Genomic DNA, 72,089 nt, shown 5'->3' on the forward strand with positions numbered 1-72,089 from the left:
TTGATCACATCCACAAATACCTACATGGGGGGAAAAAAACAGAGGGCTCTTCAAATTCAGCAGATGAAGTTACAACAAGATCCAATGACAGAGTTGAAGCTACACGAATTTAGACCATAAATAAGGAGCAAGTTTTTAAACAGTGAGGATAAGTTGTTCCAATGGTTAGTTACGAAGGGTTGTGGTGGATTCTCCAACACTGGAAAAGATTTAAATTAAGATTGGACTTTTTTCTAACAAATTTTCTCTGGTTCAAGCAGGAATTAATGTGGATAAATTCTACGTCTTGTGATATGCAAGGGGCCAGATAAGATGATCACAATGGCCCTTTTGGCTTTAAAAATGTACAATTATGTTTCAAGCTCTCAAGTGTTTTTTTCTCTCTCTTCTCCAGGTGGTATTCACTGCTAATGATTCTGGTCATCGTCATTATACTATTGCTGCTCTCATCAGTCCCTTTTCCTACTCAACTACAGCTGTAGTTAGTGAACTACGACAATTTTTAATAAAACCTTCTTTTAAAAAAAAGATCAGACTGAAACGTGATTTTTGCAAAACGAATGATGGTTTTTCACAGATTCATAATTTAGGACTGGAAGGGACTCGAGACGTCATCGGTCATGGTTCCGCCCTTAAGCAGACTCGTGGTAGTTTATCAACTAACCACAGCTATATAAGATAGTTTGTATTTTTATTTTTAAGGGGTCTTGGAGGGGCATCGGTACACTTATTTATCCTCCATTCCCTTGGAGTTGGCCTTCTGAGGGAAGAGCAGTCAAATCTAATGAGCCTGGAATATATATTGTTTGCAGCGTTTCTCGAAAGCTTTAATACCTTTTCCTCCTGTGCACACATTGCCAACGTGGCTGACAAGTCGGCCCAAAATGGGTTATAAGCAGAGAGAGCACATCTGATGGCTGCATAGCTGACAGTTGAACTGAAGGGAGAATGGGATAATACCCATGAAGCCTCTCTTGACTCCTCTACCCCTACACTAAAACAAGGATCATGGCTGCTGGATGCCAAACATCACACCTTCCCCACTTTAGGATCACTTTTATTCGTCACTGGGGCTTGATCCAGTTAGCAACACATCTGCACTGATGGCTGTCAGAACGATCATTCCCAGAGGGAGTCTGAGAGGCATTCTGTCTGAAAAGTTCTCAGTGCAAGCAACACCCTTTGTAGGTGCAGCTATCTCCTCTGCCCTCTGACTCTGCAGGCTAAATTTTTGTATCGTATTACAGTAACTTGTGTATTTGGTCACGTATGAATGTTGAATCCACCCTTATTTCTAAAAATAACATTCTAATGCTTTATATGGTCATCACTCCCTATAATATTTGGCCATACAAGAATAACATTCTTTCCTACAATGCAGGGCTCTCATGACTCCAGCACCGCCTTATTGTGAACATCTGATTGCAGCAGAGGAAGTCCAGTTCCAGTGTTATAATAAATTATTAAAAAGGGCTGATGATGGACGTGCAGCTCTTAATTCAGGTAATCAATAATAAATAGAAGAGGCAAGGAGCACTGAAAGAGGCTCAAGATTAGAAAACCCACGTTTACATGGATTCATTTAAAAGGCATAGTAATGTATTGAGTTACAATCTGAGAAGTAATAGTATTTGCCTACCAACAATATTTACTGGGTGGGTACTTTCTCTAAGTAAATATAGCTCAAAGCTAGCAGACTGGCTTCAAATGTTTGAAAAAAAATTTAACACAAGGGAGTACTCACAGGCATGTTAAGAATTCATATTAAAATCGAAAATGGCATCTTGTTTTAACAGCTCCTAAGTGGTTCATGCATTAAACTGAATTTCCTTGTCTTTACTAAAAACAAATGAGGGACTCGAACGTCAGTCGATATCAGATTCAGAACTTTAAACAATGGATGAGATTACTACCTAACGATAAATACAACATCATAACCTTTGACACTGAAATCAATCCGAGTGCCTACACTATAGGATTGATTAAGTGGAAATAGAGTATCGTCTATCCCGAGGAGCTACATTAAGCAGGAGACAATATCAATACAGCTCCCATCCCACATCGCTAGCACTTAAAACTCTGCAGTTTCTGAAATACAATGTCCTGAAACTTATAAAACAAGCCTATCTGCTTGTGAGTCAAAAACCAATGGACTAATAAGATTTCTAGACATCATCTTGCTCAAACCTATGCAACCTCAGTTAATTCAAATAAATTATAAAAAAGGAGTTTCTTGTAAATAACCAGAACAAAATACTCTCCATAAAAATAAAAAGAATTAGGATAATAATTATAAGTGGACATACACACTAGTTAAATGATGTGGTTATTAAACATCATGAGAGTTATGCCTCTTAGGCCAGCAGTGAGTTTTTTTGTGTGCCCCTGCTGCTCCTGAAGTAAAGTTTAAGCACCTGGGCTCAGTCTGACACTTATCAGGAGACATGACACCCTGCCAGGTTTTCTTTGGGACTCACTCAACCTTGCACGGTACAGTAAAGAGCGGATTCTACACCCAGCATGCTTGTGGTATGCATGAAGATCTAAGATGCAAGAGATAGACTTGTGCACACAATACAGAAAAGGAACAGAGTTATTTCGATGACCAGTAGCAAGCATTTTCCCAAATGTCTGGGGCTAGAATGTCATTGTAGTTAAACAATGCTATATATTATCTCTTCACAAATTGAACACAAATACAAATTTACATTATCTTCTCTCACACAGAAACCAATGAATATGTGAGATCATAGCTTACAACCGGAGAATCAATTTTGTACAGGTGTATACAAATTGGTTTTGAAAGTCACTTACTGAAGGGACTCGGCCTTAACCCATCCACGATATACGCTGATGTGAGTATTCATTATATTTCATTGTCACGTTTTTAAAAGCATATTAATTGCAAAAACAGCTTGTTAACTGTATAGGGTTTTAATTAAACTGTGTCATTATGCTCTCCAGTTTCAAAAGCTTTGCCATAAATTACATCTCCAGTTCACTGACAGTTCAATGTCAAACTCAGATCTCCCACAGGAACTTCCACACACCAAATACTCAGAACTAACTTCATTTGCTCTCAGCAGGCTCCTAAACTTGTTCCATCTAGGACTTCCCTACCTATTTTGCGCCACCCATTGTCCTCTAGTCTTTGGGGTACTTGTAATGAAGAATAGCAGGATATTTCGCTCCTCAGTCTACGGGGAAGGAGTTTCTATATTTCCCTCGGCCATCATTAAGCTTGTTTTTTAGTGATGTTTGCCAACAGTAGGTAGCAGTTGACGAGCTACACATGCAAAGTGATTTTATTTAGATTTTTAAAAAAGTTGATCCAATGCTTACTGACATCACCAGTTATTAAATCAATAGAAATATAGATGGTTATATTAACAATATTTCAAAGCTAAGTCCTTTTCAGTGTTATTCCTCCCCAGAAATCCTGAAGAAATACATCAATTTCGAAGACAGTCTGAAAGTCTCAGCCTCAAGTCTCTTTTGAACTCAAAGTGTTTAGGGAGGGGATGTTAATACATGTGAGGACTCGCACTGAGAACACTTACAGCAGCCAACAAAAGACCATCTTTCAGCTATCAGTTTGACACCCAATTATTTCTACAGCTGGTTACAATATGAAGAGAGAAACAATCCGTTAGCTACTTAAGGCCCACAGTATAAGCAGTTGTGTTATTTGTTAATAAACTGAAATGTTAAAAAGTGACAATTTCAACATTTCAAAGTGTTAAACTTTTTGGGGTCCTAACTGAAAACAGCTTGAGTCTAAATTTAACTTCACAGTTAAATATAATTGAATCACAGATGGCTATTATATATTATTTCAAAACCTACTGTTTGAATAGAGGTAGTATATCAAAGTCTATGATATGGTAAGAGAATAATGAGAAATAGAACTTTGTAGATAATCTCATCTTGACGAGGCAGCACAGACACGGTAAATTAGACATCCGTAGACATGCGTGCTACAGAGGGCAAGAAAGCCAGGGTAGCTAGAGACCTTGCAGGAATGAAACCTGTCAGGACTCGGAATTTGCAGGAATCAGGATTATGTAAGGCAATAAAGATTCCAGTGCAGCCAACCTGTCATTTGAAGTTTAGTATTTGCAGGACGATTTATGCTGGGACGTACAGAGGACTTGAGTCTCGTGTCCAACTTCTTAAAGATATACCAATTAAAACTACGGGAGATAAGGCTATGACATGTCAGTGTAACTACATACTTAAAGTTCACAGAATAAAAAATCAATTAAGGAAAAGTAGATAAATATTTAAATACTCAGGCTTGGACATTATGGGAAGTCCTTTAGGGCTTTTGAAAATCCCATCCACAGTTCATACATCTCTTAATTACACCATGTACCACTATAATCAAATAATATACCTATGGGTTACTGGATATTTTTAGGTAACGCAGCTTAAAATATAAGACGATTGGATGAAGGTTGAGGATTGTGTCTGACTCACATGAGGTGCATATTAGAGAAAAGTATGACGCTTTTAAATCTGTAAGGAGAGAGCTATGGGTTTGTATTTTCGCTCTTCACCTGTGGAATAAATGGACGAGAAACATTTCTTTTGGAACTGCCATCAGAATGAAGCATGCTGGGTCCAATATAGTTTATCTGAATTAAGAGCATTGAGGCTTTGGCTACATTGTGGAGAGAGATAGCAGATTTTTTGTGTCTGGTTTAAACTGGTTGATTGAATGGTATATGATAGTGAGCTAGTCGTGGATATAAAACTAGTCTGTACTAGAATGATTAAATCGAGGCAGTTGGTTCAGAGGTTCTGGCCATAAGCAGGTCTGGAAAGGAATTAGGAATAAGCAAATTGCTTTTCATGTACATTCACTTAAAGCTTGTGTGAACTAGCAGATTGAATGCTTCCTTCATCCTTATTGTTCATTTTTTCACTCCTGAAATGCTTATGTTTACTATGCCACAGCAGAAAGACAAACATTTTAAATGAAAATCTCACACTCTGACCCCATGTTAAAAACGTCTTAGCTTCCTGCTGCTCTCTTGGCTGCTTCGATGACCATGAATCTAGTAATACCTTAAGTTCAGAACTTTCAAGACAAAGACAAGAAAAACAAACGCTCAAGAACCTATACTAAACCTCTGCATTTCTTGGTTGTTTTCCAATGTACCATATTATTTTGTTTATCTGGGTGGAACAACTTCCTATTCACCAACTGTTACTGCTATATGCTAGAAAAGCCAATTAGCTCTCCAAATACTGAATGTAACTTATAACTCCTGATGGCACAGAGTTAAGACTAAATAGCTCCTAATAGTGTTTGCACAACAATAAGAACATCAATTACAGAAGTAATTGTCATCTATTACCTGTAATGGGCTTACCTTCCATGTTGTGCTCAGTTTCCCTTTCAGCTAGTGGTCTGCCATCTTCCATGTAGATGGTGTATCGTAGTTTAACACCTCCAAATCTCATAAAATCTTCATTTTTTAAGTAACAAACATCCTTCCAGCTCTCTCTAGGCATGGTCAATCTTCAACTGCCCTCTATGGACTCAGAATCCTTTTCCTCTGTTGACACAAGGATACACCACTCTACAGTGTGTTTGACAATTCCTTGCCATACAGGCTAAGCAGCTCCTTACCAGGAAACGAGCTGTGTGAAGGAAAGAGTGCTTCCATTTTGCTAACCTTTTTCTGAGCGCGGCTTAAATTAATACAAGTGTCCAACCTGGCACACTCCAAACCTCCATGCATGCTCCAGTCTCTCTTTTTCCCAGTTTACCGCTCTCCAGGTTTCATTCTTTCAAAGCTTTATACTAGCAAGTTTCTCTCTGACTATATCCTTCTCAGATCCTCTCCTCCTATTAAAGATATCCTTCACTCCATCTCTCAATTGAGCCAGAATTTCATATGCTATAGTTGTAATCACCATTTTTCAGTCTAACTAAGTTAGTCCAATAACAAATTTACATCGTGTGTTACATAACTAAAGCTGCTGAGAGAGAGGAGAAAACATCTATCCCTAGTAAGTTACACAAACTGTCACAATACTCATGGTCAAAAAGCAATCGATCAAATGCCTGTGTCTGTATTAACAACACTGATTTATAAGTCATGCACATATTGTTACTAGCTTTATATAATAAAAATGTAAAAACAGGACAGAAAATTAATCCAAAATATTATAGACTATCTTGCTTCCAAAATTAAAATTGAGGTTAAATCTACACAATATTTTAGGACAGCTGTTTTTGGGACTGGCATATGAGAGAGAATGGTCACATACAGTGCCATATGATCCTGTATAAGTTGATGCAAACACACTATATTTCAGTACAGCCAGATTTAATAACAAAAGAATGCAGCATATTACGGAGGGCACTCTCTTGGGAAACAGTGATTCATAAAAAGGGCTCGAGGATATGGAGAATTAGCGAACATACTCTCATGTCAACATGAGGCCAAAAGGCTATTGAGAACCGTAGATATATAAGGATTTTGAGAGCAGAGAGGTTATATTACCTTTAATTTTTTTTTTTTTTTTTATTATGGCAATGTGCAATGCTACTGAATACTGTCCACACTCTAAGAGAAGGAGAGCTTGGATAGCTAGACGGGCTGAGAATCTATGCTGATAAAGGATGTAAAACATGTCTTATAGTGATAAAGTATGATCTCAATCTATTTAGTATCAAAAGAAGATTAGGTGAGTTGATCAACATCTACAAATACCTACATGGGGCGAAAAAACAATGGCTCTTCAAATTCACAGATGAAGTTACAAAGATCCAATGACGAGTTAAGCTCGAATTATACATAAATAGAGCAAGTTTTAAACAGTGGGATAATCTTGTTCCAATGGTATTAGGAAGGGTTGGTGGATCTCCACACTGAAAAGATTTAAATTAAGATTTGCTTTTTCTAAAATTTTTCTGTCAAGCAGGAATTAATGTGGATAAATTCTACGTCTTGTGATATGACAAGTGGCAATAGATTCACGAATGGCTCTTTCGGCTTTTAAAATTACAATTTGTGCAAGCTCTCAGTGGTTTTTCTCTCTCTCTCACAGGGTGTCATTCACTGCATAGTCATCTTAGGCATGTCATATACTATTGCTGCTCTCATCAGTCTCCTTTTCTACTCAAATACAGTGTAGTGTAGAATGAAGCCAAGAATTAGGAAACCAAAGAATTAGGAAACTACACAATTAAGCATGAATGTCTATATTAGGTCAATTTAGGTTGTAGTTGATTTCCTATAATTAATGATTCTGCTGAATATTGTACTTATTACTCACATACACATTTTTCTGTTCTCCAAACACAACTCAGGAGCAAATGCTACAGTAACAGATTTATTTAGTGAATGTTATACTCTGGTAAAGTCAATAAACGTTTCTTAAAAATTTTTCAGTTACTCTTTCAATGTTTTTTTTTTGGTTCAGAAAGAAACCACTGTTTGAGGGTTGTAAAAAACTATACTGAAAGTCATGCTGGATATACTGAAGTAAACTAGAAATCTTTATATGGTGAATAAGATAGTCTTATACACAAGAATGTGAGCAAAAGATCTGTAATGCAAAAAGTCTCAGACAAAATTTTGAAAAGCAAATTACTGAATTATCTTCATTAGTACGATTGGTACGCTGGTAAGTAAAAGACAGAGCAATACTGAGCCCGCCAAAGTCGACTGATTTTTCCCTGATGTCGCAGTTTCTGCAGCTATAGGCCTACAAAAGACAAAACAGATACAATGATGACAAGGCGTATGGCATTCAGGATAGCTAATATTTATATAATTAAACAGCACATGCATATTTGTAAATAAGAAAAAGGGGGGGGGGGGAATTAAACAACCACACAGTCTTTAGAACATTATATTTCAAAAAAGACAATGATAAAAAAAGTACAAACATTTTCATGAACAAAACAAAAATAAAAGGTATGATAGTACACAGGAAATTGCCAGCAATTGTTTCAGTGCAGTTTTCAGTTAGCTTGCCTCAGCTACCTCTAAAAATAAAATCTTAAGTACACTTCCTCTTGCTGATATGCAATGTGTCCTTTTAAATTTTTATAATTGGCTTGTTTGTAATCCACTATAAGACTAATATATTATTTTAAACAGAAGAGTACAAAAATAGCCTAAAAGATCTAAGAATAAACATTTTGCATTCGTTTGTCAATATACTCTTGGTTTCAAGGAGAATATAAAATTTAATATTTTTCTCATTGTAATTTAAAATATGGCAGATGGGAAGGAAATTTAAATGAAAAATATCCACTAGTGTACTGACTGGACTTGAGACACTGTTAGTGTTTTTATAGCATTTCTACCTCTTAATTTGTAAAACCCCTTCAGAATCTCAAAAATTTTTTCTATGTGTCATGTCCTCGGTTGAGGAACAGTCAAATTTGCGATCTGTCAGGAACCAAAATGTCAGCATGAATTCTTTTCTGTTTTACTAGAATTAAGCATGTTATCAAAAGGAATGTGCATAGTTCTCAGCTCTGCACTTCATTTCTTTTGTTTGAAGGCACCGTTTATGTTAAAGTCTGCTACAGAACTGTACTGGGTTCAGACAGAGTGTACACACACTTTATTTTGGTGTAATATCAATAATAAGATAGCAGCCTTTAAAACCTCCTGACACTAAAAGGTACCTATCTGGCAAAAGAGATTGGTAAACATCTTTCTTAATATAAGCTGTGTCAATTTGGGACATAAGTAGTTTGTCTCATGTTAAAGAAATTACAGTTATGCCTTGTTAACCCATTTATATATAATTGTGACTATGTATTAAATCACAACATTTTCTCTCTCAGACAGTACATGATTAATCCACACTTAATCAGTTTGCAAAGCACCAGAAGATATTAAAAAACCCAAATCAAACATTAATTTTACTGGATGTCTTCCAAATGCATAACTGAGAAATGGACATGTCAATAAAAGCATGCTGGAGAAACAAGGCACAAACCTAAACTACCAAATGATGCATCACAAACAAAGATGCTAAAATTGATCGTACTGAATACCAGAAAACACTTCAAAATAAAGTCAGACATTTAAAAACTATTCCTTTTAACAATCCTGAAGAAAATGTGTTCAGCTAATGTGACATATGGATATAAGACCAAATTTACTTTGAGAATAAAGCTGCTTATTTAGTATACTAGTTATTGAGTTCACATCTACTAATCTGCCTCTCAAAATATTCAGTATGCTCAATTACAGAAATATATCACGTAGTAATACAAAAACTCAAGCATGCTTATTTTAAGGGTTTGTTCATTTTGTTAATCTTTTATTTTTCCTGTACATTAAATAATTTCTATAGCATACTATATTGACTAGATTTAAAGATCATTCCAATACAATATGAAATATCTCCTACTGCCTGCTTTCAACTACGTCAATCAAATCAGCAATTACCAATTGCTGATTTCTGCAAATTATTGGAATGTTTACAAGTATACTTACAACTTTCATTAAAGACTGGCCAGGGGCACAACTTGCTGCTGGGAAGGCCGTAAAAGAAAAGGTGCTAACAGCAAACAAACATCTGCATCTCACCATCTGCTGTGGTAAATCCAGGAGGCACACAAAATGGGCAGAGAGTTTAGATTGGTGTTTCTTGTCAGCACTCTTGCAGGAACACTATATAATAAATAATTTATCAATACACTGTTTTTTATTCTTCACGGGAGCAGAAGAAAGTCTTTGGTTCCTAAATCACTGAATGATTATGACAGTCACAAAACAATCTCATAGACCATCTTGGTCAACATTTAGCTGATTTGTGTTGCATTAACAGAGAAAAATGTTTCAGACTACCTCCTTACATCATATTAACTATGAATGTATAAAAATATTAGGCAAAGATAGTGTTTCTGAATGGGATGCTATTAGATAGCACAATAATACAGGCAAAGCAAAAGGAAAGTTAAGATTTATGATGAATAAAAACAGAGAGGCTAGATATTCATGCATTTAATACCACAAAAATAGACAATTATCTGGGATCTATCCTGGTCAGTCCTGAATACCCTCAACTGCACTGTAATGGAGTTGAGGGTGCTTAGCACTTTACAGGAAGTGCTCAGCACTTCAAAGGATTAGGCCCTTAATATCTACGCTGATTAATATATTACGGGGAGATTTTCAAAAGCACGCAGTACTGGCTTAATTCTGGTCCCACTGATCCTATCATAATCAATGGAGCAGTTAGGCCAACAGTGTGCTTTTAAAAATCCCACCCTACAAAGCTTAGGAATATATTTTGCTATCAATTCTTTAAAAAATTAAACTTTAACATTTGTCTTCCAGTGAAGATACATTTTTGGCTCTTCTGATTCTTGAGGAATAAAAGTGCTGTTTACTAGGAATAAAAAAAAGAAGATACTACCGAACTACAATACACAGACTTGAACACGCTGTTTTCGGCATAAAATCCCTGACATTGACACTAGTGGCACATGTGGAGTCAATTAAAGTAAGAGTTCCTGTATATCATGATATGCAACAACTTCAAGATTTTTCTAAAATGCACATGCAATATGCATAAACTATGATTTAGATGGCAAGCAGGGAATCATAGGATTTTACTAGTAATAAGTAAAATTAAAAGCTTTCTTCCTAATAAGCTTACATGTTAAATTAATTCTTCTATACTCGTACAACAGTTTACAGTCATAGCTGGCCATCAAATACTGATAGTTCCATCATTTCATACAAGGTATAAACTTTGTTTAAACACAAATATTTACATTTGTTCTTTCATGCTACTGAACACAGAAGGAAAACAGTAATATACCTAAATACATACTGAAGCATAATTTACCATATTTAAAAAGCTATTTGGGCACATTAATTTACATCACATATTTACAAAACACAATTTAAAAAGGAAACAAAAAGCATTCATTTAAGTTACAGTTTTTAACTATAAAAATTTCCTGGGAGAAAAGGCCTCTCTCTTGGCTTCCAAACAAGCTACAGATCTGTTTTCTGCAGTATATATTGTTGAGTGGCTTAAGAAAGAGAATATGGTGAAACAAGGCTTAAATATAGTAGTCCCATGCTGTAAACACCGAGTAGTAGCTGCTGGCATTTCTTTTCATAATAGAATGCATGGTAACACATGCAGTCATTTTTCTTCTCTTCCCAAACATCCTTCATCAAATAGTCAAAAAGACCTAATTTAAAGTCTTTTAATAGGTCTTTAATTTGTATTTTCCAGTGTTACAAGTTTTAACTCCAGGAGTATAGCTTGCCACTCCACTTCCATCAATAGTCTCCAACAGGAGCTAGCTCTGGTATGAGGTTTACAGTTATATTTTTATAAAGTCTACTGATGAGTATTTTAGGAGTATATATTAAATTGTTCAACCCATCAATATACTGACGCTCTTTGGAATACCTCAGGAGTTTATACCTGTAGGATAAGGGGAGAAGGAACAAGGGAAAAGGTTCGTAAAGAAACATGTTAAATTGGTATCAACTGTGTTATTCTAATTAAAGACAGGCCATCATTTATTTTGAAACCTGTTTTACAAAAACTCACTCTGGGAGCACTTTGTTTATACTACTTACAAACATCAGCTTTGTATGCATGAATTTTTGCAGTTTTATAAATTAGATTGACATTCAAGTACTGTTCATATTCCTAGACAAACATTGAGATTAACTACACAGCCAACATATGATTGTGATTAATGCGTATTAGTGTTTGTGGTCCCAAATTAAGAATGTCTACATTGCAACTAGACACCTGCAGCTGGCCCATGCCAGGTGACTTGAGCTTGTAGGGCTCAAGCTGTGGGGCTGTTAAATAGTGATGTAGACTTTCAGGCTTAGGCTGCAGCCTGAGCTCTAGGACCCTCTCATCTTGCGGAGTCCTAGAGCCCAAACACAGATGTCTAAACTGCAATACAACAGTCCTGCAGCCTGAGCACCGGAAGCCTGAATCAGCTGGCTTGACTCAGCTGCAGGTTTTTAACTACAGTGTAGACATACCCTTAGTGATCCCTCTGTATTCCTGCCTCAGCTCCCCAGGCAGTGCTGCCTCACTATGGCCTGGTCTACACTACGAGTTTATATCGAACTTAGCAGCGTTAAATCGAATTAACCCTGCATCTGTCCACACAATGAAGCCCTTTATATCGATATAAAGAGCTCTTAATACCAATATCTGTACTCCTCCCCGACGAGGGAAGTAGCGCTGAAATCAGTATTGCCATTTCGAATTAGGGTTACTGTGGCCGCAATTCAACGGTATTGGCCTCCAGGAGCTATCCCACTGTGCACCATTGTGACCGCTCTGGACAGCCATCTGAACCCAGATGCACTGGCCAGGTAGACAGGAAAAGCCCCGCAAACTTTTGAATTTCATTTCCTGTTTGCCCAGCATGGAGTGCCTATCAGCACAAGTGACCATGCAGTCCCAGAATCAAAAAGAGCTCCAGCAATGGACCGTATGGGAGATATTGAATCTGATCTCTGTATGGGGAGATGAATCTGTTCTATCAGAACTCCGTTCCAATAGACGAAATGCCAAAGCATTTGAAAAAATCTCCAAGGCTATGATAGACAGAGGCCACAGCAGGGACTCAACACAGTGCTGCATGAAACTTAAGGAGCTGAGACAAGCTTAATGGAAAGCCAAAGAATCAAATGGACGCTCACGGAGGGAGGAGGGGGGACTGAGGACTCTAGCTATCCCACAGTTCCCGCAGTCTCCGAAAAATATTTGCATTCTTGGCTGAGCTCCCAATGCCTGAAGGGTCAAAAACATTGTAGCGAGTGGTTCAGGGTATATGTCGTCAATCCCCCACCCCTGTGGAAAAAAAGGGGACAAAATCGTTTCTCGCCTTTTTTCCGATGTCACCGTATGTCGACTGGATGCCGCTGGCAGATGTGGTGCTGCAGTGCTACACAGCAGCACCCCCTTCCCTTCCTGATGGGAGACGGTGCAATATGACTGGTATCCGTCATCATCATCATCCCATGAGTGCCCCTGGCTGGCCTCGGTGAGGTTGGCAGGGGCGCTTGGGCAAAAACGGAAATGACTCGCAGTCACTCTCTTCTTTAAGCTTTGTCTCCTGAAGATTCAGTCCTGTCTGGAACATCATAGCAGCAGGAGGCTGCGCTCCCCTCCCTTCCCCTTAATGTCTAATGAAGATTCGGTCCTGCCTGGAATATCATAGCAGCTGGAGGCTGCCTCCCCCACACACCCATTTTATCCCAATAAATCAGTGCTGTTTCTTATTCCTGCATTCTTTATTACTTCATCACACAAATGGGGGGGATAATTGCCACGGTAGCTCAGGAGGGGTGTGGGAGGAGGGAAGCAACAGGTGGGGTTGTTGCAGGGGCACCCCCTAGAATGGCATGCAACTCATCATTTCTGCAGGATGTCTGGGGCTGACTCGGAGCGGCTGTTTGCTTCTCTGGTTCTTTAGCAGACTTGCCTGATATTCTTGGCAGGACTGACTCTACCTTTAGACAAAACTTAAAAGGGAATGACCTGAGGAGTCATTCCCATTTTTGTCCATGCGCCCCCGGCCAACCTCATCGAGGCCAGCCAGACGCACCCATGACAGCAGCAGACAGTACAATATGACTGGTAACCGTCTCTGCTAACTTGCAAAAAGCAAGGGGATACTGTTGGGTAGCACTGCAGTACCACGTCTGTCAGCAACATCCAGTAGACAGACAATGACAGCAAAAAAAGGCTGAACGGGCTCCATGGTTGCTATGCTATGATGTCTGTCAGGGCAATCCATGGAAAAGGGCGCGAAATGATTGTCTGCCGTTGCTTTCACGGAGGGAGGACTGACTGACGACATTTACCCAGAATCACCCGTGACACTGTTTTTTCCCCATCATACATTGTGATCTCAACCCAGAATTCCAACGGGCGAGGGCGACTGCGGGAATTATGGGATAGCTACCCACAGTGCAACGCTCCGGAAATCAACACCAGTCTTGGTACATGAACGCACACCGCCAAATTAATATGCTTAGTGTGGCTGTGTGCATTTGACTTTATACAATGTTTCCAAATACCAGTTTCTGTAAAATCGGAATAATCCCGTAGTGTAGACATATCCTATGAAGCATGGCCAAGCCAGTAGTGCCACAGGGAGCCTTTTAAACACTGATGCTCTAACTAGCATACAGCCACCACATAACTTCAAAGGAACAGTGACAGCAAGTGCCAACTAACTGACCAAAGACAACTCCTGATACATGGGTTCAGTTTCTCTCATGACACTAAAACTAATTTTCATGTTATGATTCTGTTCATTTTACTGAGTCAGAGACAGAGTGATTGCTTGGATTTTTTAATGCCACAAGAGTCCCAACTAATAGTGATATGGGCTGTTTACTTAGATTTATCTATGGTCTATAATCATATATCTATTAATCATTAGCCTCATTTTATTACAACCTGGTATCTGAATGTTCCTTATGCACAAAAGGTCAATGATTTTTAATAATATGGAGTATTTGAATAGAGTGATATTTCATTGTTCAGATTATTAGGGATAATAAAAGTTGAAACACTGTGCTAAATTTCTTAAAGAACCCATTTTAAATTACTTTTAACTCACTATTCAACAAATATATTTGTACATTCTTCTAAAAAATAATTCAGTACTCAGAAAATACAGACATGTTGGTAAGGATACACAGTATTTTTCATATATAGAAGGGGGAGGGGAGAAATCACTGTTTTATGTGCAAAAAACTCAACTCAACCTTAACTATGGAGCCATATTAGTGTTTCCAAAATAAACCATGGAAAGCTCTTTATGCATATACTCTCCAGAAGCTCAAAAACCACATCTTTTATACTTCCACCTATACAAATAAGTTCATGCTACTGATCACTGAGACACATTGTCAATGTAATCAGGCTTTTGCCAGCAATTTTTTAAGCAGTTATTATATGAAAGATACCAGACTGCTATAGCAAACAGGTTAGAGGAGAATATTTTCTTTTCAGTTTACTTTCTTTGTTCACTGTACTTTGTGAAGTCAACTTTGTTGTTTCCCTTATGTAGTCAGTATCCCCTGTTGTGTGAGTACCACACATTAACAGTGGGCTGGTAGGGAGAGGGGGAGACAAAAACTAAACACAAAACCGAACAGAAAAATGTTATTGTAAAACCACAGAAGTCAGCAGGACCTCCCACAGTAGATCTTTCACTTGAATTTAGCAATTTTAAATAAATTATATTTGAAGTTTATATGTCCCTTGAAAAATGGAATCTATCAAAATAAAAGTCAGTATAGCACCTTACAAAAGGTTCAGAAGTTTATGAATAGTTCTATATCATTGCGTGTGTGTGTTTGTGTGAGAATATGCTCCATATAAAAATCTTCTGTATTCCTTAGGTTTTAATGTTTGAACACATTGCCCTTTTTCTTACCGTCCTAAAAATTGGACTTCACCTCTGTGATGATGAGGAATGGACTTGTACTTCCCTAAGTCTCCCTCTGGTCTTGTTACATTGTATCCAGCATAATGAACCCTACAGTACAATAGTTAAAGATAAGTGTATGAACAAAAATGAATTTATTAAAAAAAATTAAGTGACTTACAGAAAAAGTGAAAAAAATAGCATTAGTGTTCAGATCTTAAGCCAACTCTTCCATTTGCTGACAACCTTTCCAATAAAAGATTGGATCTTTGCTTTACTGCTTTTAATTTTTAATTTAAACAAACAGTGCTATATATAGTAACAAATAGCAACTAGACCCCTGTCCCAAGTACTTTCCAACCTACTTCACACAGCAAAGAAAGAGATGACAGAGTGGGAGCATATGGAAATGATGAGGACTACAAGAGTAGAAACTTGAGATATGCTTTTGTTACATAAGATTGTTCCTTTTAGCACTACATAGTTGTTAGTTTACATATAATTTAATCATAAAAATTAGCAAATTAATAAAAATAACTTTTAAAGTTTGTTTACTATGAGCATTTAATGGTGTTTTTATATACTCAATTTCACTGTTCTGTTGATGGTCAACTACAACTCTGTGTCATAGGACAGCATGATGTCACTCACACTGCTCTTGGACATGGAAGCAACTTATGTGCAAGCTTTTCCCCAGACACCGTAAGAAGGCTTTTAGTAGCAACAGCAGCAGCAAAGCTTGGGGGGGGAGGGGGGGGAGCACATGCATAGAGAAAAAGGAGAGAGTAGCCCAAATATGCATGGTGTTATTCCTATTGTAACACTCAGGCCTAATAGGGAGACATCTCTTTAAAAGACCCGGGGGAGGAGAGGGGGCGGAGGAATGGTGTCTGGGTCATTGTTGCTAGGCAGATGTACAATCAGCATTCATGTCCAGAACTTTCTGGAACTTGGTGTGGTAGTTTTGGACATGACTAATAGGCTTTCTGTAGCTGGACTAAAAGTCCATTGAGTCAGGTCAAGTAGTCAAGGCAGCTGTGTGGTGGCTAGAAGCAGCTCAGTCACAGTAACAGAAAGCAAGCTGTTTTCCCTTAACTCTGAAGCATTTTGTAGCAGGTTGGTAATATTGTTAACTTTCCAACAGGGAAACAAGTTATAGGAGAAATTTTGAGGGAAAACTTAATTTTTTAATTGTATAACTTGAATGTTATTTTAGTCAAATTGTCTTAATTCGTATGGTTCAAAAACTCTTTCCTCATTTAAAATGTGTTGACGGGGAAAGAGTCATACAAATTTTCCTATTATTGCAGTGCTTTTGAGAATATAGGGAGTTGATAAACAAGGAATGTAACTAAGATTCTCAACCTAAGCTTTTGGACCTCTCAGGTACATCTCACTGTCTTTCTGTTGGGCTAACCTTTTAGATTTAATTTTTGTATATATATTTATGTATAACTATGAAGATAATGCATGTGGATTATGAAGTAATCTTGCTATTTAGTAGAAATTAAGATATTGTTTCTTTATCATTATAAATTTTTATAAAGTTGATAGCTTAATTCTTTAGTAATTTCTCCTCTCTTTTTGGACTTGATTGTGTGGGGGAGGCTGACCCTTACAAACCTTGCTGAAAATCGTCAAGGAATGAATTCTGGGTCTCCATGTGCTTTTCTATAGGAATTGTGTTGAAGCATTAGGAAAGGGGCAATACATTCTAGCCCACCCAAAGGTTACACTACTAGGCACACCCAAAAAAAGCCTTTTAACCATCAGGAAACCAAGCATAAAACCCTTCCTAGATATTCAGAACATATTATTTAAGGGGAGCTATATCAGAAACATGATTTTGAAATCTGAACACTTCATTAGCACTATTTAATTACAGTTCTTTTTAAAAAATAGCTAATGTCGTAATCTGGCTCTCCCCAGCACATATTGTACATTCACCTAGGGGGAGATATTCAAAGGTAGGAAGAACAAGCTATGTACCCAAATTCCATTGAAAGTCAATGGGAGTTGGCCACTTTAGGCACTTCTGAAACTCTGTCCCCTGGAGTTTAAGCTCTTCAGGGCAGAGACTGGTTTGCTTTATAAAGCAAACCAAGTACACACCTTTTAATTTAATATAACAAAACACACACTATAAAGAGTCAACAAACACCTGCTAACTCAAATACACCTTCTGCAAACTTTTCTTAATTTAGACATTTTAATAGCGAAAAACATTGATCACTGTTCAGGAGCTCATGTCTTACACCAGGGGTCAGCAACCTCTGGCACGTGGCCAGTACATCCCCCGGCCCGCAGCGCTTCCCGCCGCCCCCATTGGCCTGGGACGGTGAACCGTGGCAGTGAGAGCCACGGTCTGCCAAACCTGCCGACGTGGCAGGTAAACAAACTGGCCCAGCCAGCCAGGGTGCTTACCCTGGCGAGCTGCGTGCCAGAGGTTGCCAACCCGTCTTACACAATGTACTATAAACACTCACCTATTCCAAAGATCATCATCTTCTCCTCCCCATCCCCAGAAAGCATTTGGAAATCCATTGATCTTTTTGAATTGTTCCACTGTCAGTCCACTTACACCACCAAAGAACTCATTGTATGGAAGACTGAAAATGAGAGAAAGTAAGTTTTATTCTATCGATTTAATTTAGAGAAGTGAAAATCCTTGTTGAAAAACTGTTTCCATATCTTGCAGAAAAAAAAAAAGTCTAGGGTATGCATAGATGTTCAATATACCTATTAGGAAAAATACTTTACAGATCTTTTATAATGAAAGTTGGTATTAGCAAAGAATATGGAAACTAAATACACTTCTACCTTGATATAATGCTATCCTTGGGAGCCAAAAAAAAATCTTACCATGTTATAGGTGAAACCATGTTATACTGAACTTGCTTTGATCCACTGGAGTGCGGAACCTGCCCCCCCCCCCCGAGCAATGCTTTACCGTGTTATATCCAAATTCGTGTTATATCGGGTGGCATTATATTGAGGTAGTGGTATATTTTTAATAAGGGCTTTCATCTGCAGAACAGACAACAGCAGCTTAACCCAAGCTTCAGGTAGCCGGTTTTAGAAAAAAGACCAACTTACAGCTGAAGGGACTGTAAAACAAAGCTTTCAAAATGTGGTATTTTGACACTATTGAGTTGAAAAAGTTCTCTTCACCTGATTCAGCAGTAAAAGCTCTGATATGTCAATAATATTTCCAGTCCATTAACGTATTCTACAAAACAGGGAAAACTGAAAAAAAATCAAGCAGTTTAACATCTTAAATTAGCCTATTCTGGAATAATTTTTTAAAGTAATGGAAACTCCTCCTTTGTTTCAATTTTTGGAGAGCATAGCTAAGCACGTTCAAGATAATTTTAATCCTTTTTGCACCAAGAGAATATTTTTCTTGTCAGTAAATGCATGCTGACTACCATTACACAAGTGTTAAGTAATAAGCAGCTCCCCAACCCATACAGCCTCTACAACTACATAGCTAAAATTACTACTGTCGGTCACTCTTTAAATTTTAGGAATTGTAATTTCCTGATTCCAAACACTGTATGCACAGTGAAAGAAAATTAGCATGGATGTTCCCTTTAGCTGCTACCTCCTATAGTTACTGGACCAGATAGATCATCTCACCTCCCACAAGCTATCACAGAGGGAGGAAATTTCCAAGGATCCTCTTTCAGAAATGTCTGATGATTTAATCCCAACCAGAATAGTGAGGTTTGCTCCCCAAGTGGCTCCTCCAAATATGGATTCCTAAGGAGGTGAGAACCACCTGCAAGGAGGCCCAGCACCTCTACACCAGGATTCCACAGGTATTGTGCTAACAAGACTTCCTTTTACCCGTAGCTGCCTCTGGGACGCTGGGAAGAGGGAGGTGCTTGGTGGAGAAAATAATATAGCCCTACTTGTATTCTAGATAATGTGAGAGCAAAGAATGGACAGTAAGTGGACAACTATTATCCCCACATACCAATGAGCAAACAGACAAAAGAATAAAATGGACTCAATCTCCTGACTCTCAATCTCTACTAATTTTGGATTGTTCTACCTCTCATGTATTAAATTAATTGTTCTCAGTGGATCACTGATGTTCTGAAAAAACCTTAACACTGTGACGTTTTCTGTAGCACAGCTGCAGGATTTTCAGGGTTTTCAATGGTTTTTTTGACACTGAACTCCAAACACAGCAAGCACACACACACAAGTTGGAGAAACAAATTACAAAAGTTATCTGGAGCAACTGAAACTGTGAGAGTTGCAGACAAGTTGATATTTAGAATTAATAATGAAAGGAAAAATATTACCAATATAAAATTGCAAGGGACGTGATGTAATCCAGCTGCAGCATCCACATTACATTAAACCTTAATACTGCCTGAATACATGACGGGAAGCAGTCTATCAGTTGGGGGGAAATCTTTAAGAAGTGATTGGCAAAGTTAAAATACGAGATCCTCTGTATTAAATAGTACATTAATGCAAAGTTGAAGTGGGAAACATTTCCTACAATATTGCCAGTATTCCTATTCTCCTACTCCAAGATAGTGATATTACAATGATGGTAAGAGACATCTCAAGAAGGCACACACTAGAAGGAAGGAAGTATTGACACCCTATTACAACAGTTAGATAGATGAAAATAAAGCTGTTTAGGAAGCCAATATTAAAAGTTTACGAAAGCAACAGAGACCTTTTGAGAGCTGTAATTACATCAGGGTAGCAAACACAAACCCAACACTAAGAATATTTCTACAAAGGTAGACTAGCTTTTCCACAAAGCAGAAATATATCAAGAGCAGCTTGCCTTCATTGCCATGTGTATTTTATATAACCCTTTAATAACAAGGAGGGTGCTAAAGAAGGTGGTGTCTTTTTAATTTCGGGCTGCGAAATGCACCCGCCACCTTCCAAAGACTTGTAGATGGTCTCCTAGCAGGATTGGGAGAATATGCAGTTGCCTGCCTCGATGATGTGGCCATTTTTTCTGATTCATGGCCCGAACACCTAGAACACCTGGAAAAAAGTCTTTAAGCACATCAGGCAGGCAGAACTAACGGTTAAGGCCAAAAAGTATCAAATAGGCCAAAACAGACTGATTTATCTGGCACATCAGGTGGGGCGAGGAACCATAAACCCCCTACAGGCCAAGGTGGATGCTATCCAAAAGTGGCCTGTCCCAAGGTCAAAGAAACAGGTCCATCCTTCTTAGGCTTGGCCAGGTATTACAGGCGATTTGTACCACACTGCAGCCAAATCGCGCTGCCCCACTAACAGACCTGACCAAAAAGACCCAGCCGAATGCAGTTAAGTGGACTGATGAGTGTCAGAAGGCCTTTACCCAACTTAAGGCGATGCTCATGTCATGACCCTGTGTTAAGGGCCCAGACTTTGACAAGCCATTCCTAGTAACTACGGATACACTCTGAGAACATGGTGTGTGGAGCAGTTTTAATGCAGGAAGGACCGGATCAAAACTTCCATCCTGTCGTGTTTCTCAGCAAGAAACTGTCTGAGAGGGAAAGCATTACTGGTCCATCAGTGAAAAAGAATGCTACGCCATTGTGTATTGCCCTGGAAAAGCTACGCGCATACACGTTTGGGGACGGAAGTTCCAGCTACAAACTGACCATGCTGCGCTAAAGTGGCTTCATAAAAGGTGGAACAAGCTCAGTGAACCTGGCTGACACCTGACCAAAGGACCAATCGGGGAGACAAGATACTTTCAAATCTTGGTGGAGGGAAGTCTTTGTTTTGTGCTTTTTGTTGTTCTTTGTTCTCTCTTGGGATTAAGAGGAAGCCAGTCAGTAACCAGATTTCTCCAATCTTTCTGAAACAGTCTCTCTCAGGTTCCAGATAGTAAGTAATAGATAGAAGGCGGATTAGATTTGTTTGTTTTCTTTATTTGCAAATGTGTATTTTGCTGGAAGGATTTTACCTCTGTTGTTGCTGTAACTTTGTCATACTTAGGCTGGGGAGGGAGTCCCTCTGGTCTATGAAGCTGAGACCCTGTAAACATTTTTCATCTTGATTTTACAGAGATAATTTTTACCCAAATATAGTGATTTGGGTACGCTCCTGTCCTCCAAAACCTTCCCTGCGGGAACCCAAGAGCCCAAACCCCTTGGGTCTAATAAACCAAAGGGAAATAAACCTTCCCCTCTCCTTCCTTCCTCCAAGATTTCCCTCCTGGGTTACAACTGGAGAATCATGTGATTCAACTCTTTGAATCTTAAAGCAAGATGAAATCACCTTTCCCTGCCTTCTCTCCCCCTCCCAGCTCTCCCTGAGAGAGAGACACCGATCCAACTCCTGGATCCTAACAGAAAATTAACCTTTCCTCCCCCTTCTTCCCTTCCCCCACCAATTCCGGCGAGTTCAGACCAGTCCCCTTGGGTCTTACACAGGAATAAAAAATCAATCAGTCTTAAAAGAAAAGCTTTTAATTGAAAGTAAAGAAAAAAAGTAAAAATTATTGGTGGCAGCGTGATAAGATCTAAGCTAGGAATTAAGCTTAGAAGGGAACAGGCAGGTCCCCACTTTCTGGACGCTTAAGTTCAAAGTGGGAAAGAGACCCTGACACTTCTCAAAATATAAAAAATTAAATTCTCTTCTGTTCTTTCCTTTTATGATACTGTCAGTTAATAGCTTGTACAACATTTACAGTAAGAAAATGGCATATCTGTTGGTTAAAATCTTACATTTTTGTAGGTCGAATGTTAACTATGGCTAAGGGTTTTTTTTGTGCACATTCAAAAGACATTTCTGCAGCTTTTAAGAAAGGAAAGGTGAACTGCATTACTTACATGTACATGTATTTGTCCAGCTTTGCTGCAAAATGACGTGGCATCTCTCCACATCCATAATAATTTCGGTCATTTTCAGGTAAATGATCCACATCATGAAAAATTACACAGTCCCAGGCAACATCCTTCATAGCCTCTTTGAAGCCAACATTAAAGAGCATTGCACGGTTAAAAGGTTGTGTACCACTCTTTATGCAGAAACAAAGGAGAAACCGAATGAGGCAAGAGCAAGTAGACACTGCTTTGATATACAGGAAATTTACCAGCCTCCCCTCGTACTAGAAAGAAAAAGGTGTGTTGATACTGAGGCTTGTTATGCTTTCATTTAGTCACAGCAGCAGCAAGAATAGCGGTATTTCACCAACTCCATTTTCGTGCAATTAAAGAAAAATTCATCCTCTAGAATTCCTGCCCTTGAAGAGCAAGAACTTAAAACTTCTATTTAGTTTACATTAAGTAACATTGCACCATATTAATCATAAGCACCAACACTATAAGGAGCACTGATACTTGTGTTCAAATACAAGTTGTAGTTAAGTTTATGCCTAAGTATAAATGCAATACCAAATCACAAATGCAATACCAAAGTTGCAAACAATATTTAACCACTCAAAAATATATCTTGTTAAAACAAATCACACAATATTTATGAATTTCAACTAGTATGAAATATTTTGCTACATGTTTACAGTAAGTTAACCTTGTGATAGGACATATGTCCACAGCCTGATAAAATCTTGTTAGATAATTTTATTAAAAACCTTATTAAATCAAAAATGTAATTTGAACAGTAGTTCCCTGAAGATTGAAAAAAATTAGTTTACAAGACTTTTTAGTATCAGAAAATTACCATGTAATCAGATCTTTTTAAGAACACCCATTTCCTCACTCTCCCTTATTCTTTTTCCATTAAAGACTGAATGTATGCATGTGAAAGATGCAGAATTTACTGTTCTGGAAACCTAAATCATGTAATTAATGTATAGATCAGCTATGAATATAATACTGCCAACAGCAGAGCAAATTCCTCACAAACTGCCCCACCAATGTGTCATAATCCTGTTTTGAAGGGATAGAATCTTTAGGGGGTCAGTCATTCTCCAAACCAATTGAGGTCTATGCATTTATGATGAGACTACCTGCCAAGATACTAGCTGGTACCATTTGTAATGTGATCACATATTCAGTAAGAACTAGACAGAGTCCATCAATTCATTTAATGACAGCCAAATGGACAACTTCAAATGATAACTACTTTTGATAACTATAGATTTGAGTTAGATAAGAATATGCAATCTAGAGGTGTATATCTGAATAGCCCTTTATTAGTCCCTCCCCTCACTTCCCTTTGTAAATATCAGTTTTTAATTTTTATAGCTGCAAAGATAATGGTTTTGCACTACAAGCCTTACCTTTGTATACAATAGATTCAATGAGGTTAATGTTAACAGCTATAAAAATATCGCTCTATATTTTGAGAGAAATAAGATGTCACTGATCAATAAATCTGAGAAAAGAGTTGAGATTTTTGTTTGTATTTTACTTAAGGGATTAGAATGTAACTGCTTAAATATTTAGTTTCAGAAGTTGAGATTTCCCGATTCACAGAATATTCAATAGCAACATCAGACTCCAATCAATGAGGAAGTTCCAAGGAGTTAATTTTGATATACTATTCTAATTAAAGACTCACCTGTTCAACAACATAAAAGGCAAATTCCAACCGTTGCTTCTGTAACATAGGTATGAGGTGCCGGAAAAAAATTGGAAGATGTTCATGGCGATTGCGAAAAGGAATGAGGATTGCCACCTGCAGAATAAGTCAGATTAGAGAGAGTAATGTTAAGATGATATGAGTATTTTAAAATCATAATAAGTTAAATTAAATCTGTTGTTATGGATTTTTCAGTGTTTTAGCCGTAATGCTGAATTGATGAACTCTTCTACAAACTTTTTGTGCTCCTCTAGAAAGCAGCTAAACAAGGCAATACTTTTTACATACAAAACTATGATGCATTTTTCTAGTGAATAAGTCTACAAGTGAATTTAAGGGGTAATGCTGATGTCCAATCACATTTACTGTAAGCAATTTATTGACCCAAAGGACTGAACATACTTGGAAGAGTCACCACTGATTAAGGCAATACCTTTTTGACTACATTCATTGTTCTCATGAGTAATGTTCTAATCTGTGTATATTCACATTATGAGAACACTGAAATAATGAATTCATGTTGATATATCAGGGGTGGCCAGACTGCCTCATGAGCCACATGCGGCTCTTTTACCATTAAAGTGCAGCTCGCGGAGCTACCCATGCGTCCCCCTATTCTCCACTACCAGAGTGGGGAGGACTTGGAACCTCTGCCTTGCAGCAGGGTGGTGTGGTAGGAGCTTTGCCCAGTGAGGAGAGAGGTCTTGGGGCTTCAGACCTGCAGGGCACACCTGCTGGGGGTCAGGGCTTCAGCAGGAGCAAGGCTGAAGCACCGAGCCCCAGACCCCGGCAGGTGTGCCCTGGCTCTCAAACTTCTGAAGACTGTCATACACAGCTCAGAAGGCCAGTAAGTATGGCCACCTGTTATATATTAAAATGTCTACACAAATATCAAAATGTCCTTACCTTCCCTGTAGATATGTTTTCAAGTACTGAAATTTTGTGAAGGTTCATGACAATATTTAAAACTACCCTTCTTGGATCAAATAACCAGCACAAAGATTTAAATTTCTAAGAATGGATGCTTGTAGTTTTCAAATATTCTCAATAAGCAGGAAAACAATTAGTAGAAAGGACATCAGTAAGGAACTTTGTCTCACCTTCCATCGTGGTTTACAATCTTTTGGTTTCCAATGACCACCTGGCTCAATGTCTAAATCCTTTGAAAATACTTCCTGAATTTCATCAAAACTAATTTCACTCATGTTGATGCTGATAAGGCCTCCTAATGTAGTGAGAAATATGAAAAATATTTATTCATTGTAATTAAAGTGTATAAGTCTAACAGTGTTTTTAATTTGTTCCATCAGAGACACTGTACAGAAGTAATCCAAGAAATGGTTATTATGATTACCTACTGGTAAATGGAGTTCTAGTTCTGACTCATTTCTTCCAGAATATTTAGCGTATATAGGAATGGAGTTTAGTTTTTTCTAAAGAAATTAAAAACATATTCCTCTGCAAAAGCCTGTAAAAGAATTCTGTAATTTTGTTTTTACAGAACATTCTACAATAGTTAAAATACAGCTAAAACTTCTAATCAATATTGATACATACCCAAATTTTGCAACAAGATATTTAGTAGACAAAGTAAACTTACCATAAGTGTGTCTTCTCATAATAAAGAATCACCTTCTCTAGAAGTCACAGTAGTTAGTTAACTGTGCCCACACTACCACAGACAGAGGCACTAATCTGATACTGTACTGAAATTACAGGTATGCCTCTACCCCAGTACAACGCTGTCCTCCGGAGCCAAAAAAAATCTTACCGTATTATAGGTGAAACTGCATTATATTGAACTTGCTTTGAACTGCTGCTTTACCAAATTATATCCAAATTCGTGTTATATCGGGGTAGAGATGTACCTTCAAAGCTCTCCTTACATAGAAATACACAACATCTCCATTCTCTAAACTTCTGAAGTTTTAAACCTAAATAATTACAAACATATAAAAGTACATGCTACCTTGGGGGAAAAAATATGCAGACTCTTCCTTGTTACAAGAAGACATTTACAGTAAATTGAATTTGCCTAATCCCTCCATACATTCATAAACCTCTAGTCTGGAGCACCATAACTGATGAAAAGTAGTAAGCAGACCACCCAAAAAAGAGGAAGAAAGAGTAGAAGGAAGCAAGACAAATTAAGGAACAGTAGCAGACTAAAACCCAGAAACAAAATGTAAAACAATCAGATATTGTGAAACAACACAGCTTCATCAAAGTTGTGTCACTTCTCTGTCAGATGTTGCCACTTCAGACAGAATGAAGGATGACTTTTCCCAGGAAGAAAAGAGAGTTCTCAGCCCCACTCTGTCATTATGAAACACAGAATAAGGTTCTTGCATTGATAACACTGCCAGCTCTGATGCCTGTCTAGTTAGTGTGATAATGACGAGAAAAAATGTTTTTTATGGACAGAAAGAAGGCAGTCACTGAAGTAAGGTGCTCGATGGAATGATCTGTTAAGCCTTCAAACCCAGTGGTAGATCCCATTTTAGGAAAATTGGCCTGATCATTGGCTTGGCTAGCCTAACAACCCTGAGGAATCTGGAGATCTAGGGGTTCTCTGCCAAGGATCCCAAAGACCCCATGAAAAGGGCGCAGCTAAGAATAAAAACCTAAACTTGACACACTGTGGTGCTGGACTGAAGGCCCTTTTCTACACCTTTCTGAAATAAGACCAAAATGGCTGGAATCCCCAGATTCCTGGGATCCATATGGTTTGCACCAGTCACTGAACCTGGACAAGATGGAAGAGTACGCGTTTAGAGTTAAGGCTCTCCTGGATGCTAGCAAGGTCTTGAGGACTTTGGAAGACACATCTAGGATTGTTAACGCTTCCCTTTCATTAGCCAGACTGGATCTGAATTGAGAAATGGGCCTTGGGAGATGATAAACAGTCTCCCTTGGGAGAAGATAATTATAGTGGAGATTCCAGTATCAGGTCCTATCAGGTTGGAAAACCATGTCTCTTTGGTCAATAGGGAGTTAACAGTTTGACCTGCTCCCTTTTTAGTTTCTGAATCACTTTCCCTGGGATGGGCAAAGGTGGTCATACATAAAATAGGCCCTCTGGTGTAGTACCTCAGCCTCTGTGTTTCTGCAGCTCACAAACAAAGCGGCTGAAGAAAGACTGAACATCCTCAAGATCAGTCCAAACAGCTCCTCATACACGCATCACTCCAGATTGTTGAAGAGATTGCTCTGCCCATTTCATTATTTCCATTGCTTCTGTGTGCAGCTTTGGACTTCTTGCCCCTTTGTTGTTTATGCATATGACTGTAGTTGTGTTGTCTGACTGAACCATGTGTGATTTCTTTCCAGGAAGATCTAGAACTCACATTTCTAGCTTGACTGCTCTGAGTTCTAGAAGGTTCATGCTGTATCCTTTTTTGCTCCAGGCTTGCAGTTCCCTGGGTGGTTTGAAAATCCAGATGAATACTCCAGCCCTCCAGTATGGCATTTGTAGTAAGGACAAGACACTCTTGAAGACATTGGGCAGGCCTTTGTAGACATTAACATGGAAAGTCCACCACTCTAAGGAGCTGAATATCTGGATTTAGACTTGCACTTGGTCTTTCATGTGTTCCAGCAAGTTGTTGCATGTTCTCAGGAGGAAGGTTTAAAGGCAGCAGATGTGCAATCTTGCCCAAATTCCTATTCACGATACCAGAAGGCCCAGAAGCTAAAGACGCCATGCTACACTAGGACATCTACAGGTTCGCAAAAAACTGTTAAGATCCTAGATCTTCTGGAATCTTTCAGGTGACAGATTTTTACTATCAGGGCTTCTGTATCCACTCCCTGGTGAGAGAGATGCTGGCTGAAGGAATTAGGGAGCTCTTTTTGATGTTGATGACGAAGCCATTAACTTTCCGAAAGTCCAGACTCAGAGCTGTGGCTTTGTGCACTTCGGCTTGGGAAGGGATGTGGTCGAGGAAGGGACATAGGTGGATATCCTGTGCCCGAAGCCTGAATATGATCACTACCAGCACCTCTGTAAAGACGCTGGGGACCAAAGACACTCTGAAGGGGAGCATTTGATTCTGGTAATAGTTTCTCCATAAGTAAATCTCAGGAGTCTGTGGTTACATGACCTTACGAGGATATGGAGATAGGCATATACTGACATCAAGGAGTCTCCGTGAAATAAGGACGACAATGCTGAGGCCAAGGTCTCCATTCAGAACTTTGTCTCTCATATCCATATGTTGAGCCTCTTGTGGCAGAAGATGGCCCCCCACCCTGATACTCTTCTGGGTATGCAGAAGATGGAGTAAAACCCTAAGAATCTCTCTTCTGAGGGCACACTTTCTAATACTCTTACTTTCACATAAGAAATCTCATTCTGGATCAGCTTGTGTTTTATGGGGACTGGATGAAGAAGAGTTGAGGGCTCCATCTCATCCTAAGGGAGTACCTCACCTCACTATATCTGTCACCCACTTGTCTGCTATGGATGCATAACACTGCTCTGTGAAGTGAGAAATTCTGCCTCTTAGCTTCAGCCATGGGTGTGGGCACATCCAATCATTGTCATAAGGTTGCCTTGGAGGCTGTGGAGCAGTCTCTGGGCCTTCTCCTAAAACCTTGCTTCCAGGACTTACTATTGGAGAAGCTGCTGTTCCTTCATTGGTACTTCTGCAAGGAAGACGGATGAAAGATGTCCCTATCTGAATGTAAGTTTGTACGTAAGTGCCTCCTAAGGGCACTTACTGAGGCTGGGAGGGTCTACCCAGATTTCGCCATGTTTTCCACCACCAGTTGCTCCAGCTTTTCCTCAAACAGGATGGAGACTATAAGCTTTTCTAAGCATAGAACCTGTTTAGAATGGGAATTCATTTTTCAAGGCAGAACCACACCTGGCACCCGTCTGCTGAGCTATCTTGCCATGGCTCTAGCTGACAAGCTTGATACATTCACTGAACTGTGAAGAGCTACAAATGCTGTTGCTAAGGAGGGGTTTTTTTGTTTTTGTTTTTGTTTTTTTTATTTTTTATTTTTTTTAAGAGTAGGGCTGGAATCAGGGTGATCTGTGTCCCTTAGAGCCATGAGATCCCAGCCAGAAGAGAGATGCCCTAGTAAAGCATGTCGCTGTCAGAGACGGTCTTTCAGGTAGCCGAAGAAGCCTCAGTCTTTCTTGAGTGTGTCCTCTACCTTCCTATCTGTGTGATCCTTAGTGTAGAATTTTCCTTGAGGGGATAACCACACCCCTTAATAGGGCTTCAATAACAGCATTGACCTTTGGGACCTCAGCAATGGAGTTTTTTGGCTCCTGAAGTCTGTAGAACTGGAGGTCATTTTTACTGATGTTTGCCTTTGTCAGGCTTGTTCCCACTTCTCTGTGATCACATCCTCAAAGGAGAAGTGCAGAGGAATAGCTGCCTCAGAAGAGGATTCTGAGGGCAGGAATTTGCTTTCAGGCTTGCTCTCAGGAACTAGTTCAGGCTATATCTGTATGGTGGACACAAACTTTTCAGAGAGTAAGAATCTCTGTTGTGTCTCCCCTGCTCATATTCAGAGCCCCACAGTTGTTCTACTGTGGAGGAAGGGAAGAATAAAAAGAGGAAGAGTCAGAAGGCACGTGCCTCCTGTTTGTCTTCTCTTTTTTGATTTCTTTGCCCTTGTAGCCTGCCTTGCAGGTCAAGGAACTGTTGTGGCTCTGATGAGGTCTTCTGTAGCGTGCCTTCCAGAACATCTGAAGACCTCTATAGAGCTCTCTGTCTCATTCCTCCCCTGCAGGGTCCCAGCCCCTAGAGAAGGCTCAATTAGGGAGTGAGAAGGGCTGTTTTTAGACCTGCTTCTTTCCCCAGCGAAAGAGACATCTTAAGAGTTGGCATAGGGAGAGGGGGTGAAGACCTATAGCCCCACAAGGCTATTCTCTTCAGAGTTTCAGGAGTACCCTGGGCAGCTGGATGGGGTCCTCCTCATCCTTCAAGCCTCTCCCTGTTCAGTTCTGTGGCTCCAGGTTCCGTTTTCCCATGTTAGAGCTGCGGTTACTCGGGCAGGTAGCGGACCCTGTAAGGCAGTCCAGCTCGAATCCCTGTGCCCTAATGGAGCTAAGGTTGGTAGACTGGGAGCAGGCAGGGCACACCTCACTGTCTGCTGAGTCTGTGAAGGCTGTCTTGCAAATAGAGTGATTTTTGGACTTGAACTGGCGCTTCCTCAGCTGTTCTGCCATGCCACGGAGGGAGGGAAAGAACCTGGCAGCGTGGAACTGCTGTTGCAGTTTAGTCACCACGATGCTGAAATTCAACCCAGGCAGGAGGAAAAAGAGGTAGGTAGAAGATCCTGTCTGCTACTACCCAAAAACAGAAGAGAAAAAAACAAAGCAGAAGCAGCTAAAACTGCCAACTGCCCAATGCCATGAAGGCAGCAAGCAAGAGCAGAAGGGTGTGGCTAGCACACATGGAACAGCAACTATGGATTGCCTTTGTGAGCTGCAGCGTGGAGAGGAGCAGCCCAGATGTCTTGGAATTGTGGAAAACACTGAGCTGCAATAAGATATTCTGTTTCAGGTTATGCTCTAATATAGAAGTTCCCAATCAGCTGTTCTAGAGGTCACCAGCTGATATCTGCAAAATCCCTATGTGTATTTTAAGAGCATAAGTTTGGGGCAAAATATGACAGGACAGTATCTCTTCCAGGATCAGGGCCCCCAGGTTAAATTCAGCTAGGTGAAGTAAGGCAACTGACCTAGCTAACCTGAAACTATGTCAAAGTGCACTTGATTCCAGGCAAAGTAGTCTTTACTGCCTGCTTCAAGAATGATTTAGTGAGGTGAAAAGATGAAGATGGGCAGAAGAATGTCTCATTTATGATGAGTAGTTTAGAGAGATGATTTAAATCAAATCCACCCTTTATACTTAAAGTTTTATCATTTTTTTAGGCGGTTCAGTTTTAACATTAAATTTATCAGTTCAGGAATTTAGCTAAATGAAAAGTATGTTTGAGACTGAAGTCATAAAGTAGTAATTTTAATTAGAGTAATATTAGTACTGTAAAGTAAAATTAAAAATCATTAATTCAATCAGAATGTGTTCTTTAACAATAGATAAAACATTTTTCAACTCATCTCATTTTTCAGTAAGAAGCAGTTTCTGTATTTTTAGCTACTGACTTGCCAAACATGTCCTATCTACTTGTATTGATTAGTCCTTTTATATCCAATTTATCTTTAAAAATAGTTAACTATTCAGAAATCTCATAGACTGTCAGATAACATTTCATGTAATATGGATTTGAGAGCATTTAATATATTAATGGATAATCAGGAGAGTCAAAAATATGTTTTTAGCCTTGAAGACAAGTTGAGAGACTTCTGAAAGTTAGCTTGGAATTTCTGTTCTTACAGATTGAAAATTTTTATTAAAGCTAATGTTAAAAAATATATATAATACATAGGTTGAGAAAAGAGTATCTGTATCTGGGTATAGTACTTAGATTAAAAACAAACTTTGTATTTGTGGCTAAAGTCATAAGATACATATAGTGCATAATCAGCAATAACATTTTGATATTATTGAATCATAAGAGGTAATTAAAACATTTTTCTAAATTAATATGTAACTAGTGTACAATGATATCATGGTCACACACTAACCCTTTCCTGTGTCAAAGTTTTTAGAGAAATGTTGTGATAATTGGGCCTACAAATTTACTCTTGTTGTAAACTCAATTGTAAAAACATATGAACGGCCATAGTGGGTCAGATCAGTGGTCCATCTAGCGCAATATCCTGTCTTCCAACAGTGGCCAATGCCAAGTGCTTCAGGGGGAATGAACATATAATCATCAAGTGATCATCCCTGTGCTTCCCAGGAAGGCGGGAGCCCGGGGCAGTGCTCTCTGCGCCGCGCAGGGCCCTGACCCTAAGAGCCAGAAGGGTGGGGAGTCCCTGCAGTGCTTACCTGAGGCGGCTCCCAGGAAGCATCTGACAGGTCCCTCTGGCTCCTAGGGTTGAGTTGGGTCAGGTTGGGTGAGGTGGGGGTGGCGGAGGAGGAGGGCTCTCTGCCCCCTGCCGGCACCTGCAAGCCTCACCCCCACAACTCTGATTGGGCAGGAGGAAGCCTGTGCAGCACACAGAGACTCCCTCTGCCTCTGTGCCTAGGGGCCGCCAGTGCAGCACTGTAGGCACCTGCCGGCAGGCAGGCGCGCCACCAGAAGCTGTCCCAGGAAGCGCCGCCATGCCAGCCCCGGCACTTTGGCGGTCATGGCGAGTGGTCCTTATATCGGGACAAAGGGCATCCCAACCGATGTGCAGTCGGGACGTGGGACAAATGTATTAAAATCGGGACTGTCTCGATAATATCAGGACGTCTGGTCACCCTAGACCCAGATAACACTGCCACTTCTACCACTCCAGCAGAAATTCAAGCATGACGTGGGATGAAATGGGATCAAACTAACAACCACAACTATTGCCCATCTCAACTAATGTCTTCTTTTTCCCCCAAAGGGACAGTTATTACAATCTTTTATACCATCTCAGAGACCATCAAACAAGAGGAGGTTTCCTTCTAAAAATTCTCTCTAGGTAAAGGGAAAGCGAACAAAGGGTGCTGTTAAAATGCAAACTTTATTTAATAGTTTGTTTTTAAAATGCTTTAACTGTTTTTTCTTTATCTTTAAATAAAGGTTAAAAGGATTTTTAATGGTATGTTTGCCATCGTACTAAGCAGGCAGAAGTCTCCGTATACCAAACCCTGAACCTTGTTTAACGCTGTTCAGTGTTGGACAGTGACTGGATTATGTTAACACCTTTGGCCCCTTTATTCCAGCTAAATAAATACAACAGAATGTAAGCTAAGATTTTAATCTAACGCTAAAAGATTTTGAGTGTATATATACATGAAAAACGAAATAAGGTTGCTTTTTAATTTCTAAGTACTTCACTTTGAAACCTTAATCTTCTCAACTTTTCATATGAATTATTTTCATGTTTTTTTCACATTTTATGAAACTGTTGCCTGCTCAGTTATAACAGGATTTAGGACTTTTTTACTTTCTGAAGCACTCACTTTGTTATCTTATGCAGCTTCACAAGTGTTGGTGCAATTCTGATTAACTGATGAAAATATAGGCAACTTGTTTTTGTCTCATTCAATTTTCCACCAAGAATACTCTCACCTCCAAAAATTCTGGGTAACAACTCTCCAAAGCCTCTAATTCAAGAAAGCAGATGCACTCTAACTGTAGGTGTTGAATACTGTCTTAATTGTGGCACAAATGCATTACACAGAAGAAAATGCATATCAAAACATTAGGTATTAGAATAGTGGGCCAAATTTTGCTAAGCATTATTACATATGTTCAAGAGAGTTTTATTCAAGAATTCTGGTTAACAGTTTGCCTTCTGGTTTAACAGAACCAGATGTAATAGATAAGGATCTAAATTAAGGTGAGATTATAAACTTACTCATGTAAGGCAGCTTTTCTGGACAAGCCTGATAAGGAGAATATGTGAAATTTTCTGGAAGATACATTGTTGTTTGAGCACGGTAGTCACTGGAACTGTTGCCTTCAGGATAATCTTAAAAGAAAAAAAATAAGACAGTTTATTCTTGTAAAAATGAAAGTTTCCCAAAGACTTCTCATCAATATATCACTACACTGGCAGGGGAGGGGAATTGTTCTGCATCTTATCCTGACATCACTGCATAAACTTTATGTTTGCTGCAAGTTCTGACAGTGAAGATAAAAACATTCTCTGAACCTTTATCAAATTGATCCTCATGAATTCTCATCTATTTACCTCAGCTCTTGATAAACCTATTTCTTAAAGAAGACTTAACTTTAGTTTCACAGGAGACTTTGTAAAGAATAACCACTCTTCCCTTCCCTATTACTCCTCAAAGTTGGGAGAGTACTGGGGGAGGGGGGGAATGAAGAGTGCTTAGATCTAGGTTTCTGTAAATTATGTATAAATAAGCTATGACATTGTCATGAAGAAACAGACCACTTTTTTTTTTTTTTAATAATTAAATAGGAAACATTCTTACCTGTGCCATTCACAGTAGCATTTTTATTAGTGTACGATCTGATCAGATGTCCTATTGTTTTCACGTTTTCTCTCAACATTATGCCTCGAGCTTGCATCATAAAGAGATAGGTGTTTGCTGTTAAACACAAAAGTGACTATTTCATATTAAACTTAATTCAATAATATTTCATTTTATTTTGTATTTACCAATGTATAATGTCATCAAATCAATACTGAACAATCTCAGAGTTCAAAGTTAGCCCTCAAAAACCTATTAGACCAAGAGTAGGATCCAAAGAGTAAAACCTAAAAATATTTAGGATAAAAATCAAGATAAAGACAAGAGGAAAAATATTAATTCATATTCCTAGACCTAGCTGAAAGGGTAAAAATATAAAGTTAAGTTTCAATTACTATTTATTAAACACAATTTCATTTTCCTCCACCCTGCAAAGAAACTATTATGATACAGCGTTAAAAATCTATTTACCCCTAGTAAGTTATATATATTTTAGAGGAGAGAGAGAGAAATATTTTTAGAAGAGAAATAAATGTAATCCACAAAAACATCTATTTCCTACTTCTTGACTGTTTGTAAGTGTATGCTAAGATTTATCTCTGTTCATTCACCACCAGGTGGAAGTATTAAACAGCAGCTATGCCATTTTACAATTATAGAACACCAATCATTGAAAAAATCTCAAATTACAGTAGAATCCTCTTTACTGGACCCTCCATTATCTGGCACTCCATATTAATCAAGGAACCAGCACACACAGGTTCAGAAGTGGGTGATCTCCTGGGGTCTCCAGATAGTGCTGCAGCCTTGCACTTTCCCATTCTTCTTCAGATTACCTGAACTTTTGATTATCCAATCTGGCTCCGGTCCCAATTAGATCAGCTAAACAGGGTTCTGCTGTACTAAAAGTCAGTTTTGCTGTGAAGTAGTTATTAGAGACATTCCAGGTTGGTAAACTCAGGTACAGAAAATTTAACTGATTCACACAAGACATCAGTAACAGAACCAAGAATCCTGCTCTTGTATCAGTAATCAAAGCCATATACAGAGCTCATATAATACTATCTTTGGCCTGAATAGAAAAGCGAGAAGGACACACATATCTGAAAGATAAAATGTTCTGTTGCCTTCTAAATAGGCATAAGCCTAAACTGGATCCATATGACTTCAGTAATCTACAAGTGGATGGACAAATTCCTTTTGAAAATCAGTTTTCATACCTGGTAGCAAAGTAGATCATCTGTCTTTTCATATATGCCAAGCATGCAAAGACTCATGCTTTTGAAAAATGTCTCTACTGACTACTTACAGCATAGCAACATAGTGTCACTAATAAGGACCCCCCAATAAAAGCTTTTGAACAGTGGTTCCTAACCTATGGTCCACAGAACACTTTCTGGTCCACAGAAAGCTGGCGGATCACGTGGTACTGACTCATATTTCCAGCTGTTAAACTGCATTAAAAACAGCTAAAAATCTGTTTTCAAAGCAAACCAATTGAGAATTCTGTCCATCATATTATTCACATCTATATGAATTTGTTGGCAGAGGTGATGATGGGCAGTACACAAATACCAAAACCGTCATGTCCTTTATGTCAAACAAGCACCATCAGAGGAGGGGAGCGCTTTGAAAAATCTTGCCTTTATAACATTTACCACTCTCAGAGGCCTCTCCCCTCAGATTAGAAAGCATAACCGAGCATCTTGACCACTGATAGATAGATTTCCATCTATCCATCCACCTACAAGGATTTTATTTTTCCGTGACTGAAAGCTAAATTTCATATTTCCTTCTTTCCTGGTTGGACATTTCAATGTAATTTTACTATAAAACTGTTCAGTCCTCTTTGACATCTGCATGTACTAAGTATAACAAACTTTAAGACAATGTGTGTTTATTGACTGATCAATACAGGAATCAGGTGGTAAAAGGCAAGAGGCCACAAGCACATTATAACTGATTTAAAACATACATCTTCATGTGTCTTAATGCAGTGGTTATTTAAAATTATTGATTGCTATTTTGACCATATGATTCCACTAAAACAAGCATAACAATGTATAAAATTTTCTCTTCTTCCTTTTTGCTGTAAGCCTGATTTCTTTTCTCTGTTGCTCTGTACTCCATACTCAAAAATTAAACCTCCAGACCCTGAGAGGAAGTAAGAAAATCCTTTGCCATATACCTTCAAATATACAGAACAACAAGATGATTAATTTTCCCTTAAGAGTGAAAATCCTGTGATGATGGTAAGCAACTGAAGGAACATGTCCATTTAATAAAATGATCAGTAATGCATACTGCATTAGAAAGCAAGGAAGATAGAGGTTAATGCTATATAATCAGTGTTTTTTGTCACTTATTTTGTTTTGGGTTTTGTTTGTTTCATTTTGTAATTTAACAAAGAGGGGATCAGATGTCTACAAGTCACCTGCAATGCAAACCCAAAATTTAAGGCTACATCTGCATAAAAGGAAAAATAAAAAATAAAAGTTTGGCTAGTTGAGAAAAAGAACATCTAACAAAACCAGGTGGGATTTTGAATCCCTCTTCATTAGGGGGTCAAGTTATGAAGGGCTGCAAAGCAGAGCTGGCAGGATTTTTGACATTTTTCCATCCCCAATCAGAAAGCGTTAGGTCATCAAAACCAAAACTGTTTATAGAAACTATTTTCTATAAATTTCCCATTTTGACTTCTAAACAAAAAGGTCATTTTGAGAAGTCAAAATTACTTTTGTTTCAAAATTTAGAGTTAATTTACATTAGAAAAATGTTTAAAAGAGTCAAAATCCAAATGAAATGTTTTGATGAACCCATTTTAAAAAAAAATAATGAAAAATTTTTAGATTGACCTTGCATCCAAATTCAGGATACGATTTTTTTTTTTTAAATCTATACATCCCATGGGATAAGAAAACCATTTGCCATTTGGTTCTCTCTGAAAGAATAAAGAAGAGTTCAACACTACAGAAGCATAAATTTGATCTAGTTGGTATTACTGAAACCTGGTGGGATGATTCACACAATTGGATGTTAAAATCAATGCTTATAACCTATTTAGGACGGATCAAGTAGGCAAAAGGGTAAGGTCAGTGGCACTTTATGTCAAAAACTGCCTTACCTGTTTCCGAATCACTGATAATTCAAAATGCTTATGAACATAAGAATGACCATATCTTCTGACAGTGGCCAATGCCAGATGCTTCAAAGGGAATGAACAGAACAGGGTAATTATCAAGTGGATCCAACCCCTCTCATCCAGTCTCAGCTTCTGGCAGTCAGAAGTTTAGGGACACCCAGAGGAGAGGTTGCATCCCTGACCATCTTGGCTAACAGCCATTGATGAAACTATCCTCCACGAAGTTATCTAATTCTTTTTTGAACCCAGTTATGCTTTTGGCCTTCACTATATCCCCTGGGAATGAATTCCATAGGCTGACTGTGTGTTGTATGAAGTACTTCCTTTTGTTTGTTTTAAAACTGCCTATGAATTTCATTGGGTGATCCTTGGTTCTTGTCTTAAGAGAAGCTGTAAACAACACTTCCTTATTCATTTTCTCCACATCTGGCATTGACCACTGTCAGAACAGAGGATACTGGGCTAGATGGGCCACTGGTCTGGACTGGTATGGTTCAATAGTCCCACAGATATAAAGCACAAAATGGGGTATTATTTCGGGTCTACTACAGACCACCAAATCATACTAGGGAAAAGGATGACCACCTCCTTACGCACCTACCTTAATATTTAAGACAAAAAACTGTGTAATCATAGAAGACTTCAATTTGAGTGACATTTGCTAGAGCTCACACTGCCAGAACTAAAACATCCTGGGACTTTCTAATCATTACAGATGATACTATTCTAACTCAAAAAGTGTAGCAACAAGATGCAATTCCTTATTAGACCTTGTTCCTAACAGATAAAGAGGAACTCATCACAGAACTAAAAAATAAATGGCAGCTTAAGTACAAGTAATCAAGTTTTGATAATATTTATAATCTGCAAGCCCAATAAAGCCCAGACACTTAGGCTAGGTCTACACTGCGGGGGGGGGGGGGGTAAGGAGCGGGGAGGGTCAACCTAAGATACGCAACTTCAGCTATGCAAATAGTGTAGCTGAAATCAGCGTATCTTAGGTCAATTTACCTGGCCGTGAGGATGGCGACGAGTCAACTGCTACTGCTGCCCCTTTGGACTCCGCTTCTGCCTCTCACCGCGGTGGAGTTCCGCAGTTGACGGCAGAGCGATCGGGGATCGATCTTATCACGTCTACACTAGACGCGATAAAAATCAATCCCCAATAGATCGATCACTACCCGTAGACATACCCTTAGTGTTTTAATAGGGCCATTTCATAAAGGTGAAAACAATTTTGAGCCAAATCTGCTAGGAGGAAGAATTTAATCAGAAAAATGCAAATGATAATTGGAAGTCATTTAAGAACATCTTACGAGATGCCCCAAAAGCCACAATCCCATAACTGAGGAAGATGGCCTTGCTGGTTAAAAAACTGACCCAGTATAGAGGGAAAGTGAAGGCAGCTACACATTTTTTAAAAATATATAACAAATGGAAGAAAGGATAACTTGATAGTAATGAATATAAATCAGAACCTAGAAATTGTAAAAGAAAAAAAAAAGAAAGGAAACAAAGGGACATAAAGAGGAATCCATGGCCAGCTGAGTTAAGGACAATAATATATTTAAAAAAAATTCTTCTTAAGAACAAAAAGAATCTTGACAATGGTACTAGTCCATTTCTAGATGAAAATGGTAGAATTATCAATAATAATGCAGAAAAGGCAAAACTATTAAATAAATATTTCTGTTCCGCATGGGGAGGAGAGGAACAGAGGCTACAACCTCAATACATGGTGATAACACTCGTTCCATTCACTAGTATCTCTAAAAGACTACAAACAGAAGATGCTAAAGTATTTTGAAATCACCAGGTACAAATAACTTGCATCCCAGAGTTTTCAAAAAACTAGTGGAGGAGCTCACTGGACTGTTAGTGTTGATTTGGAGCAGTGGGGAAGTTCCAGAAGGCTGGAACAAAGCTAGTGTTGTGCCAATATTTAAAAGGGGTAAATGGGATGACTCAGGTAATTATAAACCTGACACTGATGTCTGGCAAGATAATGGAGTGGCTGATACAAGATACAATTAAAAAAATTAAAAGAAGGTAATGCAATTAATGCAAATCAACACGGGTTTATGAAAAACAGATCTTGTCAAATTAACTTGATATATTTTTTGAGATTTCAGGTTTGGCTGATAAAGTTCTGTAAGGTATTTGACATTGTATCACAAAACATTTTGATTAAAAACAGTAGCTTATATCCCCATAAAAACTTAAAAACAAAAAACAAAACAGGAGTAGAGTGTTATCCCACTCCCAACCCCCAAACAGGAGGGCTGGTGGACTGCCTTTAAGCTGGCTCTTGTTTGGCATGGGTCACCATACCAGGCATCCTGGTGCCACCAGCACTGTTCTCAGGGTCATAGGGCATGCAAGCCTTCCCACTGTATTGAGATTTAGTCCATGGAGAAGGTTTCAGAATCACTAGTCACACTGAGAAGTTTTAGCCTCAAGTTTTGGGAGTTCCCATCCATTCTCACACTGAAGGTCTGAGACCCAAGAATGAGAATCAGATTCTCACCAGGAGCATGTTTGAAGTTATGGTTACTCTACCTTTAATATTCTTTAAAATACCAAGGAATACTACTTTAAGGGGTCAGCTTTAAAATAGCACTTTTGTATTTCAGCTGTTCAAACTGGTGCTTTTCCTGCTAGGTTCTCTCCTTTGTCTGAAGCTTTTGTATCTAGCCTTTCAGGTAATCTCCAGAGACCATTAATTCCCTGATCTTGTATTTGAAAGATTTTCCAATTGATGAAAAATTTTCCCTAAGAAACCAATGTAAAAATCAATTACACAAATTAATAATTCAATGACAACTCTTTACCCTTAAGCAAGTAACTTGTTTTTAAATCAGTTTTCCCTCAGGGGTCAGTCTCTCAAGGTTAAAATGAATGTTTTAAAAACATAACTCCTATAAAAAAAACTTGTATTTTTCTGGTAAACATGGGATGAGATTACACTAGAAGAATCTCAGAGCAGTTCTTTCAAAGCCCCACCATATTCCCAATCTGCCCCTCTTTCTCCTCATGATCATATGGCTCCTTCCTTGGATACCTTCATATATTCCAACACTACAAGCTAAAAATAATGTAATGTACTTTGGTTTCTGAATTCCTTGCTTTGGATATAAAGTGGGAGGAACCAAGCTAATTCTACCACAAGACGTGTTATGGAACTCAGTAGTGGACTGTTTTGAGCACTATAACAAGAACTGGCCTAATCTGATGACAGTTTGTGAACAAAATAGTCAAAAAATAGATGGCACTGCCACAGCCGAAGTTCTCAACACTGGGCTTAAGAGAAATGTTGAACACATGCCGAGTACCTTGAAGCCTATTTCTGCAGCCTTGAACAAAATGCAGGAAAAATGGCTGACTGTTGAAATTTGGAAGGAACTGAGTGACAGCTTAAAAAAGAGAAATATGCAAGGACAGAGTTAAATTGCAAGCATTAAAAAAACGAATGGGACAAGCACTCTCTCACGCTCATTTTCTTGTAAATAGTCTCAATATACTCGGTACCAGGGACAAACCTTAACTACTGAAGAAGAGGAGTTGGCTATGACATGAACATCCAGCCATAATGCCAACTATAATAAGCTTCAGAGCTAAGGGTGAAACATCCAAGAAATATATGTTTGCTGATGATGTTTTAAAGAAAGTCACACCAGTGAACTGGTGGAAGTCACTTAAGCACTTAAATTCAGAATCTGTTGAAGTGATAATCTCACTTTTAACAGCAGTAGTTTCTTCTGCTGGTGTAGAAAGAATATTTTCTTCCTTTGGACTAATTCATTCCAAACTGAGAAATCATTTGAGACCTGAAAAAGCAGGAAAGCTTGTTTTTCTTTTCCAGATTATGAACAAACAGGAAAATGAAGGTGAAGACAACTGAGTTAGCTGCAGAAGCCAGTATTTTAAGTTGGCTGACATAATAAATGAACTATTTAAAAAAAACAAAAAAAATTAAATTGAACTATTTTAGTTAATTTTAACAAAAACAAACCTGATTTTAAAAAACTTGAATGTTTAAATCAAAAATTCATATGCTTGTTTTGTTAAAATATTATATATGTTTGCTGTTGAAGAAAAAAATCCAGAATACTTAATAATGTTGTTTTAGTTAAATAAAACAATTTAAATGTCTGTCTAGTGATGTTCTCCTCCTAATACAGCATGGCAAGAATATCCTCCAAATATTAATGATTAACCTGCTGAATTGCAGATATTTATGAAGTCACTGGAAGGTGAACTATCTGCTTCAATTACCTTTGGTAAATGAAATAACCAATCATTCATTTTCTGATATAGCTGTAAAACTAATCTGAAAAATTTTCAAAATAAATCACTTAATGTGTAATGTGTACCTTCTAAAAATTAAACCTACATCTGAGTTATGAAGAATATATATTAAGGTTAACACAACCAACAAGAATGCATTTTCAATTGAATCATGGATTTCTACATAAGTCTTCCTGACTAGGATTAAATCGAATCCACTATGTCATGGGGTATTTTAAAAATAAATTCATTAGTCTTTGTGAAGCACTCAGAACCACAGTGATGAGAACCATAGAAAAGCTCATAAAGGAAATTCTATAATCAAAGCAGTAAATACCAGTAATGCATGAAGCCACATGATAAACAATGAGGATAAAACAGAGATAATGCATATCCACTCAGTGGGCGCTGTCCCTTTTGAGCACTGAATGAGGCAGCGATCCCGTGGAAAAAAATCCATGTAATAACCCATATGCAGAAGAGGCCAAATTAAGATGGCAAAGGCAACATTCATTTTGGCATTTCCTAATTTTTCAGTGCTTGACTTACAAACTTAATGTTTTTAATTTTGTTTCTTGTGGATAATACAAATAAAATACTATTGAAGTACACCTCTGCCGTGATAACGCAACCCAATATGACACAGGTTCGCATACAACGCGGTAAAGCAGCGCTCCGGCAGATCAGCATGTCAGCTCTCAGCTGCGGTGCTCTGCTTCCCAGCCGGTGAGTGTGGGGAGGTTGGGGAAAGGGCAGCCCCCCCATATTCACCTGTGGCAGGGAGCTAGTGGAGTGGAGCAGGCTGGGCTAGGCTAGTCTGCTTCTGCCACTGCTGGTGAACGTGGGACCTTTCCCCAACCTCCCACCCCCCCAAGCGACATGGCTGGGGCTGGGGCAAGGAAAGCGGAGAGGGCTGGGGCCACAGCGCTCCGCTTCCCTCCACAGGTGAGCATGAGGGGCATCCTTTCCCCAACCTCCCCGCACACACCAGCAGCGGAAAGCAGAGCGCTGCAGCTGGGAGCTGGTAGAGTGGAGCAGGCTTGGGCCAGGCTGCTCCGCTTCCAGCCACTGAGTGCCTGTCAGGGGGTGAGGTCCTGGGGGTGATTAGGGATGGAGGTCTCTGGAAGGGGCGGTCAGGGGACAAGGAGCACGGGGGCTAAAGCAGGTTCGATATAACGCGGTCTCACCTATAGCGCAGTAAGATTTTTTTGGCTCTGGAGGACAGCGTTATATAGGAGTAGAGGTGTATTATGTATTTAGCAGAGAAATGCTATATCAATATCGCTCCCTTAGTAGGATGTCTCCTGGAGCTTGATTTATCTTAATGAAAATAAATGGTAATTATTTCTGTCTATTGGGAATAGTAGCATTAGCACAAAACATCTATTAAAAAGAATGCAGTAGTTTAACCAGTTTTTAAATTCTTAGTGCTGGTCTTTTGGTAAATCAGTTGCCCTAGCAAAAATTAAGAGACATTTTCCAGGCCATACTAGGAGTAATGAGACAGGGAGGAAGGAAGAGAGAAGACTGTTTCCAAAGAAAGGTGTAGTACCAAATTTGGAGTGAATTATATTCTCAAATTGGTTTTGCCAACGTAAAAGTGTCACTTTTCCCCTCCATAAGTAGAAAATTGATAATGCTTTTTCATTGTTGACAACTCTTACAATTTTATCATAAGTTAAGCAAAATTTGGCATTTTTCTTAAACCCTAGCTTTTGGAAGCAAGAGACTGTTAGAAATCGGAGTTTTCATCTAAAGCAGAGCTTTTAGTCTTCATGGTAATTGACAAAAGCTTGAAAAAACATAACCAATTGCTCTCTACAGGCTCAGAAATCTGAAGACAAATGAAAAGAACCCAAAATTATTCTTAAAGAAATATCATGAGTGTTTAGGGCCTTCCTTTTTTGTGTGCGCTTTGGTTTGGCAATATTGCTGTTTGCCTATGTAACTGCTCAGTGATGTGGCCCAGTAACTTCAAAGTGTTTTTATATGTGCATAGTGGCAACAATAACGACTCTTGGAATTTTGAAGAAACATATTGGAAACAATTTACACTGCTGAAATAAGATTATGGTAGCACTCCACTGACATAGTGCAGACATTTCATAGCTACTATTATCTCCACTGTAGCAAGCAAGATTTGATTTCAGAACTCAAAGCACTTTTTTGAAGGTTCAAAAGACACTTTTTCATTTCCATCAACAGCTAACTTATAAACTTGCTGAGTCTACATCAATTCACCTGAGATTTGATATCTGGTCCTCAATTAAGTGAGAATATTTTTGCCAGTTCTTAGGTGGCAGGAAAGTAAGAAATTTAATTTGTGGAAATTGTCAGTGACTTTTTGGAAAAACATAAAAAGTATTTGATTTCTTTCTCTCTCCTAAATTTGAAGTAGTGCTTTTGAATATTTTTAGAAAAGCTGGATGCTGTAAGCTTTCAAGTTGTGTGCTATGAACACTTGGACTTCCGCATTTGGACGCATTCTTTGTAAGCTTTACAGGCACTTCCACATGCTATTCTGCAGCTTCTAAACCCAGTGGAGGCTCCTAGAAAGCTAGTAAGTAGAAACGACAAGATTATCAGAAGTTAAGAAATCAACAAATACAATTTTGAAAACAATTTTGGTACAACAGCAAAATCAAAATCAGAAGCAGGAAGCATGCCAAATAATCAGTGGGAATGCTGGACGATCGAGGTTCTAATGTAGTACTCAAGGAAGATGAGGCAACTGAGGAGAAACTAAATTAACTCTTTGCATTAGTCTTCACTGCAGAAGATGTGAGAGATTTCCACCCGAGACATTCTTTTTAGGTGACAAATCTGAGGAACTGTCCAAGATTGAGGTGTCACAGTAGAGAAGGTTTAGGAACAAATTGATAAATTAAACAGTAATAAAAGTCACCAGAACCAGATGGTATCCAAGAGTTCTGAAGGAACTCCAACGTGAAATTGTAGAACTACCAACTGTAGTATATAACCTATCCTTTAAATCAGCTTCTGTACCAGATGACTAGAGTAGCCAATGTGACAATTTTTTTTAAAAAGGCTCCAGAGGTGATCCTAGCAAATAAAAACCATTACACCTAACTTCAGTACCAGGCAAATTGGTTGAAACTATAGCACAGAACAGAATTACCAGGTACACACAAACACAATTTACTAGGGAAGAGCAAACATAGCTTTTGTAAAGGAAAATCATTCCTCAACTATCTATTAGAATTCCTTGAGCCTGACATGTTGGGGGGGGGGGTGATACAGGAGGGGTCAACAAATGTTGACAAGGGTGATCCAGTAGATAGATATATCTTTTCATAAAGAGCCTTTGGTGAGGGACCTTATGAAGAGTAAGCAGTCATGGGATAAGAGGGAAGGTCCTCTCCTAAATCAGTAACTGATTAAAAGACAGGAAACAAAGCAGGAATGAATGGATAGTTTTCAAAATGAAGTGAGGTAAACAGCAATGTCCCCTAGGGATCTGTACTGAAACCAGTGCTGTTCAACATATTCATAAATTATCTGGAAAAAGGGGTATACAGTAAGGTGGCAAAATCTGCAGAGGATACAAAATTACTAAAGATTGTACGCTGCTTTGGACCTAAGAATTACAAAGGGATCTCACAAAACTGGATGACTGGCCAACAAAATGGGAGATGATGTTGAATGTTGATAAATGCAAAGTAATCAACATTGGAAAATGAATTCCAACTATACATACAAAATGATGGGTCCAATAAATAACATATGGAGATAAACCTATATCATAGAACTGGAAGGGACCTTGAAAGATCATTGAGTCCAGTCCCCTGCCTTCACTAGTAGGACCAAGTACTTTCCCTGACAGGTTTTTTGGGTCCCAGATCCCTAAATGACCCCCTCGAGGACTGAACTCACAACCCTGAGTTTAGCAGGCCAGTGCTCAAACCACTGAGCTATTCCTCCCCCTTAAATTAGTTGTTCGGTCTAAATTAGTTGTTACCACTCAAGAAAGAAATTATAGATTCATTGTCCACATTCTCTGAAAACAACCATTCAATGTGCAGCAACAGTAAGAAAGCTAATAATGTTAGGAACCATTAGGAAAGAGATAGCTAATAGGACATTAACAAAATAAGACAAAGTATCGTAATGCTACTATTTAAATCCATAGTATGCCCACACCTTGAATACTGTGTGTAGTTCTGGTCACCCCATATCAAAAGATATATATTAAAATTGGAAAAGGTACAGAGGACAACAAAAATAATTAAGAGTATGGAATAACCTCCATATGAAGAAAGATTATAAAGATTGTGACTTTTCAGCTTGAAAATGAGATGACTAAAGAGGGATATGATGCAGGTCTATAAAATTGTGACTGTTGTGGAAGACAATAGGAAAGTGTTATGTGAAGGAATAAACACAAGAACCAGGGCTTGCCCAATGAAATTAACAGGCAGCATGTTTAAAACAAACAAAAGGAAGTACTTTTTCCACACAATGCATAATGAATCTGTGGAATTCATTGGTATGGTTCAAAAAAGAACTGGATAAGTTCAGGGAGGATAGGTGTATCTATGGCTCTGAGTGTCCCTAGCCTCTGATTGCCAGAAGCTGGGAGTGGATGAGAGGGGATGAATCACTTTATGATTGCCCGTTCTATTCATTCGTTCCAAACCACCTGACATTGATCACTGTCAAAAGACAATATACTGAGCTAGACAGACCATTGGTCTGACCCAATATGACCATTCTTATGTTCAATGCTACCAAGTAGATCACCATTAATTAGCAAAGATGACATCAAGATTTACGAAGTATTTCAAAAATGAAAACAATTCTGGATGATTGTGTTACCTCCTACCTTACTTTTTCTATGAAGAATTTTGAATAATTTCCTTACTGTAGGTGGTATACCTGTAAATGTATTTTTATGATAATTGATTAATAGCATCATTATTTGGGGGAAATTTAGAAATTTTCATTCCCCTCTGGTTTCCACCTCCTATTTCATCTATAAAGAACACAGCCAGAGTGTATAAGAAATATGTTGAGTTTCTTTATCAGTGTTCTACTAGATTCGATTTGCTTCACATTTATTGTCCATCTAAAAGACACTTGAAATATGAGACAAACAAGGTGGGTGAGGTAACAACTTTTATTGGACCAACTTTTGTTGGTCAGAGAGACAAGCTTTTGAGCTTGCACAGAGCTCTTCAGATCTAAGGAAATTTTCTCAGTGTCATAGCAGCTAAATACAAGATAGAACCGATTGTTTAGTATAAGTAGTTAACACGTTTCAAGAGACCATTCAAGGTGAAGTGGCCTGTTAACACTCTCCAATCATAGGTGAGAAAAGAGAAAAAAGGGTGTGTGTGTGGGGGGGGGTTTAGTAGGTTACAGATTGTTGTAATAAGCCATAAATCCAGTGTCTCTATTCAGTCTATGATTTTTAGTGTCTAGCTAAGTAATTAATTTAAGCTCCCAGGCTCATCTTTTGAAGGTGTTGTGCAGGTTTCCTTTGCGGATGAGGACTACGAGTCAAGTATAGAGTGATTGTTTTGTGAAGCATGTAAATAAGCAGAGATTGTGAAAAGTAAGTTGGATTACTAGAGTTCTTCCTATTTTAATAAACCACGACTTTTTTTCAAAAACAGATGTAATTTTAAAAATAATATTTTAAAAATCTTCAGGCTCTCTTGTAACAACCAATAAGTTATTCTTCACAGAATGTTTAAATGGAAAATACCTCATACAAAAATAATCCATTATGATACATGGATTATGAATACAATACAGTTGTAATAAATCAATATTTGAATTCTGCAAGTGGTAATTAATCATTATCCTGGTTTAAAGTATTTTAAAAAAGCTAAATTCACAATAAGGGCAAAAAAGAAATTAAGTACAAGCTATTGACATCTACCATTTGCAAAATACAGACATTGTTCTTAACAGTATTTTAGAAGACCAAGACCAATAAGAGAAATGGCTCAACAGATACTTGTATGATACAAAACTAAATTAAAATGACAATTATTCATTTTCCAACTAAATGCTACACATACAGAAGGAAAAGTTAACTAAAGCACGCAACATACTAAAATGTAATCAGGGACTTAAAACAAGTAAAAAAAAATCAACACCGCAACAATTATGGAGACATGAGGAGTGACTTCATACTTAAACTTGCAATTAAAATCGGAAAGTAAAATAAAAAATCCTTGTTTCACACTTTAATTGAACTTAGTCTCCAAATTTGTCATGATTACTCTTCAGGAGTAATTGACTGTATCTTATTTTTTAGGAAAATACTTCCTCTGCAGTTAGTAAATATTTTTACATGCTTTCTTTTTGTAAACTCTGCCCCATTTCTCACTTTTCTTTGGTTTCCTATGGCTAATCAATCACACCTCCCCCTGCTCCAAATTCCACAGATGAAATCTTTAAAATAGGCCTCTTTGATTTTAAAATTAAACAGTTATTCCCTTTATTCTGGATAACCCAACTGAACTACACCAAGAAAAGTCAATCAAGCTGCTCTGATAAGTCAGCTACCTCCAAACCGCTGAAATGGACCTGCAGGTTCCCAAGCTGGCAACTTAGATTTCAACTCTACCTCTCTCATTGCTTCCTCCTTCCCATTACCTATTTTAAAAAGGAGTCATGAAGGAGACCAGAATAGAGGTAGAGAAGAGATGAGAAGAGGGAGTCCATACTGTCAGATACTCCACTTGCAAAGACAGCTACTATTTCTGATGAAGCACAGGAATTTTGTTAGAAGTTCCAGTTTGATGTATCAGAGAAGTCCCTCAGACTAGGGGCTTTTCTACGCAGTGCTTTAACACTAGCATACTGTGCACTAATTACCTTGTGCAGACCATGCTAGAACACACTAAATGTTTCCAGTACATGTTAACAGCACTGTTTGAAAAGGGACTATGTTAACATGCATGACAGAACTTCAGGATCCACGCAGGCCAGTCAGTGCTTGACATGCTAGTACAGACTAAAATTTACACCCCTGTGGTACAGACTAAAACATCATGTGGACAAGCCTGAGGAATCAGTTGCTGGGCTAAACAATGGGAAGAAGGGGTTATATGTTGAGCAGAAACATGTTTAATGGAAAAAATATACAGGGTGTGTGTGCATGTGTGCGCACGCACAGAGATTAGCAGTGGTTGGATGACCATGCCAACAGAGCATGGGTGAGCAGTTTAACTCCCAACTGACTTCTTGATTCCTAGAGAGACAAAAGGAGTGAAGTAGTATCTTTTATTGGACTAACTTCTGCTAGTCAGAAACACAAGCTTTCCAGCTACACAGAACTCTTCTCCCTGATTTCTGTTACTCACCTAGCAACAGCTTCACTCCATTGCCTAGCTCCTCAGCCCCAATGGGCAGCCCCTTCTTCCATGCTCCCATGATCCAACTCTCATAAGCCACATTTCAAGTACAGTAGAACACCTCAGAAATGTTCATAACTCCAAACAAAATGTTATGGTTTGTTCTTTCAAAAGTTTACAACTGAATATTGACTTAATACAGCTTTGAAACTTTACTATGCAGAAGAAAACTGCTGCTTTTAACTATCTTAACATAAATACAACAAGCACAGAAACAGTTTGATTACCTTGTCAAATTTTTTTTTTTTAACTTTTCCCTTTTTTTAAAAAAAAAAAAAAGTAGTTTAACACAGTACTGTATTTGCTTTGTTTTCTTTTGTCTCTGCTGCTGCCTGACTATACACTTATGGCTCCAAATGAGATGTGTGGTTGACCAGTCAGTTCATGACTCTGGTGTTCCTGAGGTTCCACTGTAGAAAGATTTTTTCCCACCCTTATTTATGCAATAACAACTAATGAAAAAATAAAAAATAATTTTATATTTCGAATTGTAACTATCTGATGGAAGGTGGGGGAGCGTAACCCACAAAATTAGGGAGTCTGCCCACTGTGGACAGAAAACTGGATTCTAGAAGGGAGCTTGTGACCAATGGACAACTCTGATACTAATCTCTGTGCCTGTCCAACATTATCCATAGCCCTCTACAAATCAGAACTCATCTTTTATCCACACACTCCTGCATTTATGCATATGGAAATTTTCCCAGTTTTTCTTCAGTTCAGAACTTCCCCCTTGCAAACCACAGGAGGGTCTCCAGAATAGGAAGCTGTATTCCTAATGTATCTTCAGATAAAATCTCTCCCATCTCCTAACCCCTTTCCATCACCCTCATGTCCTAGATTTTAACATTACTAACTAAAGCCGGTCAGGAAGAAAAAAAAAAATTCTGTTCCATGAGAAATTCTGATACTGATTGTTTTTGTTCCAAATTTTAATTTGAGACTATTTAAAACTCTTCATTTCAAGAAGGCAAACAAGTTATTATATAATACATATAAAAATTAATATTTTAATATAAGACAAAATAAAATGAATCAAAATGATAAAATTGAAACAAATTGTTTCAACTCTCTCCTGTTGATTTTGATTAAATTTTTGACACTTTTCCACAAACCCTTTGTTTTTGACAAAACTGCAGTTTTCAATGGAAAACTGTTCCACTGGACATTTTTTAACCAGCATCACTACTAACAGGAGCAGGAAGAAGGGGAGAGTTACAGCTTTGTATGACTCAAATTACTAGAAGTTTTGTGGTAGAGGCATCTTCTCCCTCTTCTAGTGAACCATAAAAGGTTTGCTAGAGAGGAATTCCATTCTAATGACCTGAACAGGTCTGTCAAACTTGAATTCCTTCTAGAGAAGGCTAGGTCTTCCCAGGGAACCTGTGGAACTCCTTGCCAGAGGATGTTGTGGAGGCCAAGACTATAACAGAGTTCAAAAAAGAATTAGATAAATTCATGAAGGATAGGTCCATCAATGGCTATTGGACAGGCTGGGAAGGGATGGTGTCCCTAAGGCTTTGCTTGCCAGAAGCTGGGAATAGGCAACAGGAGATGGATCACTTGATTTCCTGTTCTGTTCATTCCCTCTGGGGCACCTGGCATTGGCCGCTGTTGGAAGACAGGATACTGGGCTACATAGACCTTTGGTCTGATCCAGTATGGTTGTTCTTATGTAACATGGGAAGGCAAAAATGCCCTCTTCTTCCCCAACTTTCCCTGGTTATTCTTCCTTCTCACTACATCACCACTCCATATACAACCCAACCTTTTCCTCTTCATCCAACCCTCTTTCTCTCCTGCTGGTAACCCGCTGTCATCTTTCTGGTCTCAAAAAGAAGGAAACATGTCAGACAGCAGCTCTACTACAACAACCTTCTGTGGTAAGTTAGAGTTGAGCTGTCCTCTGATGTTTCTCTTGTGGTTTGCTGGAGAAGAGCTCCATTCTAGTGAACCAGAGGAAGTTCACCACAGTAAAGTTCCATTGTGATGAATGCATCTATTATACTAACATACAGATATTACACAATTTCCATCTGCATTTCCACATTTAATATACCAATTGTAGAATAATTACTAACATAGATGACTCTTTCACACAAAAGTTTTCCTAAATATTATAGGAAAACATATTGCAGACATCATTTGCAATCGGACATTTCTTATTTACACACACTAACAACAACCTGTGTAGTCACAAACATGATAAGAACCAATAAATATGGCTGGAGTTGAATTTCAAACGTTCTCATTGGTTACCTAAATTTTAGGGAGAGATGTGCTTGGTGTGGTTAGAGAAAGGGAAAGGAGATAACTGATGAAGAAGGGTAATTTGTTTGAGTGCAGCATTGATGGGGTGTTGAATGACAACTACACAAAGCCTTGCTTTTTACAATTGACTGGTGGGAGATTCAACCTAGCATTTTTAATATTATTAGAATGGATCTGATCTTAAAGCCAGGAATCAGGGATAAGAGTCACACCAAAAAAAAAAAAAAAAAAAAAACCATTTTAGATGGAAATTTAACTGAAAATTGTTGTGGCTTTGCATACTGGCTGGCTCAGAGGACTAATGATAATAGCTCAGATGGGAGCAGGGTGAAACAGACTGGCAGAACCATATACAGTTTTTCCACACATTCAAATCCAGTCTATGTCAGTAGTGACTGAATGTTTTCTTAAGGCTAATCGGATGTGTGACCTAAGTTAAATGACCTTGAGCTAGACCAACAAAGACAACTGAGATTCAGCATTGCAACTCCTAACATTTAGACATATTTCCACCTAATGGAATCCACATTCCCAAGTTAGATCACTAGGCTTCATATACAATGCCTGGGGAAAGTTAGCTGCCTAACACTATGTCTATACTTAAAACGCTACAGCAGCAGAGCTGCACTGCTGCAGGTGCGCCGCTCTAGCGCTTCAGTGTAGACACATACTACTACAACAGGAGGGGTTATTTTGTCATCATAGGGAATCCACCTCCCTGAGAGGCAGTAGGTAGGTGGACAGAAGAATTCTTCCATCCAGCTAACACTGTCTACATGGGGGATTACGTGGATTTTTCACACCCTTGAGAGACGTAGCTATGCCAATGTAACTTTTCGGTGTAGACCAGCCCTAAGTAATCCTCACAGCACTCTTATGAGCTAAATAAATATAATCCCAATTTTGAGGATGAGGAAACTGAGGCACAAAATCTGAAGATTCTTTAGTCACATAGTACATTGATGGCAGAACGAGGAATAGACCCACGGAGTTCTGGCTCCCTGTCCCCTGCTGGAGCCACTTAAATTAAATATACCTCTTAAATAGTAAATATGCTCCCTGTACTTGATGACTGGTACAAATCAAGAGTCAGGCTGATTTTTTTTTGCCAGGGGCTGTTCTCTTCTGACACTGAGCAGTCTCCCAACATGTTTGTACCGTTTTTCTGAAGTTCCATTTAAATGAAGAACAGTATCAGTACAAGAAACACTAATCTTACGTAACTACGGAAGTCTGGGTAAAACTGATGAGAAAAAACACTGATTTGTGCGCTGCTTTTCTAATCTGCATTCCTATTGTCTTCAGTGTTCTACCAGAGGGCTTTTAGCTTATTAGATGATGCTTTATAGCACTGGTTGTTTCAGCTCTGAGGTAAGGAGGGAAAGATTCTTTCATATCATACTGACATGTCAGCCAAATTATGCCAATTGTGATTGACTAACATTTTTCCAACAAGCACCTATAGACTTTTTCCTGTTATGCGTGGTAGAACCATCCCAAAACATCAGCAAAGCCACTTCATTGCATTCCTTGAAATTACATCTTAAAACTTTTCCCTGCTGAGATGTCAAAAAACAAACTCCACAATGGTTAGGCAGTTACCCTACCGTGGCCACTGTGTGCAGACTGACACGAAAAAGTCAAGTCAACCCAGCTACATGATTCAAGGGTGTGAAAAATCCACACCTCTGAGCAACATAATTAAGCCAACTAGGGGCAGCTAGTACTGGGTTGATGTAAAAGTTCTTCCACCAACCTAGCTACTTCCCACTGGGAAGGTGGATTAACTAGTGATGGGAGATAGGCAGCAGCATGTCTACATTGAAGCATTACAGCAGCATAGCTGCACCCTTTTTAAGCATAGACATAGATTATATGTTTACAAAGCATTTGAAATCCTTGAATGAAAGGTGCAACAGACATATACTGTACTACCCTAACTATCCTTCAATCTCTCTCTCATCATCCCTTGAGGGGAATGTCCTTTAGTTTTAGACCTAAATTTACTTCCATCCAATACTATTTTTGTGGCACTTCTCTTACTCTGAAAGATTTCCCCAGTGCTGTATTATGCAAAGTCCATTATTATTTAAAGTCTCCCCCAAAACAGACTCACTGACAGACACTCCTACCTTGGGCCTCTGTCCCAATTACATTCCTTACACTTCGGGATTCTGGCAAGTTAAGAATGTATAACCCTCCACCTCACCCGCCCGCCCAAGCGGAGATCTTCCCTGCTTACCTATCCCAGGGGCCACATAGATGAAGTAGAGGCACGATGAGGAGAAGGAAAAGAAGAAGATAAAGGCGAGGATGGAGCGATTGGAGACCCGCAGCACCTTCCCGAGCAGTGACATCCTCCTCCTGGACAGGGGCTGCCGCCTCCTAAGCCCAGCAGTAGCCAGCGGCGGCGGCAGCACTTCCCAGCGGGAAGGAGCAGACTCCCATGAGGCGCACAGCGGGGCCAGGCAAGGGAGAGGGCCTCAGGCGAGCCGCCGGCGGCGGGAAGAGGCTGAGGCTGAAGCGGAGGGCTGCAGGGAGTGTCTGACAGCAGGAGCTGACCGGCGGGGGCTCGGGAAGCCGCGGGGGTTGGTGCGAGGGAAGCTGGCGCCAGTGGCTACTACACAAGGACGCTATCGGAAGGGCAGGAGCTCCGGGTGGGCGCTGGGTCTGGGGCTGCAGTAGCGGTAAACACAGCGCCGCACAGGGGAGGGGAGCGGCTCGCTGGGGCTCCCTTCCCCGCTGCACAGGTGAAACGGGGGCGCGGAGACCGACGGCAGGGGCTGCCTCAGCGCTGCGAGCCGCGGACCGGACCGGTTGTTCCGGCCCCTCACACAGCGGGGTGGGGTTAATCCGCCCCGTTCCCTCTGCCGGCAGTAGCAGACCCCGGCGCTGGGCCGAGGGGGGAGGGGAGTCCTAGTGCTGCCGCGGGCGGGGCTGCGGTGGCTGCTGGGTGGCTCGGTGGCTGCTCATGCCGGTAGAGGTAACGGCCGCCTGCTCCCTTCTCACGGGCGGCGGCGGCGGCGGCAGCAGCAGCATCGCCCCCACCAGCGGACAAAGTCACCTGCGCGCCCCGCCGCTCCTTCCTCCCGGGCCGGCGGCGGGGAGCGCGCTGCAGCCGCCCCGCCCCTCAGCGACCCGGCTACTGCGGCGGCTGGGAACGTGAGCGAGCCCCTGTGTGGCTGGCGACCAACTGCAGAACTTCGGCGGGCGCGCGCGCGCCCGCCCACTCAGGCGGCGCGGCCTGAGTGGGCGTGGACTGCGCCAGCCCAATAGGGGACAAGGGAGAAAAGAATCCCCTTTCTTGATTGGCTGGTAAATAAACTACTTTATCATGGGGCAGAGCGTTCTACCAGACTCTCCGGCGGCTATTGTTCTCCTCTGGAAGTGGGGATCCAGGGGAGAGAGTCTAGGGGAGAGACTATTAGTGATAGGATAAGAGAATGAGTGGCTGGGGAAGGGGCATGGAGGGGAGGCACAGGAGCCGTGGACCCTGTGTGAAGAAGCGTGGCTGGAGCCTTTAGGCTGGGCTCTGTCTCCCCCTAGGTGTGGTCCAGGACTAGATGACTAGAGCAGTGGTTCTCAAACTTGTGTGGTGGTGACCCTTTCACACAGCAAACCACTGAGTGTGACCCCCCCCCCGCATACATTAAAAACACTTTTTTATGTCTTTAACACCGTTATAAATGCTGGAGGCAAAGTGGGGTTTGGGGTGGAGGCTGACAGCTCACAACCCCTCATGTAATAACCTCATGACCCCCTGAGGGGTCCCAACCCCTAGTTTAGGAACCCCTAGACTACAGCAATAGCAGCTGGTGCCCTTTGACAGCTATAATTCTAAATCTGGCAATGGTACAAATGGACTATTTTTAACAGAAAGATGTGTGAGTGCTAGAAGCTGCATGGCAAGAGGATATGAGGGGCAGTAGCTGCATATTGCGGCAGAGGGAGATGAAAAGAAAGAAATGGGGTAATCCATTGGGGAACTATATTATGTATAACTTTAAATCCTCTTTTGCCTGCAGCTCAGCCAGGGATCAGACTTTTCAGGACTTTGAGGGAGGTGGAGGGAAGAAATTTGCACAGTTAAATGTTATTCAGAAATAACTGTATGGCACCCTCTCCAGTTTAAGAGCGGTAAACTTCTATCAGCATATGTAACATTTCAGTACAAAATATATTTTTGTATACCTATATCTGCATATTGCCCTCTCATCTTGTCATGGATATAACTTCTCACTCTCTGTGGTATTTCAGAGTGGTAGGCTATGTTAGTCTGTATCAGCAAAAACAACGAGGAGTACTTGTGGCACCTTAGAGACAATTTTATTTGGGCATAAGCTTTTGTGGGCTAAAACCCACTTCATCAGATACATGGAGTGGAAAATACAATAGGAGTATAATATATAAACAGTACATGAAAAGATGGGAGCATGGGGAAATTACTTTTTGTAGTGACCCATCCATGCCCATGCTTTAATCAGGCCTAATTTGATGGTGGCTAGTTTGCAAATTAACTCCAGTTCTGCAGTTTCTCATTAGAGGTTGTTTTTGAAGGTTTTTTTGTTGAAGAATTGCCACTTTTACATCTGTTATTGAGTGTCCAGGGAAGTTAAAGTGTTCTCTGACTGGTTTTTGAATATTTTAATTCTTGAAGTCTGATTTGTGTCCATTTATTCTTTTGCATAGAGACTGTCTGGTTTGGCCAATGTACAAGGCAGAGGGGCATTGCTGGCACATATCACATTGGTAGATGTGGAGGTGAATGAGCCCCTGATGGTGTGGCTGATGTGATTAGGTCCTATGATGGTGTCCCTTGAATAGATATGTGGACAGAGTTGGCAATGGGGTTTGTTGCAGGGATAGATTCCTGGGTTAGTGTTTTTGTTTTGTGGTGTGTAGTTGCTGGTGAGTATTTGCTTCAGGTTGGGGGCTGTCTGTAAGTGAGGACTGGCCTGTCTCCCAAGGTCGGTGAGAGTGAGGGATCATCCTTCAAGATAGGTTGTAGATCCTTGATGATGCGCTGGAGAGGTTTTAGTTGGAGGCTGAAGGGTTTGGACTATGTCCACACTATAGCCTATGTCAGCATAATTTATGCCGCTCAGGGGTGTGAATAAACTACACCCCAAGTGACATATTACAGTGACATAAGCGCTCATGTGCATACCGCTGTCAGGGAAAAGGTTCTCTTGCCAACATAGCTTGTGCCGCCCATGGAGCTGGGTTTTTTATGCCAGTGGGAGAGCTCCTTCCTCTCAGCATAGACCATCTTCACCAGACATGCTGCAGCCACACAGCTGTATCAATACAGCTGCACCACTGCAGCATTGTATGTATAAACATGGCCTATAAATTGTGTTATGGACACTCCCACTCTTATTCGCAATTGTGTGTTCTGCTCTTCTTTCCCTGAACAATCAGTACTATCCTAGTGGCAACTGTAGCAAATGCCTAGATGGAAAATTTATTTTTAGCAGCTTTTAGTGCAATACACATATTTGTAGAAACAGATGGAAATGAGGAGAGTTTGATTCATTAAACCTGAGGTCTCCCCAGAGCACCACCAAATGTTTAGTGGATGACAGTTTGAAAATCATCAGATTAAGCAATCTTCTAAAACTCTAAGTGCATGTCTACACTAGAGTTTAGTTAATTGTTTGCCACTTCCGTCAAGTTAGCTAAAATATTTGTACATGGTAATCTGGACACACCACCAATGGTTATGGTTTAACCTTTAACTAAATCCTTGTGAAGAAATACCGTAAAAGTGTGCAAGGCCAGCACTGGGCTGAGCACTTGTTCTCCTTGTTTGATTGAGCAACCTGATGCTGGCTACCAGCAAGCCACTAGGTGACTGGGTCAAATCAACACTACATTCCTCTGAAAAGAGCTGTAGATGAAATTCTGTATGCTAGGGGAGTGGCTGCTGGCCAAGGTGTGGCTGGGTGCACTTGAGCCAGCTATTGGGCTCAGTTTTCACAGGAGTTCAGTTCCCTTTTGCATGAGCTGTGTTTAATCTGAAATCCTGGAGTGCTTGAAGGAATGAGGAAAAAAAAAGTACGTTTTTTCAAATGTGTTTTTCACTCAAACGGCCAGCACTGTTTTAATGGTGCTTGAAATAGTTCTTGAATCTTGGTAAGTTCTGCAGTCAGCACAGTTAGTGTTCAGAAGCATTGCTCAAACCTTACTAACAAGGTCATTTTAACTGAATCCAAATGTTTGGGGGCAAAGCCATTTTGATATAGAGTACCCCGCAGTGATAGCTACAGCAAGGACAGACGTTTTCCCTCAGAACAGAAGATTGTACAATTTGTTTTTTTTCTGAAAGGACTAAAATGTCATTTTCTGCAATCAATGGCAAACCATCTGGTCTGTTTTCTTGCATTTCAGTATTTTCATTTTAAAAATTAAAAAAAATGTATGACAATCAAAAATTAAACGTAGAAAGGAACACAGTAATAACCCAATGGGAAATGTTAGAAACATCAGTCATTAGGTGAATCAGTGGATAATTAGGTAAATAATTCCCACTAATGACATAACCACAATTTAACTGAAAGGGAATTTGGGTAAAATAGAAGTGAAATAAAGGGGAGCTACACTATAACTAGTATCCCATAATATTGCTACATGTTGAGAGGAACATTCCTATATATTATACTAGTCATAATTCTATAGCCATCCAGGAACTTCAGTTATTATGCTTAGGCTTGATAGAATCAGATGTGTATGTTTTATTATTTCAATGGATAATATCAATATTTAAGTTTTTCTTCAATTTGTAATCAATTTTCAATTACAGCAAATTTTAGGGGCAGGCAATAATTACTTAATGACAGTAAATACTAAGATTCAAAAAGTTAAGGTTTAATTGTTAAAACACAAATTATCAAAATATCTTTGTTAAATTTAATATGGTCTCAAACATTTCTTACTTTGCTTGTCTGTAAATCTTGATAATTAGCAAGAGAAATGTTTTCATCAGTTTGTGTACAGTGAAATGGAAGTCTACTGACATTTACAATAAAAACCTAATCCTTCCAAGCCTAATTATGCTGCACACCATGGCTACTGGAATCTCCTGGCAACAGCAAGGAGAGAACATAGCTCTCTCTGCTCCAAAAACATTAGACCCCCTACTTCTTGAGCCATTTAGTACTATTCTAACTAATAATGAATTCATTATTGCTGTTAGTATTGGGTGGCTTGGGGTGTTTGAGAATATTTGTTTTGTCACAAAAACATGAGAGCTGTAGATAATGTATCATCTTCTGAGTTTCATTAAGCAGAATATAAAGGAATAATACAATGGAAAGCACCAATAGACAAAAATATACAGTGGTTTACATTGACTTTTCTTGCAGGTGTGCATAATATAAGGCCATATTAACTTAGCAGCAAATGTTTGCATCAATAAGTGAAAATATATCTTGCTGGTGTGATGTCTAACTTCCTATTACTAATATTACAAAACATGGGCAATTTGAGCTGTGAATAAAATTTCATTTGTATACGATACAATGTTTATACATTATTCTGTATTAGCGGGTGTTTGTGCACTATATTTAGGATTTACTTCTTTGTTTTGTTTTATTTTAACAATATTGTCAATATTTTGGTAGATCTTTAACATTTTATTTGGTATATACTCATATTCTCCTTCTATACACCACTACAAACACATCTTGCACTGTCCATCCATGACAAGAGCAGGACTTGTGGGACCAGGAGAAAGTCTTCCCTAGCCTGACCCATAAGTGTCAAAGTCCCTCCCACAAGAGTTAAGACTTGCTACAATTCTTACTACCTTCATGAGTTAACACAAAGCCCATGTCTTGTGCATAGCTTTTCCCTAATGTTAATATTAGATTAATTAAATGTAAAGCTTCAAGTGCAAGGTAGGAGGAAGTATGCTAAACAGAGAGCGGTTTAGACTGGCTGTTGTAATAATATAGTTACGCAGTTGCTCAAATAGTACCATGATCATCGTAGAACAACATGCTGGACTAACAGTCACCAACAATATGGGTAGATACCCTAACTTGGAAACTTGTATAACATCCAAAGAAACAATCCCAAAAGATAACAGAAAAGTTTCAGATAGAGGAACTTTCACTTCAGCGTTACTAGGTTAAAGAACACATGGTAAAAAGGAGACCAGTTGTTTTATAATTTTCTATAGTCCCCTATCACCACCAGCTGGTTTTATTATTCTTTTAATAGGAGTGAGGTTTCTGACACCTAGTTTTGCCATATAGAACTGAACCAATACTAATGTAGATTAGATTTGGCAGCAATAATTAAACAGACTAAAAGTCTATTTAGGATTGAAAATATAAAGTCTCAACATCAGCAAGTATAACTAAAATTAGGAAGGTTTTGTTTGTACTAGATTACATATCAGTAAAAAAATTCAGCATTTAGTCAAATGTATTTTCAAACGCACCAGTGAAATAATGATTTGTGTTGCAGTTCATCTCCATGAGAGGGCAATATTTACGACAGTTATTTAAATTAGATAGTTGGTTAGCCTTTTCAAAAAGGGCCTTCTGATGAGGGCTGGCTCCAGGCATCAGCAAACCAAGCACGTGCTTGGGGCAGCACATTTTCAAGGGTGGCATTCCAGCCATTTTTTGTTGTTGTTGTTGCTTTGCAAAAGCCTAGAGCCGGCCCTGACAGCAGCAGTGTGTTGTGCGCAGGGGTGCCCTGGAGCCGCTGCGGTTTGCGCCGCAGGGGAGCAGCGCCCACACTTTGTGGCTCTGAGCGGGGGACACTCAAGCTAGGGGCTGCCCCGCGGGTCACACTCAGGCTGGGGGCTGCCCTGTGGGGCACACAAAGCCGCCTGCAGGTGCTGCGGGGCGGCCACCCACCAGCGCCGCAGCCGGGGCCAGGTGAAGCGGCCCAAGCAGCCCAGGGATTGCGGCAGGGCAGCCAGAAGCAGCAGCAGCGGGGCCATAGAGGGCAGAGCATTGCCATACGGGGCCACGTCCTGCTCTCTGGGGCTCCACTCCCTCTGGGGCTACCCTGCCCCGGCTCCTCAGCCCCCTACTGGGGTGCTTCCCTGGCTCTGCCCTCCCGGGTCCTGGCTGGTCCTGGAGGCGGGAGCCCTGGCTGGATGGACCCTGGGCTGAAGCGTGGCCCAGGAACCCCACTGCTTACCCCAACCCTGCCAGCGCTGGACTGGCTGGAGGTGACGGTGGGAGCAGGCAGAGTCAGCACTCATGGGGGGGGAGCCCAGGCAGCAGGGGGTATGGGTGGGTTGGGGAGGGGAGGAGAGCCCAGGGCTCGAGTGCCAGGGGGTGCAGGTGGGGGGAGGGAAAGACAGAGCCCATGGCTGGGATGGCACGGGGTGTGGGTGGCGGAGGGCACTGATGGGGAGGGAAAGCAAGAGCCCAAGGCTGGGGTAGGGGGCAGCCAAAAAATTTTTGCTTGGGGTGGAAAAAACCCTAGAGTCGGCCCTGCTTCTGATGGTGGATTGAGTGATAGCTTCCTCCAACCAGGGGTGGCTCAAGACACCTATGCACCAAGCGCGTGCCTGGGATGGCCTGCTGGTCACCGTGAGAGCGGCAGTCAGACTGCCTTTGGCGGCATGCCTGCAGGAGGTCCACCGGTCCCATGGCTTCGGCAGTGGGTACGCCGAAGGCACAGGACCGGCAGACGTCCCGCAGGCACGCTGCTGAAAGCTGCCTGACTGCCGTGCTTGGAGCAGCAAAATACATAGAGCTGCCCCTGACTCCAGCCTTACCATTGCTGGTTGGGGGCAGGCGGAAGGGTACCCTGTAGAGCAGTAATCTACAACCTTTGGCATGCGGCTCGCCAGGGTAAGCACCCTGGTAGGCCGGGCCAGTTTGTTTACCTGCCACGTCCTCAGGTTTGGCCAACTGCAGCTCCCACTGGCCGTGGTTCGTTGTCCCAGGCCAACGGGGGCTGCGGCACGGGTTGACGGATGCGCTGGCCGCTGCTCCCCGCAGCCCCCATGGGCCTGGAGCAGTGAATTGCAGCCAGTGGGAGCCACGATTGGCCGAACCTGCAGATGTGGCAGGTAAACAAACTGGCCCAGCCCACCAGGGGGCTTACCCTGGTGAGCCGCATGCCAAAGATTGCCAATCCTTGCTGAAAAGAGTGGAACTCTTACTCGCAAAGCAGTGTGTCCAAATAGTACAGCCAAGTTTTCAGAAATCTTGGGAGTCCAGAGGCATTTGATACTTTTCTGAAGCAGACTCCAGAGAAATTGCAGTGAGGGGAGGATTTGTAAATCCCAGATATTAGGCTCAAGTTAGATTTTACAGGCATAGTTTAGGGTTTTTTGTTTGTTTTTAAGGGCCTGTAAGCCTTTCTGTAGGTGGTTTAATATTTATAGAGACAAGCCTGTTTTCAAGACAGAAAAGGAAAAATGAAGCCTAACCAACACCTGTGTAGGACAAGTTCTTTCTGAAACCTATAAATCACCTGCTGTATTGTTGATTTAGCAACTGGTCTGATGTAGGATAATCAGTCTTAGAATTCTTCTGGCCCCCTCTACCTCAGAGAACATAAAATTTGACTGGCATCTTTAGTGTTTTACTCTCCCATCACCCAATGGTAATCGCAGTCCTGAAAATGCTGGTGATCTCAGGGCTTGGCTACACTGGAGAGTTACAGTGCTGGTGGTGGCTTTACAGTGCTGTAACTTACTCCCTGTCCACACTGGCAAGGCACATACAGCGCTGTATCTCCCTGGCTACAGCGCTGGTTGTACTCCACCTCGACCAGGGGAATAAAGAGAACAACGCTGGTGCTGCAGCGCTGGAACACCAGTGTAAACAGTGATTAATCTTACTATGCTGTAACTGACCTCTGGAATTTTCCTATAATGCTTTTAAGTAGAGATAACACTCTTTATTTTGTTGTGATGCCTCTCTTTGTTTTTGGGGCTCCCGGAACTGCTTATCTAAAAAACAAACACAGCTACAGTTTGCTCGAGCAGAGGCAGGGAGGGGAATGAACATCCACAGCTAGTGTTTGCTTGAGGAGAGAAGCAGCACGGCTTGGGGGGGGGGGGGGGGGGGGTGTTCATAGACTCAGACTCTAGGACTGGAAGGGACTCGAGGTTAGGGTACGGGTCATTGATCCAGTCCCTGCCTCATTGCAGGACCAAATACTGTCTAGACCTCCCTGATAGACATTTATCTAACTACTCTTAAATATCTCCAGAGATGGAGATTCACAACCTCTAGGCAATTTATTTCCAGTGTTTAACTCCCCTGACAGTTAGGACTTTTTCCTAATGTCCAACCTAAATTTCCCTTGCTGCAGTTTAAGCCCATTGCTTCTTTCTATCATTAGAGGCAAGGTGAACAAGTTTTCTCCCCTCTCCTGATGACACCCTTTTAGATACCTGAAACTGCTATCATGTCCCCTCTCAGTCTTCTCTTTTCCAAACTAAAGAAACTCAATTCTTCGCCTTCCTTCATAGATCATGTTCTCTAGACCTTTAATCATTCTTGTTGCTCTTTCTGGACCTCTCCCAATTTCTCCATCTTTTTTGAAATGTGGTGCCAGAATGGACACAATACTCCAGTTGAGGCCGAAACGCGGAAGAATGACGTCTCGTGTCTTGTTTACAACATACCTGTTAATGCATCCAGAATCACGTTTGCTTTTTTTGCAACAGTATCACCTGTTGACTTATATTAGCTTGTGATCCACTAGGACCCTAGATTCTTTCTGCCATACTCCTTCCTAGACAGTCTCTTCCCAGTCTGTATGTGTGAAACTGATTGTTCCTTCCTAAGTGGAGCACTTTGCATTTGTCTTTATTGAACTTCATCTGTTTACCTCAGACCATTTCTCCAATTTGTCCAGATCATTTTGAATTTTGACCCTGTCCTCCAAAGTAGTTGCAATCCTCCATGTTTGGTATCGTCCACAAACTTAATAAGCGTACTTTCTATGCCAACATCTAAGTCATTGATGAAGATATTGAACAGAGCCGGTCCTAAAACAGACCCCTGCAGAACCCACTTGTTATACCTTTCCAGAGGATTGGGAACCATTAAACCCACTCTCTGAGTACGGTTTCCAGCCAGTTATGCACTCACCTTATAGTAGCCCCATCTAATTGTATTGCCTAGTTTATCGATAAAAATATCTGTGAGACTGTATCAAATGCCTTACTAAAGTCTAGGTATACCACATCCACGCTTCTCCTTATCCACAAGACTCCTTATCCTATAAAGAAAGCTATCAGATTGGTTTGAACTGATTGTTTCTTTACAAATCCATGCTGGCTATTCCCTGTCTACCACTTCCAAGTGTTTGCAGATGATTTCATTAATTACTTGCTCCATTATCTCCCTGCACAGAAGTTAAACTAACTGGTCTGTAGTTTCCTGGGTTGTTTTTATTTCCCTTTTTATAGATGGGCACTATATTTGCCCTTTTCCAGTCTTCTGAATCTCTCCGTCCCATGACTTTCAAAGATAATAGGTAGAGGCTCAGATTACCTCCTCTATTAACTCCTTGAGTATTCTAGGATCCATTTCATCAGGCCCTGGTGCTTGCGGCATCTAACTTTTCTAAGTGATTTTTAACTTGCTCTTTTTTTTATTTATCTTCTAAACCTCCCCTTCCATAAGCATTCACTATGTTAGACATTCCTTCAGACTTCTCAGTGAAGCCGAAACAAAGAAGTCATTAAGATCTCTGCCATTTCAAGTTTCCTGTTACTGTTCTCCCTCCTCATGAGCCAGTGGCCTGCCCTGTCCTTGTCTTCCTTTGCTTCTAATGTATTGATAAAAAGTCTTCTTGTTTCCCTTTATTCCCATACTAGTTTGGGCCATTTTTTGCCTTTGCCTTTCTAATCTTGCCCCTGCACTTCCCGTGTTGTTTGCCTATATCCATCCTTTGTAATCCTGACCTAGTTTCCATTTTTATACAACTCCTTTTTATTTTTGTAGGTCATGCAAATCTTGTGGGTTAGCCAAGGTGGTCTTTGGCCACAATTTTCTATCTTTCCTACCTCGGAATAGCTTGCTTTTGGGCCTTAATAGTGTCCTTTGAAAAACTGCCAACTCTCCTCAGTTGTTTTTCCTTCAGTCTTGATTCCATGGGACTTACCTATCAGTCTCTGAGCTTACCAGATCCGCCTTCCTGAAATCCATTGTCTCTTTTGCTGTACTCCCTTCTACCTCCTTAGAATTGCAAACTCTATGATTTCATGATCACTTTCACCAAGCTTCCTCTACTTTCAATTCTCAACGAGTTCCTCCTATTGTTAAATCAAGTCTTAGAAAGCTTCCCCGCAGTAGCTTTTTCAACCTTCTGAAATAAAAAGTTGTCTGCAATGCAGTCCAGGAACTGTTTGGATGTCTGTGCCCCGCGTGTTATTTCCTAATATATTGGATAGTTGAAGTACCCATCACCTCCAAATCTGGGCTTTGGATGATTTTGTTTGTTGATTAAAAAAAGCCTCATCCACCTCTTCCACCTGGTTAGGTGGCCTGTAGTAGACTCCTAGCACGATGTCACCCTTTTTTTACCTTTTCTCCTAACCAGAGACTCTCGCACTTCCGTTCCTATGTCCTCTCCACTCAAGTCAAGTGTGTACATGTTTAATTATATAAGACAACACCTCCTCCCTTTTCCCCGTCTATCCTTCCTGAGCAAACTATACCCATCTATACAAACATTCAATCGTGTATTATCCACAATTTCAGTGATGCCAACATGTCATAGTTGTATTTATTTATTAGCACTTCATTCTTCCTGCTTATTACCATACTTCTCGCATTTGTATCATAGGATCTAAGATACTGGTTTGATCTTGCCTCCCAGTTTTGCCCTGACCCTCCTTTCTCTCTGCCATTATAGCCATGATCCCTCGTTTCCCACCCATCTCCCAGGCCTTATGTTCCCACTTACCTGTGGGCTTTGCTCACTGTCCTCGTCGAACCTAGTTAAAGCCTCCTCACTCAGTTAGCGCCTACGTGCAAATAGGGTCTTTCCCCTCCTCGAATGGTGAACGCCATTCTGCCTAGCGTCCTTCTTGAATAGCATCCATGGTCAAGGAAGCCAAAGCCCTCCTGGCGACACCATCTTCGCAGCCAGCATTCACTCCAATGATGCGTCTGTCTCTGCCCGGGCCCTACCTTTGACAAGAAGAATCGAAGGAATACCACCTGTGCTCCAACTCTTCACCTGTACTCCCAGAGCCCTGTAGTCACTCTTGATCTGCTCAGCGTCACACCTCGCAGTATCATTTGTGCCACATGGATGAGTAGCATGGGGGTAGTAGTCAGAGGCCGGATAATCCTCGACAATGCCTCTGTAACATTTTTTTTCATTTCGGAATATGAGCCCCCCGGCAGGCAGCATACCTCCCCGAGATGAAATGTCAGGGCGACAGATGGGCGCCTCCGTCCCCCTCAGCAGAGAGTCTCCGACCACCACTACCCTACGTTTCCTGTATTTTCAGGTGTGGCAGCAGACCGCCAGCCTTAGGGGTACAGAGTTCTTCTCCTCCTTTTACTGTAGGGGGTGATTCCTTTCTCTCCTGTATCAAGAAGAGCATAAATAGGTTACCTAATTACCCACGGCGGGAGGGTTCGCAGCAGGGGTGGAGCACTGCCAAGCTGCCAGAAGCACCAGCTGCCAGTGTCCACCTGAGCCCATCTCCTCCTCCAACCAGTGGTGTGTCAGCAGTCCTGTGAAAACTGGGGACAGCTACACTCAGCTGTTCTCCACATGGACACTGTCCAGGGAATTGCTCGTGGATACGGGATGCTCCTCAACCCTAGTGAGCTTTGTTTGTCAGTCTGTTTGTTTGTTATGGTTGTTTGAAGGACGTTGCTGTAGCTGGCAGTTGGAGGCTGAGCTACAAAGGAAGTTTGAAAGCTAAAGCCTCTGGTAATTGGTGAGCCTCTGGTAATTGGCATTCACTCAGGCCAGGGCTTTATAAGCCACGCACAAGCGACCAGGGGAGTTTGCGACCAGGGGGCTGCTAACAGGGAGTTTCGCAAAGGGAGTTTGGAAGGGAGAAGGGAGGGAGAGGGGTCCTTGTTGGTCCTACTCCATGACCGTTAGTCCGTTGAAACCTATAAAAAACTACATCCCAAACTTTCTCTTTAAGGCAGAGCAGAGTGGACAGAGAGCTGCAGACAGGGCAGTTTGAGAGGGAGTTGACAGAGGGAGGCTTACGATGGTTAGGAAACTGCACACCTGTGCCAGCACTGCTTCTATCCTTCTCACTGCGCCTGTAGCCAGACAGAGCACCAGAGCATGGATGCTTTCTACTAAGATTCGGTGTGGTTTTGCAAGACTGTAGCTTGCAATTTCCACTTACTGATATCCAGGCTGGGGGGGCATCCAATGTGAAAGGTGCTACTGGTGGAATTCTCAGGCACTGGTGGGAGAGCACAGGAGGGAGTTGGCTAGGTTGAGGAGCATCCGTAATCCACAGGCAATTCCTGGACAGTGTCATGTGAGACAGCTGAGGTAGCTGTCCCAGTCACAGGGATTGCTGACACACCACTGGTGGAGGAGGAGATGGCTCAGGGAGGACACTGGCGCTGGTTACTTCTGGCAGCTGGCAGTGCTCCATCCCTGTGTGAACCCTCCCGCCGTGGTAATTGGTAACCATTATGCTCTTCTTGTACAGGAGAGAAGGAATACCCCCTACAGTAAAGGAGGAGAGCCTCGTACCCTAAGGCTGGGAGGTTGTAGGTAGTGGTGGTCGGAGACTCTCTGCTGAGGGAGACGGAGGGCCCATCTGTCGCCCTGACATTTCATCTCGGAGGTATGCTGGCTGCTGGGGGCTCGTAATCCGACTCCACCCCACCCCCCTCTTTTGAAAAGCACGTTGCAGCCACTTGAATGCTGGGATAGCTGCCCATAATGCACCACTCCCAACACCGCTGCAAATGTAGCCACGCTGCAGCACTTTCCCTACAGAGTTGTACGAAGACAGCAGTAACTCCCAGCGCTGTACAGCTGCAAGTGTAGCCAAACTCTCAGATTAATATTCTGATAACATTATAATGGGGGCTGTGCTGTACAGTAATAGGTCTGTGCCAAATTGATACATCTTGACCTAAAGAACTTACAATATGAAGGCAAGGAAGATTCTATTGGGTTCATCACGCTTTGCTGCCTTTGATCCATGCCCTTTTTATTCTGCACAGTGACACATATGATACTTTTCTTGGAAGAAAGTTGATGGGTTCTTTTAACTGTAATTATCTAGCCCTTTTGAAGAATATGAAGGCAAAAAGTAGGACAACCACCTTGCAGGGCTGGTGCAAGGACGTTTTGCGCCCTAGGCGAAAATTCCACCTTGCGCCCTCCCCCGTCCCCAAGCCCCTGCCCTAAGGCGCCCCCTCCCAAGGCAATTCCCCCCCACACCCTCAGGCACCCATCCCGCCCCAGCTCACCCCTGCTCCGCCTCCAACCTGAGCACACCATGGCTGCTTCACTTCTCCCACCTCCCAGGCTTGTGGCGCCAATCAGCTTAGGTGCCACAAGCCTGGGAGGCGGCAGAAGTGAAGCAGCCACGGCATGCTCAGGGAGGAGGAGGGGCAGGGGTGAGCTGGGGCAGGGAGTTCCCCTGCGTGCTGCGCCCCAGGGCCACCTGGGAGGGTGGAGGCAAGTGGGGCAATTTGCCCTGGGGCCCTCATGAGAATTTTTGGCCCCTGGAGCGGGGTCCTTCAGTCTCTCCGGAAACCTCTTGCGGGGTCTGAGCCCCCAGAGCTTCTTCCGCTCCGGGTCTTCAGCGGCAATTCGGCGGCAGGGGGTCCTTCCGCCCTGGAGCAGAAGGACCCCCCCCCACCAGCGAATTGCTGCTGAAGCAGGACCCACCGCCAAAGTGCCGGGTCTTCGGCAGTAATTTGGCAGCAGGGACCCCCTGCTGCAGGTCTTCGTGGCACTTTGGCGGCGAGCGGCCCCCACTTTGGCAGTAATTCGGCGGCGGGGGGGTCCTTCTGCTCCAGGATTCGCCATCAAAGACCCCAGGCCCCCTGAATCCTCTGGGCAGCCCTGCTGCCCACCCCATCCTTACTTGCTGCAGGCGGCCCTCCCCATGCTCCTCTGCCCCAGCTCCCTCTGCCTAAATGCCGGTGGCGACCGGAGCGGCCGAAGATCTGGCCACCGCGGTCGCTGCAGAAGAAAATGATGCCCCCAAAATCCTAGTACCCTAGGTGACCGCCTAGGTCACTTAAATGGTTGCACCAGCCCTGCCACCTTGGCATTGTTTGGTCACTCATAGCAGCAATATAGAAGAAGGAAGTAGCCAGTATAAAATGTAACTTTGTAAACAGTGTGCTTGGTAAACTTGGTTACATCCCCACATGCAAACAAGCTAGTTCAAGTTTTTCAATTGTGGAGAAGAAATTAAAATGTTTGCACCAGACACTTTATAGAAAGGCATGAGAAATAATAGTTTGTACCTTCAGACCTGATCCTGCAAACACTCCTGCATGTGCTTAATTTCATTTATGTTAAGGGAATGACTCATGCTTAAAGTTAAGTACTCACTGTGTTTGCAAGATAAGGGCCTCCGACATTAACTGCTTTTAAATGATAAAGAAGCCTTTTTTCCTTCTGGCTTGGTTTTCATGAAGTTGGTTCACTTTCAAAGAAAGAAAACAAAAGGATAGTGATGAAGCACACTTTTTGCCAGTGTCCTTCATAACATTTTGACTTTCAAGGAAACTAAAGGCCCAGTTCTGCTCCATTTAAGTCCAGGGGGAGGGGTGGGAGAAGAGATTTCAAAGGAAGCAGATCAGGCCCTACATTTTCAGAGTAGTTTTATTTTAAGAAAAAAAAAGTCTGCAATATCTTATTCTAATTTAAATAGAATCTCAAAACACAGAAAGTGACATTAATCAGCATTTGTATACAAAAAGAAAAAGGCCTAATAAAAGAATATTTTGGAAAAACAAGCTTATTTTTTCTTAAATGCTAATGAGTGTTTATCCCTTTCCAAGAAAAAAACTAAAAGGTGATCCCATAGTCAATTTCATGTATTCTAACAAACAATTTTAATCTATTTTTCCCCCCCCTAAAATGACTGTCAAGCCTCTTCATCATTCTGTTTTTTCTTCTGTCTTCCTTTTACATTTTGCCATATTTTTATAAACAATATCTGGCAAGTAAGCCTTTTATTTATCACTGTTAGTCCCATATGTAGCACTAGAATAATTTTCTTCCACTTTTGGATACCGGTATTTGTTTGTTACTTTGGTTGATTTGGTTTTGGAGCTGTTTACAACAACTTGAATTGTTATAACACTGTATTATGTAGTATCACAGCATTCCAAGACCTTGTACAGTAACTAACATCAGAAAATAACCCTCCTGGCAGGTTAACAACTAACTAAAGTAAACAGGTATGTATAAAAACATTTTACATTTAATTCTTAATGTCAGTAGATAATAAGCTCTAAGACAATGCATGGTATATCCAGTATTTGTTAGTACTTAAGATGCTTGGAGATAAAGCAGCTGATTTAAGCTGGTGATTTAGAAAGCTGTAATTTAGAAAGCTAACTTAGCTCTGTTTGTTGAAGAGCTCTAATAATAGTCAGTGTATGAACCTTGCAACTAATAAAAACCTAACCAACAACTGGTGAATTTGGGCAAGACTGGGGTCGTGTGATACCAATCATAATCCTACTATTCAATTTAGAAGGAAAGTACCATAATGATAGAACTTAATGAAGTCTTCTTTGCAGTTATACTGTTGGCTCTAGAATATGCTTTCTGTAGTCTTCACCTACCTATCCAGTTATCCTTATATTTTTAAAAAGAGAATTCTATAGTATAGTAAGCTATTTGTCAATTCCCTAGAAAGAATATCATTTGGACAGGTTGATTCTGTTATTATGTTTTCATACAGTGATAGATATTTTATTTCCTCCAATCAGACATAACTCACTTTTTTTAATTCCACAAATTTTGTTTCTCAGTTCTAGTACCTTTGTATTGGTATATTCTGCTAAGCCATTCCTCACTATACTCAGTTCAAGTAACTCTTGCTCATTGGATCTAATTTTCCTATTCATCTATTTCCCTGAGTCAAATCCTCTTTCTTGGTGTGCAGGCGATCCAGCATGGATTGTCCTATAGTTAAAGACTCCCTTGTTGACTTCATGAAGTTTTTTTCCCCCACGTAGCAGTAGAAATAAATCTCTGCAAAGTCTAATGGACTCTGCAATGGCATAGGGATGGTCTAGACAGTATTTGGTCCTGCCATGAAGGCAGGGGACTGGACTCGATGACCTCTCAAGGTCCCTTCCAGCCCTAGAGTCTATGAATATGCTTGATGGAAGCATTTTCCACAAATGAACATTGGTGCGTGTGATAGGGTGCATTCACCTCTCTCAAGCGCCCCCTTTACCAAGTGTATGTGCCTGAACGTTCTCTCTGCTTTGTGGTGAGTCTTCCTGGGGGATGTGACCCAGCTTTCTAGCCAAGTCACCTCACACACAGTCTGTATGTGAGATAAATCAAACCCCTTCTGGGATGTAAGTCCCACAGGGGGCCAATCTCTGTGCCCACTGTCAGGTCCCTTCATCTGCAGTCCCATCCCTGGACTCACTCCTCAATCAGTCCAGCAGGGCCTATTCCAGTACCCTTCTGTGCTCCCTTGAATATTTCCTGCTTTCAACCAGTCCTGACCCTGTTGTGGAGCTGCATCCCCCAGGAAGAGCCCTGCATGGGTACAAATTTATATCTGCAGATATAAATCAGTATCTGCAGAACCACAGGGCTCTCCCAGGAGCTGCAACAGCAAAAGGAGTAGAACATGGGGCCAGTGCTCCGTGCCAGTATTCCCTCCGGCACAGCTGTACCACCCTCAGCACTGCCCCCGTCCCTTCCATGCAGCTGTTTGCCTCTCCTGTCTGAGGTGAGTATAGCCACACCAGAGGAGCTGCCAGCATGGGGTGCTGGTTCCTGGAACAGGCAGTCCCACATTCTGCCCCTTTTGCCACTGTGGTTCCAGGGAGAGCCATGCAGTTCCACAGATACTGATACATATCTGCAGATATAAATTTGTATCCACACAGGGCTCTACCCCCAGGAATCACTCCCTGGAGACTCTTTGCCTCTCTGGCCTCAGCTCTTCAGATGAGCCACTAAAAGAGTTCAGTTCCTCTTCTGGGGAGTACCAAAGTCCAGGCCACCTTCCTAGTGCTTAGCAACCCTGGCCCACCCTCTATTTTGGGTCTAAGCCCAGGGATCCAATAGATAGAAGCCATCTCCCTCACCCCTTTAAATAAACTGCATTGCTGCTACAATTACCTGGGTCACTTCTCTGTGGCCCCAACACATTCTTCACCCTTACCTCAGGGCTTTGTCCTGGTTGCGGTCCCAACAGCCAGCCCAGTGCTCCTTCACATTCCCTCCCACCCAGCCTCTCCCAGCACTGCTCTGTCCAAGGTCCTGTAGCTCCCTCAGCCAGCTAGGCCCACTATCCACTCTCTTCTAGCTCTAGGGAGGAACTGAACTCTGCACTACACTGCAGCTCCTTTTATATGGGCTTGCTGGGCCCAGATTGGCTATTCCCTGCAGCCCCTCTCTGATTGGCTGCATTTCATGCTGCCATTCTAGGCCACTTGGAGGACTCTCTCCGCTGCCTGTTTCTGGGGTGGGGTATGTGGCAGGACTATAAGGCCTCCAGCAGAGGGCCTCATGGCCTCCTCCACCCGATCACAGTGAGACAATCTCCCAAGCTTTTTCTGGTAAAAGTAGTAGGTCATGTTAGTAAATTTTAATTACCTGAGATTATGAATGTTACAGTTATAAACAAAATCTGATCTCACCTACTGCTATCCTCTCAGGGTGCCTTCATTCTGTAGAAGGCAGACAGAGGTAGGCCTAGCAGGCAAGGCAGGATTGCAAGACATTTATTGTCTTCCTCATCTCCATCCTAAGTGAAACAAATTCCCTCATAATCAGAGCATTAAGCAGAGGAACCTCCTTAGGATCTGGGAGAAGTTTAGTGAGATTATTCTTTGACATACATCCTAAACTAATAGGCTCACTTTGTAATAGATGGGTATATC

General features: G+C 40.8%; 2 protein-coding genes across 4 annotated transcripts in view; one reads left to right on the forward strand and one right to left on the reverse strand.

Annotated features, from left to right (window-relative positions):
- LOC116827624 (transthyretin-like) overlaps positions 1-682 on the forward strand; it is an 8,488-nt gene extending 7,806 nt beyond the window's left edge. The window contains exon 4 of the mRNA XM_032785296.2: positions 395-682. Within this exon, the coding sequence (XP_032641187.2) occupies positions 395-682 (288 nt within the window). The remainder of the gene's footprint in view (positions 1-394) is intronic.
- Positions 683-7,901: 7,219 nt separating this feature from the next.
- On the reverse strand, positions 7,902-54,064 carry B4GALT6 (beta-1,4-galactosyltransferase 6). Of its 3 annotated transcripts, none has more exons than XM_032785293.2 (9): positions 53,291-54,064; positions 33,961-34,050; positions 33,378-33,491; positions 25,054-25,178; positions 23,933-24,049; positions 22,240-22,427; positions 17,914-18,036; positions 15,437-15,538; positions 7,902-11,433 (listed from the first exon to the last, which is right to left on the reverse strand). In XM_032785293.2, exons 1-9 carry the CDS (start codon positions 53,403-53,405, stop codon positions 11,286-11,288), a joined length of 1,122 nt encoding a protein of 373 aa, XP_032641184.1. In that variant the 5' UTR covers positions 53,406-54,064; the 3' UTR covers positions 7,902-11,285. The 3 variants fall into 3 exon arrangements, with proteins under 3 accessions (XP_032641184.1, XP_032641183.1, XP_032641185.1); XM_032785292.2 differs by having other exon boundaries at positions 33,961-34,077; XM_032785294.2 differs by having other exon boundaries at positions 11,335-11,433; positions 15,459-15,538; positions 33,961-34,077.
- Between the last annotated feature and the right edge of the window lie 18,025 nt (positions 54,065-72,089).

This window comes from Chelonoidis abingdonii, chromosome 2 (genome assembly GCF_003597395.2).
Source record: "Chelonoidis abingdonii isolate Lonesome George chromosome 2, CheloAbing_2.0, whole genome shotgun sequence".
NCBI classification, from domain to species: Eukaryota; Metazoa; Chordata; order Testudines; family Testudinidae; genus Chelonoidis; species Chelonoidis abingdonii.

What these genes read in the sequence shown, in the direction of transcription:
- B4GALT6 (XM_032785292.2), bottom strand. Translation starts at nt 53,405, where the DNA reads ATGTCACTGCTCGGGAAGGTGCTGCGGGTCTCCAATCGCTCCATCCTC. An exon ending in GATGATGATCTTTGGAATAG is followed by an intron (nt 15,539 to 17,913) that starts GTGAGTGTTTAT and finishes ATTGTACTGTAG; the next exon opens with GGTTCATTATGCTGGATACA. An exon ending in GAAGTCCAATTTTTAGGACG is followed by an intron (nt 11,434 to 15,436) that starts GTAAGAAAAAGG and finishes CTTATCCTACAG; the next exon opens with GTATAAACTCCTGAGGTATT.